The following is a 69,901-nucleotide window of genomic DNA, read 5'->3' as shown; positions in this document are numbered from 1 at the left end:
GGCTCTTTAGCTTGGGTGATCGCTCCATTGTTGAGACACAACAACGGGATGGGTGATGTGCTGGACAGAATCACTCCCAATTTGTGTATGAATTTCTTCATCCACACGGCTTCCTTGGCAACTTCACTTGCGGCAATGTACTCGGCCTCGGTTGTGGAATCTATAGTGGACCCCTATTTGCTGCTTTTCCAGCAAACAGCACACGATCCTATCATAAAAACATACCTAGATGTAGACTTTCTACATCTGGATCCGACTAGAAATCGGCATCAGTATACCCTAGAACTTGTAGTGAATTTCCATCGAATACTAGACAAAACTCTTTTGTCCTTTGAAGGTATTTGAGTTCACAGCAATCCAATGCTCCTGCCCTGGGTTGGCCTGGAATCTGCTTACTACACTCACTTCTTGAGCAATGTCCGGGTGAGTGCACAGCATGGCATACATGATGCTCCCTATGGCTGAGGCATAGGGAACCTCTCTCATGCACTCAATCTCCTCAGAAGTCTTGGAAGACATCTTCTTGGAGAGAGTGACTCCATGCCTAAAAGGAACGTTTCCTTTCTTAGAGTTCTCCATACTGTATCTTTTGACAATTTTGTCAATGTAAGCAGCCTCAGATAATCCAATTATTCGCTTCGATCTATCTCTATAGATTCGAAGACCCAGTATATATGAAGCTTCTCCAAGATCTTTCATGGAGAACTACTGTGATATCCATACCTTGACCGAAGTCAACATTCCTGCATCATTTCCCATGAATAGGATATCGTCCACGTACAACACCAAAAAGGTGATCTTATCCCCACTAGACTTCCTGTAAACACAGGGCTCATCCAAATTCTGCTCAAAGTTAAACGTTTTATGACAGAATCAAAACGGATGTTCCAACTCCTAAAAGCCTGCTTAAGTCCGTATATGGATCTATAAAGTTTACATACCATGTGTTTCTGACTAGCAACAATGAAGCCTTACGGTTGCTGCATGTAGATATCTTCACTAAGATCTCCATTCCGGAACACGGTTTGGACATCTATCTGCCAAATCTCATAGTCAAGGTACGCTGCTACAGCTAGCAGGATCCTAATGGATTTAAGCATGGCCATGGGCGAAAAGGTTTCCTCATAATCGATGCCTTCTTTCTGAGTATATTCTTTCACCACCAAACAAGCTTTGTAGGTCTCAATCCTACCATCGGGGCCCTTCTTCCTCTTGTAGATCCATTTGCAACCAATTACTTTTACCCCGGAGGGCGGATCTCCTAGAGTCCAGACCCCATTGGTCTCCATCGAGTCCATCTCAGCTTTCATGGCCTCCACCCACTTCTGGGAATCTATGTCTAACATAGCCTCCGCGTAAGTTACAGGATCCTCCTCACTAGTCAAGGCTTCCACTAGGTAACTATCCTGGTCATAACCATATCGGACTGGTGGCCTAGATACTCGAGTGGATCTTCTAGGTTGGTCACTACCTAGAACCTGTGGGACATCTCCCACTGCTCCTGAGCTTTCCTCAACAAGAACTATTTCTGGCGATGGGTGTCCAAGATGTATTTGGTTTCTAAGTATTGGGCATTTCGACCACAGAACACTTTCTGCTCACTTGGGTCATAGAATAGATAACCCACCGAATCTTTTGGGTAGCCTATAAATAGGCAATGACTAATTTTGGATTCCAACTTGTCCGCACTTATTCTTTTAACGTGTACAGGACAACTCCAAATCTTCAAGTGTCTCACACTTGGCTTCCTTCCGGTCCATAGTTCATATGGAGTCTTCAGAACCGATTTGGTTGGAACTCGATTCAGTACGTAGATAGCAGTCTCTAATGCATATCCCCAAAAGGATGTGGGTAATTTTGAGCATACGAGAAGTGACCGAACCATGTCCAACAAGGTCCTATTCCTCCTCTCTGAAACACCGTTGAGTTGAGGTGTAGCAAGAGGAGCTAATTGTGACACTATCCCGTTGACCTTTAAGTAGTCTCTGAATTCATCAGAGAAATACTCGCCACCTGGATCTGATCGAAGGGCCTTAATTTCTCTCCCTAACTGTTTCTCGACTTCTTATCTGAACTCTTTGAATTTTTCAAAGGATTCAGACTTGTGTCTCATTAGGTACACGTAACCATATCGTGAAAAATCATCTATAAAAGTGATGAAATACACGTGTTGATTTCGTGTCCTAACGCTCAAGGGACCACATACATCTATATGTATTAGGTCAAGTGTGCCTGCAGATCTTTCAGGCTTACCGTCAAACGACCGCTTAGTCATCTTACCTTGAAGGTAATGCTCACAAGTGGAAAGATTTTCTATGGTTAGAAAATCCAAAGACCAACATTTACCAACCTTGTGATTCGGTCAACACCGATATGGCCAAGTCGGTAATGCCAGAGGCACGTGGGATTTACTATATCATGATTCCTTTTCTTCGGATTTTCGACCGACATAGTTTCGGTTAAATTAGTTTCTAGAGAATGATGTAGAACATAGAGACCATTCTCCAGTTCCCCGCATGTGATGAATTTGTTATTCTGTTTAGCAGTAATCATATTACTAAAGTAAACAATATATCCATCAACACATATTTTAGAAACAAAAATTAAAATTCTTCTCAAGTTCCGTTTAACATAGAAATTGTTCTCTTGTCAGGCAATGTTTGATCATTAAGGGCTGAGAGGTTAAGTGCAAGATCATTTAGGGAAAATAAACCTGATGGGCTAATCCCACATCTGCCCACAGTCCTTGGGCCTTCATAAGATTACTGGACCCAAGGACCATTTAGTGTAAATGTTGGGCCCATTAAGAGCCATACTGATGGACTCAGGGGTTCACTGTATTCAGTAGTGAATTTGGCCAGGCCTTGTAACAGAGGCAAAGCTGAACCCATGTGGCTTATGTAGGGGTCAATGATAGGGTCCAACTGAAGGGATGAGAGATCCATCGTATGGATACCCAAATCTTGTAGAATAAGGGGGGCGAATTTCAAAAATTTTTCTCTCCATTCAACTAGGAATCATATTCCTTATTTAGAAAATCATATTTTCAAAGATCAATCTTGAACCATAAACTGAACCAGATCTGAACCAAAAGGAGTAGGAGAGAGGTATACCTGATACAGAGAAATATTATCTCTCAATGGAGGCGTAGTGTAGGATGGAGCAGAATCAACAACGTTCTCCAAGAATCTGGTCATTCGTAAGAATAACTGGATGGCACGTGAGCACTGCTTCCAATCAGTCCTTTCACAAAGGGCTGATATCAAGATTGCATCTTGATTTCTCCTACAACGTTGGAGATCGAATTGGAGGTCTGGCGGCGGCAGGAAGGAGGCGACAAGAAAGAATTTCGCAGAGATTACAGAAATCTTTCTTCTGTGATTTCAGCTTTGAAGACTAGAGGTCTTAGTGTTGTGTTTAAAGGCTGCTGCCCCCTCCTTCAATTATAGGCTTAAAGGGATTAGCTCCTAATCCCATTAGGAGTTGCTGATCCAAATCATATTTGGATCAGAAGTCCCTTTAAGTGATAAGGGAGAACCCCAATCTTATCTGTAGATTAGATCAGCCCTCTCCTAATCCTATTAGGAGGCTCCTATTTAGATCTAGGACTCTCTGAGTGGATAGGGTCAAGGCCCAATCCTATCAATTGATTTAATCCCAGATCCCCCCTCATTTAAATTGATCAAATCAGCCCAGTTCAAAATGGGCTTTAGGCCCATTAAGGTTGTGTGCTCACTTAGCCTTCCAAACTGATGCCCAGTTGGGCTTCCTTGTATGGTGCGGGATCCAAACATTGATCTACACATCAGCCACATGGGTTCGGCTCATCCATTGTTAAATGGCCTGTCCGAATATGCTGCTATGGGCAGTGCACCCCCTAAACCCATCACATGGGCTCTATGAGCCCAACACTTACCCTAAGTGATCCCTGGGCCAAGCCACCTTGTAACACCCAGGGATTGTGGGCAGATGCAAGATTAGCTCATCAGGTATTACCTTCAACGGTCTTACACTTAACCTCTCAGCCCATAAAGATCAAACACTGCCCGACAAGAGAGGACCTCTCCCTCGGCAGCAAGGAACTGTGTTGCATTCTCTGCTTATATGGATCTTGGGAATTAAAACCTTTTGCAAATATTTTAGAAACCATAATATATATATATACTTTTATATCTCATATAAAATATATTTTGCAAAACAATTCTCAACGATTGAAATCAGTTGTCGGCAGTCTTGGTTTTCATCAGTGAGAGTGCATGCCCGATCATTACCTTTGTCCGACAAAGGGGCTGATCCTGTCACTATGATTACCCACTCAGATGAATTCTCAGACTGTCCCAACATACCTAGGTTTTGACCTCCGCTAATGATTTCACTGATTGGTACATCAAAGGCAGCCTAATCCTACACCTAGTGCAGTAACATAATCGAGCATAGGGGTCAGGTGTAACTTTCCAGTTTTGTCCATTAATCTCCAAGGTCTAGGGCAATATTAGAAATCTGGTCCGGTTCAAAGATTCAATTAATCCTACACTGCATTTGCCTAGGGTCTCACCCTAGCAGTTGAGACAGGCCACCCCAACCGATTTGGTGCCACATCAGTGTCAGCCTTATCAGGATAGGTCTCCCCAGACAGACCCACTGACTTTCTAGCAAACAACACACGATCCTATCATGAAAATATATCTAGATGTGGACTTTCTATCATCTGGATCCGATTGGAAATCGACATCTATATACCCTTGGTTCTATAGTAAGCTATCATCGAATACCAGACAAAACTCTTTTGTCATTCGAAGGTACTTAAGTATGTTTTTCACAACAGTCCAGTGCTCTTGCCCTGGGTTGGCCTGGAATCTGCTTACTATACTCACTGCCTTAGCAATGTCAGGACAAGTGCACAGCATGGCATACATGATGCTCCCTATGGCAGAGGCATAGGGAACGCCCTTCATGCCCTCAATCTCCTCAGAGGTCTTGGGAGACATCTTCTTGGAGAGAGTAACTCCGTGCCTGAAAGAACACTTCCTTTCTTGGAGTTCTCCATGCTGTATCTTTTGACTATGTTGTCAATATAAGCAGATTGGGATAATCCTATTATCCGCTTTGATCTATCTCTATAGAGTCGAAGACCCAGTATATAGGAGGCTTCTCCAGGATTTTTCATGGAGAATTGTTGTGAAAGCCATACTTTCACCGTAGTTAATATTCCTACATCATTCCCAATGAGTAGAATGTCATCTACATACATAACCAAGAAGGTAACCTTATCACCACTGTACTTTCTGTAAACATAGGGTTCATCCGGATTCTGTTTGAAGTCAAACGATTTGACAGTAGAGTCAAAACGGATGTTCCAACTCCTAGAAACTTGTTTAAGTCCATAAATGGATCTATTTAGTTTACATACCATGTGTTCTTGACCAGCAGCTATGAAGCCTTATGGATGCTGCATGTAGATATCTTCAGTAAGATCTCCATTCAGGAATGCAATTTTGACATCCATCTGTCAAATCTCATAATCATGGTATGTTGCCACAGCTAGTAGGATCCTAATGGATTTAAGCATGGCCACTAGCGAAAATGTTTCCTCATAATCGATGCCCTCTTTTTGAGTGTACCCTTTCGCCATCAGATGAGCTTTGAAGGTCTCAACCCTACCACCGAGGCCATTCTTCCTCCTATAAATCCATTTACAACCGATTGCTTTTACCCCGGAGGGCTGATCTACTAGAGTCCAGACTCCATTGGTCTCCATTGAGTCCATTTCAGCTCTCATGGCCTCCACCCACTTCTAGGAATCTATGTCCAACATAGCTCTCCATTTCAGAGAGATACTCGCCACTTCGATATGATCGAAGGGCTTTAATTTCTCTCCCTAACTGTTTTCGACCTCTTGTCTGAATTCTTTGAACTTTTCAAAGGATTCAGACTTATGTCTTATTAGGTACACGTAACAATATCGTGAGAAATCATTGGTGAAGGTGATGAAATACACATGTTGATTCTGTATCCTAACACTCCGGGAACTAAATAGATCAGTATGTATAAGGTCAAGTGTGTCTGTACATCTTTCAGGCCTATCGTTAAATGGCAATTTCGTCATCTTGCCTTATAGGCAAGGCTCACAAGTGGAAAGATCTTCTACAGTTACAAAATCCAAAGGACCATCCTTTACCAACCTTGTGATTTAGTCAACACCGATGTGCCAAGTTGGTAATGCCACAGGCATGTGGGATTAACTGTATCATGGACTCTTTTCTTGGGGATTTCAGCCGACGTAGTTTCGGTTATGTTAGCTTCTAGAGAAGGATGTAGAACATAGAGACCGTTCTCTAGTTCCCCGTATGCGATGAATCTGTTATTTCTTTTAATAATAATCGTATTACTAAAGAAGACAGAATAACCAACTGCACACTGTTTTGAAATAGAAATCAAAATTCTCCTTAAATTTTGTACATAAAGACAATCTTTCAGTACAATAACTCATTCTCTAAAAATTAACTCCATGGTTCCTATGGCCACGACTGCAACAGTTGCAGTAGTCCCCAAGTAGAGCGTGACTTCTCCTTCACTCAACCTTCTGCTTACCTTGAACCCCTACAGTGAGTTACACGCATGAGTTGAAGCCCCAAAATCAATACACGAGGACACAGAAGCTACCAATAGATTGGTTTCTATAACACAAGATTCGAAATTACTTTTCTTGGATTCTAGTTAGGCAGGACAATTCCTTTTCCAGTGGCTGGTCTTCTTGCAGAAGGGATAGGCATCCGATGCTTTGTCTTTCTTCTGCTTCTTACCCATAGTGGCTTTCTTCTGAGGCTTCTTTTTCTTCCTCTTTCTCTTGCTTGTCTTGCTAGCTTCAACAAGCATAGCTACAGGCTCATCCTTTTTAATCAGTCTTTCACTCATTGCAACATATTGTTGAGCTCTTGTACATTGACATTTAGTTTATTCATGTTATAGTTCATGATGAACGGATTAAAGGAATGAGGCAAAGAATTAAGGATAGCATCCATCTAAGTTGCAAGGTCCAGCCCGGATCCAAGAGCCTCTAGTTCGTTGATGTAACCCATCATCCGAAGACAATGGTCGTGAACTTGTTGGCCCTTGGACATCTGCGCGGTCATGAACTGTTTCAAGACCTTTTGTCGAGTAGAACGATTCTGTTCTTCGTACATTGTCCTCAGATTGTCCAATATGTCTTTGGCAAGTTTGATCTGCTCGAATTGCCTCTGTATTGGGTTGTCCAAGGAGGCAATGATATAGCAGCGGGCAATGGAGTTTTTCTCCTTCCAATCCTGATAGTCTCTCCTTCGGGCCTCAGAAGCCTATCACCCGGACACTCTGGGATAGGATTTTTAGCCACTTTGTCCAACTTTTCTGAAGTTAGGACCAGCATAAGGTTTCTGTACCAGTCGGCATAGTTTGGGCCCTTCAGTCATCAAGAAGCTTTGCAAATTGTCCGTTTGCCATTTTTTGATAAAAGAGCAAACATCAGTCCACAACCTAATTTCATTCATGTTCATTACATAGATATGGATTTTAATCTACGTTCCATTCCCATTTATTCATCTCTGAGATTTTCCTCCTTTCTCAGTGACGGAGATTGCGAGTTGTCTCTAGAAATGTGGGAAATCATATAGGGTGCATGGAGCCAACTGTTTCAGTTGCATAACCTCACCACCTTTCTGTGAAGGATCATTTTCACTCATCATATGAGCTTTCCCTTTGGCCTCTATTAAATAAGGTTCAGAGCCATTTTCAGGTAAACCTTTCTGTCTAGTGAGTGCTTACCCATCATATTCGTGAACGCCAAGGTACCGTGAGAGAGTTCCCATTTTCTGGTGAAGCCCCTCCCATATCGGTCTATGATGCCCCTATCATCTTATGAAACACTCAGACAGGCCCTGCGGCAAATGGGTAGCCCATTTTCTGGTGTGTTTCCTCATTATTGAAGGACCCATCCTCATGCTAATGATGAAAGGCCTTTAGAGAGTTCATCATATGAATATCCCTATCACATGCACTCATATTAGCTGGAGGGAACGGTAAATTATGCCCTAGTTTGATCTAGGTCAAACCTAAGTGGCTCCCACTGACTTTCATAAAGTTAGATTTTGTTGGGCCCAAATCGGCTAGGGTCTCGCACGTAATCTCTCCATGAGGTGTGGGGCCCACTACTAAGGGAGGTCATCCAATGATCAAAAGGGACACCATGGCAATGATGTGCATTCAACCATGGTGTGCGCAAGAGCCACTGTCGATTGAGAATGGGCCAAGCACTTATGGCCCATGTACGTAGCACATCATACATCCATACATCACATGCAAGGATAAATTGATCCAATCAATTAATTATATGTAAAGCCCATTTGAAGCCCATTTTGAATCCATAATATTAACCATTAATATTATCTAGGTATTTGGGCTGAATTAGGGTTGATTGGTTCAGCCCATATAGTTTTATGTGTTAAGTGGGCTTTTAGCAATTTTAACTATTTAAAACTGGGCCTTTACAGGTTGGGCCGAATTAAGTATTTAATTAATTATCAATCCTCAGGCCCATTAGTGGGAAAATTAGGGCTGACATTCAACCTTGATTGAACCCTATATTCGGTCCAAACAATTTGAACCAATCTTGGTTCGAATGGGTCTAGGGTTTGATTTTTAATTAAATCTTTAATTCAAGAAAATAATTTGAAATTAAATAATGATAAAAGAACAATCAAGAATCAGTCACATAGGGTTGTTCGCACAATCCATCCTGCAAAGCAGAGGTTAGATCACAGGTTGCAGTTTCACAAACTACAAATCGTAGATAGCAATTCTCCCATCTACGAAATCTCCTTCCTTGCGCCGCCATCTTTGGTCCAAAATAAAATAAATAAAAATTCTAATTTCTATTAATAATTACATCAGACCGAATACCTATACATTCAGTCTAAAAAATTAAAAAAATTATTTTACAGACCAAATGTAATAAAATAATCCATAAACTACAAAATCGCAGGTTCCCTGCGCAAATCAAGAACTTGATCTCCTCTTGTACGAACAACCTATAAATTAAGAAAATCATAAAGAACAATTCTAAACAATAATCAGATTTATGCAAAAATAATTTCAGATTATTCGCCCATAAATTTTGGGAAAAATTTCCCAAAACCCTTGTTTGCGCAAATCGGGTAGAACGCCTTCTGCCCATTTGCGTAGGTTTAGATCTCAAACAAATTGGTTCAAGATTTGAACCATGGCTCCGATACCCCTGAAGGGATGAGAGATCCATCGTATGGACGCCTAAATCTTGCGGAATAAGGGGGCGAATTTCAAAAATTTTTCTCTCCCTTCAACTGGGAATCACATTCCTTATTTAGAAAATCATATTTTCAATGATCAATCTTGAACCATAAATTGAACCAGATCTGAACCAAAAGGAGTAGGAGAGAAGTATACCTGGCATGTGAGCACTGCTTCCAATCAGTCCTTTCACAAAGGGTTGATATCAAGATCGAATCTTGATTTTTCCTACAAAGTTGGAGATCGAACTAGAGGTCTGGCGGCGATAGGAAGGAGGCGGCAAGAAAGAATTTCGCAGAGATTGCAAAAATCTTTCTTCTATGATTTCAACTCTGAAGACTAGAGGTCTTAGTGTTGTGTCTAAAGGCTGCTGCCCCCTCCTCCTTTTATAGGCTTAAAGGGATCAACTCCTAATCCCATTAGGAGTTGCTGATCCAAATCATATTTGGATCAGAAGTCCCTTTAAGTGATAAGGGAGAACCCCAATCTTATCTGTAGATTAGATCAGCCCTCTCCTAATCCTATTAGGAAGCTCCTAGATCTAAATCTTATTTAGATCTTGGACTCTCTGAGTGGATAGGGTCAAGGCCCTATCCTATCAACTGATTTAATCCCAGTTCCGCCCCTCATTTAAATTGATCAAATCAGCCCAATTCAAAATAGGCTTTAGGCCCATTAAGGTTGTGTGTTCACTTAGCCTTCCAAACTGCTACCCAGTTGAGCTTCCTTGTATGGCGTGGGACCCAAACATTGATCTACACATCATCTACATGGGTTCGACCCAGCTTTTGTTACAAGGCCTACCCTAATACACTGCTATGGACAGTGCACCCCTTAAAACCCATCACATGGGCTCTATTGGCCCAACACTTACCCTAAGTGGTCCCTGGGCCAAGCCACCTTGTAACACTCAGGGACTGTGAACAAATGCAAGATTAGCTCATCAGGTTTACCCTCAATGGACTTGCACTTAACCTCTTAGCCCATAATGATCAAACACTGCCCGACAAGAGAGGACCTCTCCCTCGGCTGCAAGGAACAGTGTTGCACTCTCTACTTATATGGACCCCGAGAATTAAAACCTTTTGCAAACATTTTAGAAACCATAATATATACACTTTTATATCTCATATAAAATATATTTTGCAAAACAAATCTCAACGATTGAAATCGATTGCCAAAAGTTTTGGTTTCCATCAGTGAGAGTGCATTCCCGATCATTACCTTTGTCCGACAAAGGCGCTGATCCTGTCACTATGATTACTCACTCAGATTAATTCTCAGACTGTCCCAACATACCTAGGTTTTGACCTCCGCTAATGATTTCACTGATTGGTACATCAAAGGTAGCCTAATCCGACACCCAGTGCAGTAACATAATTGAGTCTAGGGGTCGGGTGTAATTTTCCAGTTTTGCCCATTAATCTCCAAGGTCTAGGGCAATACTGAAAATCTAGTTCGGTTCAAAGATTCAATTAATCTTACACTGCATGTGCCTAGGGTCTCACCCTGGCAGCTGAGATAGGCCACCCCAACCGATTTGGTGCCACATCAGTGTCAGCTTTATCAGGATAGGTCTCCCCAGACCGACCCATTGGCTGTGAACATTCTAAACTAACACGAGTCTCATTAAGTGTCCAGTTTAAGGGTATTACACAGAAACATACCAAAGGAACATGAACCAAATATGTACTTTATTCATTTACAATAAACTCATAATGTACATCATTCTGATTGAAGCTAAGAGCCCATACTGATGGACTCAGGGATTCACTGTATTCAGTAGTGAATTCGGTCAGGGCTTGTAACATAGGTTAGGCTGAACCCATGTGGCTTATGTAGAGACCAATGATAGGGATCCACACCATACAAAGAGAGCCATGCTAGCCAGCATTAGAGGAAGTGAGCTTGAAAGTTTAATGGACCTAAAGCCCAATTTGAGCTAGGCTTAATATGATTAATTAAATACAGGGTGAATCTGGGTATGGATAAGCATAATAGGATAGGAGGATGAATATTATCCACTTGAAGAGTTTAGATCCAAATAGAGATTTGGATCAGGAAACTTCTAATTTGATTAGGAGTATCTGATCTTGATCTGCAGATAAGATAAGAGATTATCCTTATCACTTAAAGAGTTTGGATCCAAATAAAGGTTTGGATGAAGAAACTTTTACTGTTTTCTGCTTCCAGTTCTCTCTCTCTACTCTTGGAGCGATCAATGTTGGATGTTGATATTGTTTCTTGGTGGAAGAAACAATCCTGAAGCTGTTCTCATTACCCTATTCGATTCTTGTTGAAGAATCTGCAAGAACCACTTGCTGACCCTGCCTTACCCTAAGTTGTGTCATCTTCAGTGGATGAAGGATTTGGTACCCTCTTTGGGTGTTAACACCTACGTTGGGAGGAGCTTTTTTGCATGGACTCCGTATCAGGTTCCTCTTTCTAATCTTGGTTTTAGATTTGGTCCGGTTGTTTCAAGAATGAACATTGAAAAATGCAGTTTTTCTAAATTAGGGAATAGGATTCTTGGATGGGAAAAAGAAATTTTTGAAATTTCGCCGAGCCACCTTGCATGGTTTGGCCATCCATATGATGAATCTCCCATCCCTCTCCCAGTGATGATAAGTTTAGAAAATTGGAACCACTCTAAAAAGTTGGTTTCATCAAGTTTAACAGTAGTTATCGTACCACTGGAAATGTTTCCACTTCTCGAGAACACACTGGAAACCATCTATACATCCTTAGATGATTTCATAATCAATCAACACTTCTGCATCAACCAAAAGTGGCCCCAAATACTTAACCACATCTAAGGACCCAAGAAACTAGGCCACCACATGGTTAAGAGGCCAAAAAACTAAGTTGGCACCAAAATAGAGGGAGAAGAAAATCTCCCAAAAATTGTCTAGGGCTTAGAAAAATATGGGACCACTTCCCATTGCTCCCAAGGTAAAAAACGACCTGAATGGTCTAGGTTTTGCAGTAGAAAAACTGATCAAACAAAGTGTATAAGGCTTGACATAAAATCTGGATTTTTTGTGATTTTCTGCTTGAAAAATCTTCTAAAAATCATAGAAGCTTCGAATAAAGACAAGAGTTATACCAAAAATCTTCTGAAATCAGGGCAAATCAAACCATATATGATTCATGTATTGCTGCCGACACCTTTACGGACTACTGACGTCATCTGATGGCGGTCTGACGTCAGCAGTTGATCTCGTGAAAGAGAGTCAACAAGAAAGGTATTCCTAAGTGCCTACTCGCTTTGATACCAAGTTGGAAACTAGTGTTGTAAATCTAGAGTTTGTATGAAAAAGAAAGATATAAATGAGATGAAGAAGAGGAATGTGTTGAGTGGTGTGTTTTTTGTTACTATTCACACTCTCAAAAGACACTTTATATTTTGAAACAAGAAGTTACAAAGAGGCTCCTACTTGGGCGCCCAAATACAAAAAGAGTACAAAGGGAAGAGGTAAAGACTAAAAACACCCTTAAACTTTCTCAACAGAATCTAAATCTATTGGTGGTTATATTTTTACACTTGGTGTTGGAGTCGTGTCATAGAATTCCTCTAAACAAACTTGTACAACTAAGTTCACCATGGAATCTAAATTCATAACCTTGGAAAAGGATAGGACTAAAGCTGAATGGATGATAAATTTCTTAGTCGATATTCCTTTATGTAAAAAGCTAATTCCCTCTATTTCACTACATTTGATTGTTAGGCTACTATTGCTCGAGCAAAGAATAAGACCTATAATGGTAAAAATAAACATATCAGATCGAGATATAATACAGTGAAAAGATTGATTTCTGATGGGACAATATCCCTTGATTTTGTAAGGTTAGAAATAACCTGGTAGATCCTTTGACCAAAGCTCTTCCTAGGAAACTTTTGTTTGAATCTTCTATAGGTATGGGACTTATGCCTATTTTAGAAGTCTTTAGTGATGAGAACCCAATCTATGCAAGTGGAGATCCCATAAGCTAAGTTCATATGGGAAGAACAAAGTCACCCATTGTGCATTATAAATATTTATTTTGTCCCTATCTCATTTTAAAAGTGTTCGTTGCTTTTTGTTTAAGTGGCATACTCTTGATGAATCCTTTATTATTATCAATTTTATGTGATTAAGCAGCTCACGCTTATATTATTTATTTTGGACCTATGTGAACTTGGAGGTGAGGCCACCTCCTATGAAAACTTAGGTCGATTTTCTAATAAGCTCATGAAACTAGGATGATGCAGGGCCAAATTAGTGCCACCCCATTGAACATGTAGCAATTAGAAGCCAGTTGTGTGGATAGACAACTAATTAGTAGATCTATGATAAAGAAGACCAATTTAAAGGCTTAGTCCATCAGGCTTTTGTAGGTCTTGATTTGCATATCCTAAGTGTAGGTTCATAGTCCAAAAGAAACCTACATCATTGCAGTTCTGTGTTAGAATCTTCACTTGGTGTCACTTTCTGCTTTAAATTTTTGAATCATGTGGGGGATTGATTGTAGTAGGTTTAAGTGTTGTGATTCAAAAGTTTGGAAATGATAGTTTTGTCTTTTCAAAAACCTTTTTTGTCTTTTGGACTCCTTGCACACACCCACACTTGTTTCATGCTAACACAAGTCTATTTGACTTTTTTCAAATTTCAAAATTTTCCTCCACTCTTAAGCCATTTTTCATCTCCTAGCTTTGATTGAATCCCACTTGAGAAAATTATAGGAAAAGTGTTGAGCTTATTACTTGGAGATGGTCTTTGACTTATGGGGACCCAAATGGGGTTTATATACATACACACTCTCTTAGCTTGGTGGTGGTTAGAAATTTTCTTGCACACGCGCATGTCAAGGTGTTGTGTCTCTTACTGAAACAAATGGCTTTTCGTTTTCTTTTTTAATTCAAACAAGTATTTTTTTTTTCCGTTTTAAACAAACTGACTTTTCATTTGAATTTGCACCTCTCTGTCATAAGCTTTAATGTCATCTCTCAAAATAGTCGCCACTTTTCTTATTTGCATTGGTAAATCTATTTATAGCCATGCACGAACCTTATTCTGAATTCACTCATTTTGCATTCCATTTTCGAGTTGTGGGATTGCTGTTGTTCGTGAGATTCAGTATTCAGAGTGCATGGTTATTGAGTGCACTATTGAATCTTGGAGTAGAATGCTAGAATTCCTGTATTGCACCAAATTTGATCTCTGCTTAAAAATAATGTTTTAGATACGCATCAACCCATAAGTCATTCTAACTCTAATTACCTTTTTGTCCTCTACACACTCACAATAGCATCCCCGTTCACGTACAACGACTTGAGAGTAGGCTCCCCTCGCTTACCCCCCCCCCCCCCCCCAAAGAAGAGTGATCTTTTAAAGAGGGGTAATTGAAAATTAGATGCATGGGTTTAAGTTGAACAATGCAATTAATTTATTAAGATTTAATTAGATCAAAATGAACATTCATCTCCGTCTAATTGGAATCCACTTGAACATTCGTATTCTTTTTTTTTTTTTATAACTTACATAGGACCACCTTGTAATTTGCGGGTGGTTATACTTTTCCCCCCTAATCTTTTATTTACGATAAATACCCACCCTAAACTTGTAGTCATGCTTTTTAAAAATGATCCAGAGACCAAATCAGTCATTGGTCCGGTTCGTTGGTCCATTCTGACAAAAAATTAAAAAAATAAAAAAAAAACTATCAAAACCGTTCAAACGGTTTAAGCGGTCAAACGTCCAAATCGGCAGTTTACTAAACAAAATCATTAGTTTTGAACAAATTTCTGATTTTGGGGAAAACCGAAACTGGTCACCTAACCGATTCCCAGTTTTTCCCGTCCGATGACCGTCTGGTCCGATCTGGTTTTGAAAACCATGTTTTTACATTCCAACATTTGGCCCCTGCCATACTATCGTGTCGGTTCACTTCACAAAAGATTCTCATAATTTGTCAGTCTGCATTTAAACATTTTTAAAACCTAAAACTATCCTTACGTTACACCATTTTACAAAAAGTTGATAAAATACAAAAAAAAAAAAGTAGAAAAAGAGAAAAACAAAATAAAATATGAAAAAACAAAAAAATACAGAAGATACAACAAAAACTGAAAAATAAAACAAATTAAAAATTACGAAAAAGAAAACTAAAATTCAGGAGATACATGCCTATTTTCATTATTTTGATATTTTCTAATTTTTCTTCCCTCTCCACATTGAACTAAAAATGAATATTTTAGTTTTACCTTTAACCTGTACAAATACAAATTTGTACAATATAAATACATACAAAATACATAATTTTGCATTCTACATATTTTCATTTGTACTCCTTCCAAACCGAGCCTTAATCAATTTAAGCTTGTTAATAAAGCAGGGGTAAAAAAAAAAGTTTAGGGTGGATTTTTTTTGGGTACAAATTAAAGTATGGGGTGGGGGTAGTACCACCACAATCCGGATCTCCTGCCCACGAGAATCCTACCCACATCTACCCACAACACACTATCCCCCGTAAATTGGGAACATCTTCCCTTGCATAATACTATGCAAAGGATGAGATGTTCTCCATGTGTGGCTGCGATAAACATGGACAGAGTTCTCATGGGCAGAAGATTCGGACTCATACCACTAGGGGTGGATTCAAATGGAGCTGAATCGAATGGTATGAGGCTTGAGCTTGGCTCGAAATCATTCTATAAGGCTCGTGCTCGAGCTTGAATTCGGTTCGAGCTAGAACCTTGGACTCGAACTCGACTAGAATAAAAAATTCATAAGCTCAAACTCGGCTCGGCTCGAGCTCGATTTTGAGAAAAAATATTTTATAAAAATAAAAAATTATGTATAAAAATATTTGATATTTAAAAAATTAAGAATTCTAATAATTAATAATTATAACATTTTTATTATATATATTATTTTTTATATATATAATAAAAATATTTTTTATTCGAACGTCTTGCGAGCCTCAAAAGTGCTCGAACTCGTTTCATAATCAGCCAATAAATTGGACTCGAGATCGAACCCCTAAGTACCCCTATCCAAATACAGGTGGCAGACTGTAATTTAACCATTTTTTTGGGCATGAATATCTACAATCTACAGACTCAACACCACTCTGGCGGTTACTTAAAAATATCCGTCACATGTGAGCCCCACAGAAAGGGAGCTCTAATTCAAATCAAAATCAGCTAAAAGCAAAATTGCTATCTATACTTGGATTTCAGGATTTGGATTTGGATACTCTCTCTTTCTCAGTTTCGCGCCCCAAACAACTGCTTTATAGGGAAAGACTATTATTCTTAATAAAAATACCAATCGGACGCTTAGAACCAACCCTAGACAGATATGGACGGTTCAGATTCCAGTAACGACGCACACGCGATGATCCTGAGGTTACGCAGCATCACTCAGAAGGGAAAATTTGCAAACCTGTTCAGAGCGGAGAGGAGAGAAGGGAACGAGAATTCGAGAGTGCGAGACACAGCGATGCTGTGCTGTTTCACTACGGTGGTTACAATCGGTTAACAGACACCTGGATTCACCGAATTAATTAGGGTTAGGGTTTATCTCGCCTGACCAACGAAGAACCGTTTGTGTTGCTGGTATTTTTCTTTTTTTTTTTTTGTTTTTTATAAGGATCCAATCCTTGTGTATGCATGCCTTTCGTTGATTAAGGCGTTGCTTTTGGTCGGATTTGGTGATTTTCTGTGAATGGTATGATTGGTTTTTATTGAATTTCGTTAATGCTTGTGATATAGAATGCATGCTCTGAGGATGGTTATATTGGGTTGGGGTTTGAAACATTAGCTGTAACAGTTTAGAATTGCAGCTGGGTTGCAATTGAAAATTTGAGTTTTTCTCAGTTTTCGAATTACTGTTACACTTGTTTATTAATCTTTTTGAATCTCAATGATTTTTAGCAGCTTGGTACGATGCCTTTTGTTGGTATGGAAGGGGTAGAGGAGAGTTCCGGTCATCCCGAGCCTCCTGACCCTGACGTTCTTGAAATTGATCCAACTAATCGATATGTTCGGGTACGGTTTTGAATATTTTATTGCTAAATTTGTCTCCGGTAGCCTTTTTTTCAAAGGTTTTCTGACTAATTGATTTCATATTGTAACAGTATAAAGAAGTCCTGGGTAAAGGAGCTTACAAGACTGTGTATCCTTTTCTTTTATCAACAGCGCTGTTTTGTTTCTTTTTTCTTTTTTTCTCCTTTGGCAATTTTCAATTTATTTGGACTTGTTTTTTTTTTGCATTAATTTTTAATTTATTTAAACCTGTTAGTATATTTTAGTTCCTCTTGATTATTGTCTCAACCCTATCACTTCCATGCCTTCCTTAATTTTGTTAAAATTATAGCTACAAGGCATTTGATGAAGTTGATGGAATTGAAGTAGCTTGGAACCAAGTTCGGATTGATGATGTATTACAGTCACCAGAAGACTTAGAAAGACTTTATTCTGAAGTGCACCTCTTGAAGTCTCTAAAGCACAACAACATAATTAAATTCTACAATTCATGGATCGATGATTGTAATAAGACTGTGAACATCATTACTGAACTGTTCACCTCGGGTAGCTTGAGACGGTAAGTTTATTTTCGTTTTTTGTTTCCACATAATGGTTCTGTTTGTTGTTCTGTAACGAATTAGTAATTTGGTTATTTGATGCAATGCTTGACTTAGGTATCGTAAGAAACATAAGAAGGTTGACATGAAAGCCATGAAGGGGTGGGCAAGGCAGATCTTGATGGGTTTGAGTTATCTCCATGGACACAATCCACCAATTATACATAGAGACCTGAAATGTGATAACATCTTTATTAATGGTAACCATGGCGAAGTTAAGATTGGAGATCTGGGTTTGGCAACTGTTATGCAACAAGCCAATGCAAGAAGTGTGATTGGTATGCTCTTGTTTTTCCTGCTTTTTATTATCATGGCTAGTTTATGAATGGTACACATGGTAACAGAAATGAAGTAAGACTTTAAGCATCATTATGTATGTGTTTTCCCTCATGTCTTGCATTTGATGACTGACAAAGGACTCTTCTTGTGCATTCCTTGAGTATTTGTTTGTTTATTCTGTCATAGTAATATTTGAAGTTGGTCTTTGCAGGAACCCCTGAGTTTATGGCACCTGAGCTCTATGAAGAGGATTACAATGAGTTGGCTGATATATACTCTTTCGGAATGTGCATGTTGGAGATGGTAACATTTGAATACCCTTACAGTGAATGTAAAAACTCCGCTCAAATATATAAGAAAGTTTCATCTGTAAGTCAACTATAATAGAGACTTCTTCATTTCCATTAGCTTATAATGATTTACTGCTACACCCAACATTTAACTAACATCTCAATGCTTTTGTAGGGAATAAGGCCTGCTTCCCTTGCCAAGGTGAAAGATCTGCAAGTGAAAATGTTTATAGAGAAGTGTCTACTTCCTGCATCTCAAAGGTTGCCAGCAAAGGAGCTCTTGAAGGACCCTTTTCTTCAAGTGGATGGTTTTTCCAGGAATAGTCCACTACTACTTCCTGATATTGTTACACCCAGACTAGGGGCATTTGGGGACCGCTGTGTGCTCTCAGAGTTACCTACTAGTACACAGAAAATGCCTCTTCTCATGGAGGTTGATGCCAATGATGATGGTGAGCCACCTGCCGTTACATTCATTGAGAATTCTGTTGCTGGGGATTCCCGCTTCCCGTGTTTGGAGGTTCAGAGGACAAACAGTGGCAATGACTTCAAATTGAAAGGGGAGAGGAGTGACGAGAACTCTGTTTCACTAATCCTGCGGATTGCTGATCAGAGTGGTAAACATAATGCTAATTTAACTTTTAGTGCTCATATTCATTGTTAGACTCATATCTTTAGATTTATGGGTAGATGCCTAATTTTCCTGCTCTTGATGCAGGACGTGTAAGGAATATTCATTTCCTGTTTTATCTCAACAGTGACACAGCCCTTTCAGTCTCTAGTGAAATGGTTGAGCAACTAGAACTAGCTGATCAGAATGTTATGTTTATAGCTGAGTTGATTGATTTGTTATTAATAAACTTGGTACCCAATTGGAAGCCTTGTGTTCCCATTCATCAGCTGCTTGCTCTGAATGGGATCCAAAGCCCAAATGGTCATAGAAAATATCAATTACTTCAACATGGAGAAAGTTCAGCTCAATCATTTCAAAATGATCTGGAAGCTGCCAACCATTCAAGTCTTCTGGCTTGTCAAGATTCTAGTTCTGTCAAAGGATCCACTCAGCCAATGAATGAAGTTGTGGACCATGGAAACCTCGATGAAATTATGTCTTTTCCTGATTTTGGTTTTCGGAATACATCCACTGTGGATGATCAAAGTTCTGGGGTTTCATTAATTTCTGCAGTTTCTACTGAAGGAAATGGAAGGAAGTACCCCATCACCAGGTGTATGACTCCGGAGTCTGAGTGTATGGATTACAATGAATATGAGATGAAAAGAGAAGTTTTAGAATCCCTATCTGAAATTGAAATGGGTGCCTGCATTGGTGACAAAGATACTTGTATCAACACAAGGAGTGTTAACTTGCCAACCTTTTCAAGTTATCCAAACAATTCTTCCACACTGGCTTTAGCTGACCAGGATGTTGATGAGGAGATAAGAATGGAATTAGAAATGATTGAATTGCAGTACCAGGAAGCAATTAAGCATATCTCCAAGAAAAGACATGTAGCTATTATGGAGGCTAAAAAGAGGTTGTCACAGAAGAAAATAACACCATTTCAGTAGTTTGCTGCTTTAGTTTTCTGTTTTATGGCTCTTCCTTGCAGATGTAGAAAACCCATTTATTAAAGAGAATTTTACTTGTGGAAAATTTGTATTTGTTTTTTTTTTTGGTACAAATTCCCCACCTTGAGGAAAATCGTAGCCTATGATTTATTCTGGAGAGAATATACTGTCCAACCTTGTTCTGTGCCTTTAATTATTAATGATTTTTAAGCTATGCTGACAGTGACTTTACCCTTGGAAAATGTAACTCTTTCTTTGCCCCATCCACCCATAACTTACCAAAAAGAATTGTGGCACAAAAAATTCCAACGGACCAGTTTCTGATTGAAAGGTAGCTCCTTTCATTTGCATGTGGAATTTAATTTTCAGTATCTCATTCCTGTGCTACTGGTGCATTTAGAAGTTAACAAAATAACGAAATAAAATTTGCAGCTAAGTTGTCTTGACTCAGATGGATCCTTTCCAAGAAGTGGAAGTAGAGTTGCTGTCAAAGACCATGAGCTTGAGGTAACCTATGACATTGTATTTTTTTTTTGAGGATTATCACCTATGACATTGTTGTCAAGGCAGTTAGGCGATTCTGGGTGACATTGGGGCACCTAGTTGCCTAGGCAATAAAAATTTTCTAATATAAGTAACTAAAAAACTAACTCATTTATCAAAAAAAAAGTAACCAACTTTTTGCTAGTTCCTTAGTTTTATATATCATTCAGCATGCATATTAATTGAAAAAATGGAAATTCTCTCTATTAAGAACATTAAATTTCCTCTAAAACTTAGTTAATCATCATTTCGAAAAGATAAAAAATCTTTTAGATATATTAATTTCAATATTTTCAAAAATAGTATTACTATAATTAGTATTTTATAGAGCAACTTCTTATCAATCAGCAACTAAAGAAGGTTATTAACTTTATATGATAAAAATTCAAGATGAAAAGTAAAAATAGAAAATAGAAAACAAGGATGAAATTTTTATTTTATTTAATCGAAGATAGAGAGAATAAATAACAAACAAAAAAACACCCCCTCTATACTTTATTCTTTCTTTATTTCCTTCTTTTTCTCTCCTCAGAACTGTTTGATCTTATAAAATTCAATAGTAAAACATTAAAACAAAGTATAAGTGATAATAGAATGTGTTAACACACATATTAATAAGATGTAGTAATATAAATGATATTATAATAATGCACTGGCCTTGTCATTTTTGTCACCTGGACAGGCGCCTAGTTGCTACAAGTGAAGGCATTTGGGCAAGGCACCGGTGCCTCGGCGATGCCTTGACAACTATCTTGTATGCCAAATTCACTAGATGCCCCTTGCTGTCATTTTCTATGTTTTTTTGTCACTTTAACCTCTTTAAGCATTTATTAAATGGCTATGCTGATACAAAAACAGATGATCATCAAGATTATCAACACTGCAGCAGTATTTAGTCCCTTGCCCTGCAAGTTCAAGGCATGGTGAAGTTTGAGCACTACAAAATGTCTTTGTTGCAAGTGGAGACTGTCAATGATTACAGTATCAATTGTTGCAAGGAATAGAGCCATACTCTTGTAGGCATTTTGCTCAGGTGCTTTCTTATCACAAAAATATTAGGGTCATACTAAAAGGTATTTCTTTCTTTGATTTTGTGATGTTCATAATTTTATTCTTTATTATTTATCTCTTCCTTTCTTTCATTGGATCTGGTTTTGCTACTTGACAGTTTACAGAAATGGGTTGATCTAAACTTACAAAATTTCATTATATAAATTTCCACAACACAAGGTATGTGAAATGCCTCAATGAAGTGATAATTCACAAACACAAGTTTCATTAACCACTGCATAAATTTGCATCTAGGTAAAACTGTTACTGAAATATGGATACTAAATATCAGCTACCTGATTTAAAAGTCCATTACCCAATTTTGGTCCCAGCTATTTGGGGTCTTGGGAAGAGTGGAATGGAATGGTCCTAACCTTTAGCATTTTTCAAACAAAGTAGCCACCCTCAGACTCGAACATGTCTTCTTACTCTTGCCAGTCCTAGATTTTGCCATTGCACCTTGGTATGTCCCCTATTCACTACCTAATTTCACTTTCAATTTTTATTTCTACTTGATGAAACTTTATTTGATTGGCTAGGTGAAATTTTTCTCCAAATGGAAGTAACATTCTCCACAGATCTTCATCTTGAACTTGTATGAATTCAGTTAGTGCTTTGCAAAAGAAAGAAAACTTGTATACACAGAGTAGCAACGCAAGGTGTGGGGGGTTATGGGTTGGGGGATTGGCTACCCCCATTGTGGAGCCCTTCAAAAGAAAAAAAAAAAATAGAGTAGCAACAGAAAACGCAAGAGCCAAAGGAAGCTATCATAAATATAATATTGCTGAAAGTGGTGCATTGATTAAAATTCTTAGATGCATTTGATCCCTTCTCCATAGATGATATCTTCAAAAGGTGGCAGCATATGGCACATTCATCATCCTACAACCCCATCACTCAGGTGGATCGGAATTAACCAGTGTTAAAACTCGTCAAACTCAATTGTGATGGATGTAGTACGGGTAATCCTGAAGTTCTGGCACGTAGATCTGGGGCTATTTATATTCAGTTATTAGCTTCCCTATATGGGTTGAAGTTGGGCAGATCCCTTGAATTTCAGGAATGTGGCAGTGGAAGGTGACTTTCAAGTTGTAGTGGTATGGCTGAAAGCCAATTTCTGCATCTTGGTTGTATAGGCTCATTATGAGGAAGTGGCTAACTTGGCTAGGGAGCAATGATCTGCCTTCAAATGAGTTTCAACATTCACAAAGAGTTCGGTTGATTCATTGGCCAAAGTAGTGAACAGAGGTCACCTATTTTGAGAAAATGTTTCATAATGGGTGATATAGTTTGTATTAGCTTTGTCAGATTAACGACTAGCCTAACATCTTTGGGGCTCTAGCTTCTGTTGTACATATATTATTCTTTAACTCTTAATCAATAAAACTTTTACTGTTGTCCGTAAAAAAATATAGACAGAATGTAGGATAACATACAGAGCATAAAATTGTTTTTTGTGTGCCTAATGACCTGAAGCACTAAAATGAGACAATTATCCTTTGCTCAGATCAGTTCATGCACTTTATGTGGCTAGAACATGTCTTGAAAAGATTAATCTTGTCATCTGGTTTCTTTTAACTATGATAAATTTTAAAACTCACTAGTATTTTTGATAAATTTTACCTGATTGGTTGACACATTTATGATACTGGTTGATTGTTTATATATATTTATATATTCCCTGTGTATTTAGGAAACTACTTAAATGTATCCTGAACTTTCAAATCCTACTTATATATACCTTGTTGACCTTTCAAACGTTAAATCTAATGGATAATTTGTAAAAGACAAAAATGTCCTTTACTGTTCATTAAATTTTCAAAGCATGCCATATTCTTTCTTTTTGTTGAACCCCTTCCACAAAGCCTTGAACCGATAGAACCATTAATTAGTTTCCTAAAAAAGTTCAGAGAAACTCTCTTGTACAGTCATTCTACAATTTTCAGCCCTTAAACACCACCATAGAGTCCTCTGAAAATAGAAAGAAGAGGGTTGTCAGTATTTGAAATTTGAAATGTTCCTTTCTGGTAACTTGGGTCAGCTGGGTCTTTCACCTCTACGCTGCTATGTTATTACCACGTCAAGGTCCAAAGTATGTGGAGAATGTCATTGCATCGTCGGTTCAAACGGAGTTGATTTTTGCTCCTCCATGGAAGCAGGCAACACATCTCTGCTACAGTATTTTGCAGCGTAAACGACATATGTGGTGGGTAACAACACAGGGTGGGTAACAACACATCCCTTTTGTTCTCAAGGCCTGTGCCGTGTGGTGACTTGGGGGGCTTTGTCAGCAAACTGGCTTGGGGCATCTTGTTGATCATGGTGGCTGCCGCTCCCGCTTCCATTCTAATAATCTAATAGAGCTGCCGCTTTTGAGAGAAAAAAGGGTAAAAAGGGAATTATAAAAGAATTTAACAATGTACCAAACCTCTCTAACAATTTTTTTTAACAGATGGCTTATTAGTGTAATAGTGTTACGTGGGTCATCCTATGAGGTATGATATATTTAAGTAGTTTCTTAAATATATCGTTTTCTTCATATTAAAAAGAAAATCGTGGTGGGCCCCCTTCCTGCACTTTAGTGCCTTATCGGCAAGGCCCGTTACAGTGTGGATGACACCACAAAAGTGGGACATGCCGGGCCACATTACATTACACTTACACCTATACCCAACACAAGTTGAAGCCGAAGATCAATGCCTTCTTGCATAAAACAGGGGGTAGAGGTTTCATTGTGTTCTCCGTCTAGTGAAAACCATGATCAAAACATTTCTTGACATTATCTGAATTCAACTTCTTTCTTTTTTGGGGTTTTTATTGTTTAGTTCACCCATAGCTTTAGCACAGAATGAATTAAAATTCAAGGGGGTAGAGCTCTTCATGGGTTGGATTGGGTTGGTTTAATAGATTTTTTTTTTCAATCGACCCGATGTGGTCAGATTACTCAAAGAGTAAACCGAAATCGACATGCTATTAAGCAAAACCGATCCAAACATGAAGGGTTGGTTTGGGTTGTGATGTAGCACGATCCGGGCACTTCTACCTGGCTGTTGATTGGCTCATTGTTGGCAACGAACGGCACTTAAGAAGATGAAGAAGAAGGATTCCTGGGGATTTGCCCGACGAGAATACTCCGAAGCTTAAGTTAGAACGCTGGAGAGGAAGGAGAGAGAGTATAAAAGGCTAAGAGTGTAGATTGCGCTGGATCACTATGTCTCGAGATTAGCTCGTGAGCAAGTAAGAGTGCAAGTTCAGATCTAATTCGAGAGAGAGTATGTTTCTCCGCTTAAAGGGCTTTTATAGGGGCATTCTTGTCAAATCAGGCATAACCGCCACTGGGCTCCTGTCGTAGTCGTTACCTGTCAGGGTTACGCAGGTGATCGTTACAACGTACTACCCGCTTGGCTGAGTGACATGCCTTTGAAGGGATAGGCACGCCACCATCTGTCGAGAGACGTGGGGCAGACTTTCAATCGGACAGGGACTGCATCATCAGTCGAGAGACGTGGCGCAGCCTGATGAGTACGGTCTTGTCAGATGGAAGCTTCTTGAGAGCGTCGCATCAGAGTCGCAAGTTACTTCGTAGCGGGCTATCCTTGTCGCGAGCTACTTTGTAGCAAGCTCTTAGGGGTACCTCGAGATAACCCTTATCAAGGTTGGTCTTTGGGGCAGTTCTTCTGCCTAGGTGCTGGAGCGAGCTTGTTTCCCTAGCTCGCGAGCTGAGATAACCCTTGAGAGCGTCGCATCAGAGTCGCAAGTACTTCGTAGCGGGCTATCCTTGTCGCGAGCTACTTTGTAGCAAGCTCTTAGGGGTACCTCGAGATAACCCTTATCAAGGTTGGTATTTGGGGCAGTTCTTCTGCCTAGGTGCTGGAGCGAGCTTGTTTCCCTAGCTCGCGAGCTGAAATAATCTTGGAGTATTCCCTTCTCAGTAGCTTGGGGGATCTGGAGCTCGCGTTGTAGCGAGCTCCCCCTATAGAGAGCTATGACGTAGTGAGCTGTTCTATAGAGTCGTTACTTGGTCACGGTCAAGCCAGGCTACTGAGCTGTTGCTCGTGCTGAGTCAGGTCCATGTGTCATCATCTCAGTAGGTCGGGTCAAATCATCCTCCATCAATTGCCCCCATTCCTCGAGGTAAGAGTGTTTCCTTAGCGCGAGGAGTTCATGGAGTGTGACGGATTGATTTGACCGAAATTCAAACTTGATTGACTGCTCATATTAAATGCATGCGCGAGAATCAGGGGATTTTCTGACTTTTTGAATATCGAAAATGTGCTAAAGCGGCTCTTAACTCCGGATGTCGTGCAGCCGTCATTACCTCAATCATGGGATACGTGCAACCAGTCACATTTCAATTTCAGATGGCGTGCGATCAGTTTGATTGCGAACCGTCGGATCTACTTCGATCTGGGCCATTGATTCGGGGGTACAGTGACTATAAATAGGACCCCCTGGGCCTCATTTCCTTTCATGCCATCTTGCTGTCTTTAGATTCTGAGGTCGCGCATTCATCTAGTCTACTCGAGTTCCTCAGTTTATATTGTTTCGTCTTTTCTGGTGAGTCCCAATCACTGTCAACCATGTCTGGGTACCCATACCATACCTACCACCGGGGCGATAACCAGGACGACGATACTCCCTTGATCTCGGGGGGAGCTTGGGAGCAGGTCCCGGAGGCTCGGGAGACCTCTAGTGATGTAGCATCTACTTCCCGGGGGAGGGAGCTTGACACTTCGGCCCTTCCTCCATGACGGCGGAGAGACTCAGGTCTCTAATCCGCTATTTTCACCTCCCTGGGGACCTGGTCTATAGCCTCCTCACTGGCAACTTCCCTTGGGAGCATGGCCCCAATGACATAGTTATCTTCCAAGAACAGCTCGAGGTTGGCCTTGTCTCCCCCTGCACCCCTTAATAGTGGAGGTGCTAAATCATTTTAGCGTCACCATCGATCAACTTCATCCTAACACTATTCGGAACATGGTTGTGACTATATCTTTGTGTTAAGAGTACTGTCTTCCTTTGAACCTTGACATTTTTGCCTCTATTCTTTGTATAAAAAATGCCACTCCTGGGGTTCCACCAGAGAGGCGCTTTTACTACTTCTCTCCCCGTCGTGGCTATAAGTTCTTGTGCGAGCTACCGAATAAGATCCCCGCTCGGAAGCGGGATTGTTTTGTGGTTCGTAACCCCGAGGGGTGGCCTTTCCCCACTTCTTGGAGGGGTGCCATCCAGGACCCCGTGGCCGAGCTGGACCCCAAAACTCGAAAAATGATGTTGTCCTGGGCATCGGTAGGCTTCCTCTGTTTGGACTACTTGACCGAGGAGAAGCTTGTGTAGGCCGACCTAAGTCCGGGTAGGTTGTCCTTTTAGGTCGCGTAGTGCCTTGTAGTAAAATTGTGTATATACATGTACTCTATTCCTTCTCAGTCATTTCCCTACCCACGGTTCTCGGTGGGGAATTGGGAGGGCGTGAATTACTTCGTTGTGGCTCGTCGGAGGAGCCGGAGAGCGATCTGCAACGAAGAGGTCGCTAAGTGGGGGGTGATGGAGCCTGGGGATCTTTCCGCGCTCACCGCCTCTCACTATATGGTGGTAAGTGATCCTTCTCTTTTCCTTCGTCTTTCACTTCCTTTTGTTGCCCCTTATTCCAATCTCTTGTTGGTAGGTGAACACCACTATACACACCATGGCCCTCCGGACGCACGTCCACTTCTGCGATGCTCGTAACTAGAAGGTCAATGTTCAGAAGCTCCAGGGCAAGCTTGACCGGACTCAGGGCGAGCTCCTTCACACTCGCAAGGGGAGCGAGTCCCAGGAGCTGCTCGTCTGAGACCAGGAGGCGCAGATTGCCAGGCTTTCTGAACAGAGCGCGTGCTATAGGGAGGAGTCATCAAGGGTGGCAGTGGAGAGGGAGCTCCTTCGCCAACAGGTTTGGGACTTGGAGTTCACTCTTCTGGACCGAACTCGGAACTTCAACAACATGGTGGAGGCCGAGCGGGAGAGAGCGGTCTAGGACTTCAAGGACTCCCAAGAGTATCACGACCTCCAGGTGGAGTATGGTTCGAGCTCGTACCGCTCTAGATTCAAGCTCTGCTGCTGGTTGGTCCGAAAGAAATTTATCGGGCTCAATCTTGACGGCATCACTATGAAGGGCCTGTCTCCCAAGATGGTGGACCTTGCAGAGGAAGAAGCACCTGACTCCCCGGAGGATGAGGACGAGGTGGAGGTGGACCCCTAAGGCTGGTGGCGTCGATTTTTTGCTTTGATTTCTGGTGGCTCCCGGGTGCCATAAACTCAGTCTTGAAAAGATCATTGTTGGGCGGTTGTGCCCTTTTTACCTTCTATTGAACTTTCTCGAGCTGTTTTGCTCGTTTTTTTTTTGAAACAGTAATGAAATTTCTTTTCTTCTTCTAAGTATGGTGTGCTCTTTTTATTTTTGCTAAAGCGATTTCATCACTTTGAGCTATTAGGGCTATATACCCGAAATAGGACCTTTCGGCAGTTACGTTTAAGGCATCCCTATAGTATACCGTGGAGTGGTTACCATGTATGCCTAAACTATACGTTTGTTGCTTATACCTTAGTTCAACCAATGTGCTGAGAAGAGCCATGTTTCGTGGGGTTTAAACCTGAGCTGCTTACGCCTCTGATATTTCACACTTTGCCTTCGCCATTGAAGCGACGAAGTCTTTCCTGCTGCCGAGGTCTTTGTTAGCTCGGTGTTTTAGCCCTTAGGTTGAGGGGGTGACATAGTCTGCCCTTGAAGTTTGCTCATGCCATGGAGGCGACTAGGTCTTGTTGCATCGAGGTTGTGTTAGCTCGACATTTTGGCCCTTTGGCTCTGGGAGTGACTCATTGTCTACTCAGTAGTTCGCCCATGCCATAGAGGCGACTGGGTCTTATTGCACTGAGGTCGTGTTGGCTCGGCATTTTGGCTCTTAGGCTCTGGGAGTGACTCATGGTCTACTTAGTAGTTATAGGTAATATTGCCTTAAGTTGACAATATTCCATGCCCGAGGTACTTGTTTCCCTTCAAGGGTTTCGAGCTTGTACGTTCCTTCCCTGAGAACTCGTTTCATTCGGTAAGGTCCTTCCCAATTCCGTCCGAGCTTACCAACGCTAGTCTTAGGTACCATAATTTTTTGAAGGACTAAGTCGCCAATGCGGAGGTTTCACTTCTTGACCCTGGTGTTATAGTATCGAGCTAATCTTTGTTGATAAGCTCGTCTTGATATATGCAAGGTCCCTTACTTCGTCGAGTCGAGTAGGTTGAGGTTGGTACGTAGCTCGTCTTCTTTTGCCTTGTCGTCGTACACTTCCAGTCGTAGCGAGGGAACCTCAATCTCAGCTGGGATGACTGCTTCGGTGCCATAGGTGAGGTTGAAGGGAGTTTCTTCTGTGGCAGTCTTTTCTGTGGTTTGGTAAGCCCATAGAACGCTGGGTAGCTCGTCTATCCACAGTCCTATAGCTCAATCTAGGCGCGCTTTGAGTCCGCGAAGAATAGCTCTGTTCGTAACCTCTGCTTGACTGTTTGTTTGAGGATGCACGACCGAAGTGAAGTTTTGTTGGATCCCCATGTCTTGGCACCAGTTTTGGAACTTGATGTCTTCAAACTGCTACTATGTTCTTTCAAAAGAAGTTCTGGACGTTTCGGGCTGTGATTATTACAAGAGGTTCGACTTCTACCCACTTGGTGAAATAATCCACTGCTATCACTAAGAACTTCCTCTAGCCTGTCGCTGGTGGAAATGGCCCAAGTATGTTGATACCCCATTGTGCGAAAGGCCACGAGTTGGTGAGGTAGTTGAGGTCGGCAGCGGGCTGATGGTGGATGTTGGTGTGCTTCTAGCACTTGTCACATTTTTTGACGAGCTCAATGGCATCTGCTTTCATCGTTGGCCAGTAATATCCTTGTCGTAGTGTTTTTTGGGCGAGGGCCCTGCCCCCCAAGTGTTCGCCGCATAGACCTTCATGAGTGTCGCGGAGTACGAGCTCGGCTTCGGTAGGTCGCAAGCAACGCAGGTAGGGGAGAGTGTAGGATCTTCGGTACAATCGTTTGTCTATTATGACGTATTTGGTTGCCTGATGCTCTACCCTCCTGGCAGCATTGCGGTCTGCAGGGAGGGTCCTGTGTAGTAGGAAGCTCGCGAGCGGGTCGATCCAGCTCGGCTCCGCTTGAACGATGGAAGTGACCTCCTCTGCTCCCCCGAGAATGCTAGACCGTGGCAGGTCCTCTATGTACACGGTCCTCATGGTGTTATCATTGGTGCTGGCTAACCGGGATAGGGCGTCGGCCTCAGCATTCTCCAACCTTGGGATTTGCCTGATGAAGTATGACTGGAATTTGAGCAGGGCCTCCTGTACTTTGGCTAAGTAAGCAATCATAAGCAACCCGGATCTATGCGAGAAGCCACTAAAGAACCTGTGTGCCGTGACTTCCGTTCTTTCTGCTCCACCCAATGTCTCTGAAATTACTTCTCCTGCATTTACAGCTATTCCCAACACCATAGACTCGACACCTGTAACTAGGTCATCTGGAACGATGAATGGGACTCAACAACAAAGGCAGAGGGGTCTCAGACCAGGAACAATTGCAGGCATCATCTTTGGGGATTTGGCTGGTATCCGAGTTCTGGCTACGATATTCTGTTATGTTTACCAAATAAGGAAGAGAAGGAAGAAGGTTGTCAGTAGTATAGGATGCACAGAGAAGAAAGACGAAATGGACGGGAAAGATATCTAGCCTTTGTCATCAACGGAACCGAAAGGGCCGGCGTGCTGGTGCTTGGGAAAGAAAAATGACGACGATGAAGAGATGTCCGAGACGACGAGCATTGATAGTAATGAAGACGAAGAGGAAAAGGTGGGTGATGAACAACAAAAAAAGTAGCAAGAAAAGAAGGGAGGGTCTCTTGTAATTAAAGACGGAGAAATGGAGTTGGAGCTGGAGACTCTGCTAAAAGCATCGGCTTATATATTGGGAGCGACTAGTTCGAGCATAGTATACAAGGCCGTGTTGGAGGATGGGATGATGCTGGCGGTGCGAAGGATCGGTGAGAGTGGTATAGAGAGATACAGAGATTTCGAGAATCAGGTCAAGCTTATAGCTAAGTTGCGCCATCCCAATTTGGAGCGCATACGAGGGTTCTACTGGGGTTCCGAGGAGAAACTCGTCATCTATGATTACGTCCCTTGTGACTGCCTCACCAACTTTGTTATAGTAAGTTCCTTCTCTTTCTCTCCTCGTTGTGTAATTGTCCCTCTCAGTCTGTTTGGTGCATAGTAGCAAAATCCAGTAAGGTTGTACTAAAATGCATGGTAATGCTGGTTTCGCTGTGTAAAGGCGCAACCATGGAACTGAGAAGTTATTCTCAATGCCCGAAAAGCTAATTGCCCATGGTAGGCCATTGGCCAGGCCTTGCAAAGCCCTCTGCGACTAACGATAGCGAAAAGTTTATGATTGTCAGAAAATGAAATGCAATGCCGCCCATTACAAGATAATCTGGGCTGATTGGTAATCTGTTCTGTTTTCATTGGAAATGCATTGCTCTTTCTCATGTCCTAGTCTGGACCGCCATACTGTTATCACTGGTGCCGCCGCTGCCTCTGCTTTTGGGTTTGAATGGAGAAGATGAATAGTATTCAAGAAAGGATAAAATAGGTATTTTAAAAAAAATAATCATCTCTTTGACATTTCATGTCTTGTTCATTAACGGAAGAAAGGTATTTATTAATTTGATAAGAGGTTTTTATATTTTACCCTTACAAAAATAAAGTTGAATTGCCCGAAATTGTCTCTTTCATTCCTTTCGTACTCATCGTTATTCATGTTCAGATAATCTCGGGGTGATTTGGTAGTCTCCTTTTCATCAATCTTTTAAAACTTTGGGGGAGGTTTTTATATTTTACCCTTACAAAAAAAAAGTTGAACTGCCCGAAATTGTCTCTTTCATTCCTTTCGTACTCATCGTTATGCATGTTCAGATAATCTCGGGGTGATTTGGTAGTCTCTTTTTCACCAATCTTTTAAAACTTTGGGGAGGTTTTTATATTTTATTCCTACAAAAAAAGTTGAACTGCCCGAAATTGTCTCTTTCATTCCTTCCGTACTCATCGTTATTCATGTTCAGATAATCTCGGGGTGATTTGGTAGCCTTTTTCACCAATCTTTTAACCGGTAGCTGGGGTAACTCGGGTTCTTTTTACAATCTTTTTAATCGCTGGGTAACTCAGCTTAATCTTTTAACCGGTTAATGGCGTTCTCCACTCTCTCTCCCCTTACACATGAAATTGATCTAGAGACTGATGCAGGGAGTTCCCACGGAAAGCTCTGTTCACTGTCGTTCCGTTTCCACTTCTTTCTCCACCGCCGGTGTCCATTTCGGCGATCACATCGTTCGATGCCTCCACTTCTTCCTTCGGCACCGGTGTTCGTTTCCCATGCTGAGCGAGCCCCTGCAACTGCGTAAGTTCCCACAAGAAGCTCTGTTCATTGTCGTTCTGTCTCCACTTCTTTCTCCAGCGCCGGTGTTCATTCTGGCGATCGCATCGTTCGACGCCTCCACTTCTTTCTCCGGCGCTGGTGTTCGTTCCGGTGGTTATATCGTAGTTCCCAGTTTGAGCGAGCCCCTGAAACTGCGCAAGTTCCCACAAAACGCTCTGTTCACTGTTGTTGGCTGGTGGTGATGGTGTAATGTCTAATTAGCTGTGTACAACAATAAGTAATTTATTAGTTTGGGTGTGTTAGACTTAGGGGGATAGATATGGGTTGATGGTGTAAGTACCTGGGTGGCTGGCTGGATACGTTAGAAGAAATAAAGATGTGATAACATCACATCGAAATTTGAGAGAGCAAATGGATGCGTTAGAAGTAGTCGGCTGTCGCATCTTGTCCACACGTGTGAACGATGGATGGGAGCAGCCCAGGTATATTATATTCACTCATTCGGCAACCATCTCGACGATAGGTTTTGTACTGCTTGTTTCCCTATTTTGATTTTTTCTTTGTTATTACATTCGCGTCAGTGCGTCTTGTTTTTATACATCCTTCCAATTAATATAGTTTAATATATATATATATATATATATTTTTTTTTTGGTTGCGGTTGATCTGAACGTGTCTCTCTAACGGGTTGACATAATTTTCTATTGCCCTTTTCACTATCTGTTGTTTGTTATCCTTGCATTCTATACTTATACTTTACATGCATCGACTCCACACGTTTTCCTTGAAAGTCTTTGATATTATTTAGTATTTATTTAGATTTTATTGGTTATTATTTATTCTTATCTTGCTAACTTGTTCTTGTCAATTCTTTATCTGGTTTATTGCGATGCTATTATTTATTGCTTAAAAAGATAGGTGATGATTACTGTGTTGAGATTCGAATCTTCATAGCACATGAGCGCTTGAATTTGAAAAGGAATTGCATAAGTTGGATGCTCACATCAAGAAATTAGAAGAGAAACTTGCTAGGCTTCCTCCTGCTAAGGGAACACGTTTGTTTACCTTTCTTTTTATGTTTTTTTTTTTGTCTTTGTTCTGCTGTGTTCACTTTTTTTTGGCATGTATGACCCACTGTTTTTTGTTTTTAAAATGTGTCTTCTGATGCATGTATGACCCACTATTGTTTTTTGGCATGTATGACTCACGGGCCTTCCACCAGTTATTCAATCCTACTTAGAACCATTCATTTCATGCTTATATGACAGTAGTAACCCAAAGAACCAATAACAGGAGTCACGGGTAGGATCAATGTGAATGAATGAATGGTCTTCTTCGAGAATGTTTTTTTCTTTGCAGAGAATATGTAGTGATAGCTAGATTGGTTGATCCGAGACAAACTTGTGCCTCTAGAAAAAAAAGGGAAAGGGGTCTTGCGTTTGAAAAGTATAATCATGGTTATGGACAAGGCCGGTTTGGTCAGATGGTACTCAGGAATGTATCCATGAAGTAGCTTTTCTTTGCTTGACTTTTTCAACGCTTGCTCTTGCTTATAAACTATTCGTTTTTTAATCAAATGTCTATTTATGTTCCTTTTATGTTTTAAAATTTCTGTTTTTCCTAAATATATAGCTCCAATTCAAAGAAGTTATTTATTTTTTTAACCTTAAAAAACGTTACCCTCTAGTGTTTGGACACTGGAATACTATGGAATTCTTCATTGCAAATTTAGAAAGATTTGGAAAGAGTGTAAATACAAATATGAAATATGTAACAATGCAAATACACGGCATAGAAATACTGTGTACAAGGTTTTGCGCTGAATCTAAGGTTCGATTGATTTGCAGATGGGTTTGGAGTGCCCCATTCCAATTCCAATTCCAAACTCTTATTCCCACGAAGCAAATGGGCCCATATTTGTATATATACTTTTCCAAAACTGACCCTTGAACGTAATCTCAGGGTTTTGATATCAGTTGTGCAGAAGCATTAATTATGATTCGGAAATGATAATCTGAATGAATGCGGGGGATGGGCTGTGAGGAGCCCATCCAAATCCTCTTAGAATTTCTCTGAGCTCCATTATTATTATTATTATTATTATTATTATTATTATTATTATTATTATTATTATTATTATTATTATTCCCTTTTAGCTCCATTATTAAAAATTTATGGTGGTCGCCCTAGTAAATGTTGGGTTTAAGGAAAACTCTCTGATCTTCATACTTCAATTGTGATGAAGAACAAAAATTCTCTACAATGCTTCGGTTTGGAATATGACATTATATAACTGACAGTGCCAACATATTTTGTTTTTTCAGTTTTTTCTGTGGTCTCAATATCTTTATTTATTTTTTTCAGTTTTTCTGTGGTCTCAATATCTTTATTGCATTGCAAATGCAGTGCTATTGCCTGCTTACATCCTACGTGCCATCCCTTTTTGACATTCTATTTAAAAATTTCAATTAAGCAATGGTTCCTCTTGCAACTTACAACATATTTGGTTTGCTGCCATGGGATTTATTTTTATTTTTTTTTGTCCATTCTAGGCATGATTGAGTTATATTGTCAATATTGAGACATTTGGATAAATAATTCTTGCTTTATGCTTCATTTTATTTTAGAATGAGAAATGGGCTCGAATAAAAGAAAACGTGAAAAACCCCTCCACAAAAAGAAATTATGCTTTAAAAAGAATTCATTATTCCCCATCAAATGTTTTTGCAATTATTTTTCACCCGAATATATAAAAAAAAAAAATATCCCGATTAGTCTCCTGTACTTTGGGTCATGGTTTTCAAAACTGGACTGGACCAGAAAAACTGGGAAAGTTCCATTTTTTCCCAAAACTGGATTTTTTGCCAAAAAAAAACGTTGATTTAGCTAACAAATCACTGACCCGAGAGGTTGATTTAGCTGGAAAAACCTAAGAACCTTGTTCAAGTGTGCGGTGAAAAAATGGAATTTAATGATCCTGAGCACGTATGTGCAAGAGGTTCAAGGGTCAAATGAGAAGTCTAAGAGACAGGGAGAGGAATTGGAGGTGGGTTGGGTTGATGGATCCAATCAGGTGTTTGATCTGGATCAAGTCACTCCACATGATGGCTTATGTGGTTTAATGGGAGGATTTTCAATGGATCTAGTTGGGTCTATTGCGGTGAAGCCCATAGTTGTTGAGCTGGATAAAGATTATGGGTCAGCTGCATGTAAGCCACCAAATATAAAGGAGCAGCATGGGCTTTTAAGTAATCAAGTGGGTGATTTGGGAGGGGCATTGATGGATGCTTCTTCTGGTCCATCATCTTCCTCTTCGATTAGACATCAGTGGGAGGATTTGGGGATTTTAGCATGCAGGCTCATGTCAGTTGATATTTAGGGGTCTGAAGCAGAAAGGAATGAGGGACTAGCAGCTGAGGTGTTGGGTGAGATACCGGTTTCTCCTGGTGACAATGGATTACAACAAGAAGGTGAGGAAAATAGAAGAGATTCTCATGGGATTTTTACTGGTGAAAAGGAAAACACTATGGTAAGGTTGGAATGAAAGGAAAAGGAAGGGGTAGAGAAGGTTTTATGGAAGAAAGTAAGCAATCATGAATCTTCAATAACTAGTTAATTAGATCTTTTATAGTGCTGCTCCTTTATCAAACACATTCGAACCGTTCCTCATCTTGTAAATTTTCTTGCCGCCTTTGAAATTGTATTCTTGCCACAGCAATATGCTTTCCCCTAGTTTTCCTTGTGTTTTTGTTCTTCTAAAGAAAAAGAAAAAAAGTTGTACGATGATTTAGCTTAATACATTTGTGTTTTTCATGCAGTGCTCTCCTTTCGTCTTGCTTCCACCCATTTTGCAACTACCTCCTGGAACCAGGCACAATCTGCTTCTCTTATGGTACAAGTGTGATTTATGAACTTCCTTCCCATGTGATCATGTGATTTATGAATTTCCATTTTAATATATAGATGTATAGATGTATCGTATTATCTTTGTTGTTTCTATTATGTGGTTATATACATTATTCCCTTTAATTGTGTTTACATATATCACTATTCTTTTTTTTTTTTTTTTGTTAAATGTTTTTGGTTTTTTTATTGTAGCAAGACATATTGCCGCTTCCTTATTTTTATTCGAACCTCTTCCATTCGAAAATTGTATGTACAATGGACGTAGGTATTTTGGACTTGTACCCTTCCAATTCTCACCATTTCTCATTGGTGATCCTCCCATCAATTACGTCCATAGTGTTCCTACTGACCCTTTTTTACTCCTATTCTTAAATGGGTCTTCCTTCAAATTTGAAGTCTCTTCACTCCAAAATAACCTCCACATTCTTCAACCACATGGAAATGTATCGTCACTATCCCTTGATATGTTTACGCATGTGATGCATTCCACTTATGCACTATTTCGAACACACGCTGTTTCAGTTTTCCCTACAATTAATGGCTTTGATGAAGGTCGACTCTAGCACTGCTGGTTACAAATGAAAATGCTTACATGCCAACCCAACTTTGATTTGCCAAGGGTTGGACACCCCCCATTCCCCTATTTGAAGGTCATCTTGTGGAATTCCACAAACCATTGGTTCTTATAATTACTGAGACTCTTGCCAATAATGCAAGCTCACTTGAAGTCATTGACAAACTAGGCTATACTGGTTATTCTATTGTTGATCCTTCAAACTACTTTGGTGGCATGTGAATTCTATGGAGAAGTGAGGAAGTAAAGGTGTTTGTCACACTCGTGTCCTCCAAAAATATTCACATCCTTATTCACCTCCACGGGCAACTGCCCTTGAATTGTTTGTTTGTCACCAATATATGGAAGTAGCAAAACTTGTGAAGTGTTTCAGCAGTGGTATTTGGACCAAGCTATTGGCCAATTGGGTGTGCAATTTACAATTAACTCAGATTAGAGATAATGCAGTCAACAAACAACCCCATGTGTTTTTTAACTCAGATTAGAGATAATGCAGTCAACAGTAAGAAGTTTTTTTGTTCAGTTCATTGTTTGAACCTTCAATTTATCTCAAACACCCTATTAAACCATTTTGATCCTTTTGAAACACCCGAAAATCCCCAAAACCCAACTTTCAACCCCAAAGTCTACAAATCCGCCTTTAAACCTCTCCGATATTGATTCGACGGCTCCAATTGACCCTCACTTACACCTCAACCATTAGATCAAATACAACCATCAGACCCAAGACCTCCCAAAACACCTACCCCTGAAATTCGAACTCAAGATTCCTTTGTTTACTCTTTCATCAAGTGAAGATTCCATTTTGACATCTCTCGTTAGTCTAAACACTCAGAGCTCAGACCACCTTTATCTTGACACATCTGAACCGATCAAACCACGTCATTAAACTCTAGACACATCAAAACACATGTCCATAAAGTTTCGGCCATAGACTCTCCCATTTGCTCTTTCATTAAACCAAGATTCCGTTCTGAAACATCTCGTTCCTACGATCTCGACCATTCAAAGCCAGATCAAACCACATCATTAGATCCTGGACACCCCCAAATACCTACCTTTGAAATCTCAGCCCAAAATACCTTTGTTTACCCCTCGATTACACATATTCTATTTTGAGCCCCTAAATTAACCGAATTAAACCCTTGCCAGATCTTTTCGATCCAGGATCATTTGGCCCAATATGACCCCACCAATCAACTCAGAATGTCCAAATACCCTACCCTGTGAAATTTCAACCAAGAATGCCCTCATTTACCCTTCCATCTAAAAAGATTTTATTATGGCCGATCTCATTGGCCCGCACATGCACGACCCCACTCTACGGTCAAACCCATATCAACCCTCCATCTTTTGGCCAAAAAATCCCCACCATTGAACCAGGAGACCCGATTTGACCTTTCTTGACCTGGTTTGACCAATTTTCTCAAAATTACCAAAATACCCCTAATTTTCCTTGAAATTACAAAATTATCCCTGCCCCATTATAAAAGCTAATTTGAGCTCTCATTTAACTGGATTTTGAAAGACCCACTGTAGCCCATCCCCTTCCTCGCGACAAAGAGCTGCGACAACCCCCAACAGGCGATACCCGAACAGCGGTGGTAACCATCTCCGGCCTCCCTCTCCCTCTCTTCCTTATTCTTTCCTCTTTCTTCTTCTTTTCTCCCTTCGCCCTCTCTCTCATTCTCTCATTCTCTCACCGACGCCTTGTTGCAATGGCGGCGGTTCGTTTTTATTCCTCAAGCCACTAGATCTCTCTCCTCTCCTTTCTCTCCATTTTTTTTATTCTTCCTCTCCCCAATTCTCCCCTGTTCCCATTTCTTCACTGCCACCGCCGCTGCAACTCTCGACAATGGTGGTTTGGCTTCCCCATCTTCCTCTTCTCTGGTCACTTTCATCCATTGTTTCTCTCTAATCCTCTCTCTTTTCCTTCCTTACTTTCCATCATCACCAACTACCCCAACCTATCTACGGCCCATTTCTCCCGTCGCTTCAATCTGTTGTAGTGAAGAATTCGAAACCAGAGAAGTGACAGATTTCAACCCACTAAAAGCGGCAGTTCCTTCAACTTTCCTTTCCCGCCACTCATCTTCGAGTAAATCATCTTTAACGTCTCAGATATGTTTTGATGAAATTCGTTTTGCTTCTACTAGACCTCTGTCAATTGAACATTTAGTAGAAAGCCCCTATCCTATCCATCATTTTTAGGCCGACATCCAAATCTAAATCAGTTGTTGGAATTGCACAGCGGAAATAATGTAATTTGTACGTGCACAGAAAGAAAATAAAAAGCAGATAGCAATAGAGAAAGAAAAAGAAAGAGAGAACACCAGATTTACGTGGTTCGACCAAAATGCCTACGTCTACGGGCAGCAGCTCGGAGCTTCCTTCTTACTATAAACAGGAGAAAATACAAAGATGACCTCACTGAAATCACACCCGTACCCGACACTCAATACACCCAAACACAATACTCCTCTCAACACACTGCATACACTATACACTGAAATGAAATGGAGGATAAGTTAAAATAACATAGGGAGGACCCCTATTTATACTTGAGCTGAGGGGTATAATGGGATTTTTTAATAATTTTCTTCAACGTTAAGTAAACAACAAAATGGTGTGCCACTGAATAGAACGGTGTGCCACCGTGCAATATGGTGGGCTAAGCTCGGTGGGCCACCGATTGTAAATTCGGTGAGCCACCGACTGGCCCACCCTTTTTTACTTTTCAACATTCTCCCACTTAAAGACAATTTTCATAGTGAAAAAAACTTGCTCGAGAATAGCTGCCGATCATCTCTTGCTATGTGGCTTCAAGTCCCAGAGAAGTTCTGCACCAGATGAGCTCTCTCATCACCGGCTTTGTCAATATATCAACAACGTTGTTAGTGTGGATCTTTTGTAACGAGATCTGCCCATCTTCAACTACCTCAGAACAAAGTGGTACTATACATCAATGTGTTTAGTCCATGCATGAAAGACAAGATTTCTTGCTAAGTGTAATGCGCTTTGACTATCACAATGAATGGTCACCACTTCTTTCTTGATGTGGAATTCTTCAAGCAACCTCTTTAGCCAAATACTTTATTTGCATGCTTGTGTAGTTGACATATATTCTGCTTCTGTTGTAGATAAGGCTACTACAGATTATAATTTTGTTGCTTGCAAGTTGTCTTCAGAACATTCACCTAGCATTGAATCTTAGAAGACAGAACCGTATACTGTCTCAGAATTCCGTGCTCGTTGCAAAATCCTTCAAATTCTTTTGAGGTATATTCTTTCCCATTGTCGGTTCTTAGACATTTAATTATTTTCCCCTTTTGATTTTTAACTAGAGCTTTGAACTTCTTGAAATAGGAAAAAGTATCACTCTTCCGTTGGAGTAAATATACCTGCACTTTCCTTAAGTCTTTACTGATCTTCAATTGGCCCTTTTTTCTAGAAAACTTGTAACCGTCTTCATCAAACTTTCCCAGTGACGGGAGACTCTTTCGCAGTTCAGGAACATACCGTACACCGGAGATTGTACGAGTGATGCCGACAAACATAGTAATTCTAACATCTCCAAATCCTATTATTTTGCATGTGCTATTATTGCCCATGTAAAATAGTCCCACCATTGCACGATTGGTATGTGTAGAACCAATCTCTGCATGGCGTCATATGGAAAGAAGCACCAGAATCTAATATCCAGTTATGCTTTAAATTTTCACAAGAATCAATAGATTCTTTAGGAATTATTTGAAGCCAGATCTTTGTTAGAATTGGGCCGATTTTGCTCTGCTTTGGGTTGCCAACAATCTTTTCGAAAGTGCTCATTCTTACCACAATTCCAACACTCGAGTCCTTTCTTGTTGCTTCTTGACTTGGATATCATTTGAATTTTCATAGAGCCGTTTCTCTCATTCGATCTACTTCGTACCATCATTGTATCACCTGAAAAATTCTCACCAACTTTTCTACGAGATTCTTCCGTAAGCAACACATAAATAGTAGATTCCAATGACAGATCTTTAGTATTACTTAAATTCATTATCAAATTATTCCAAGAATCTGGCATAGAACAAAGCAAAAGAGCAACATTTTCTTCGTCATCAATACATACCTCTACAGTTGCTAATTTGCCTAATAGAGTGTTGAACTCATTCAAGTGTACTTGCAAAGAAGTTCCGTCCTTCATCCTCAGATTGTAGAGTTGTCGCTGGAGAAAGATTTTGTTGGACATCGATTTTCCCTTGTAGAGATTCCGCAACTTATGCCATAAACCTTTGGCAGTGGTTTCCTCGGACACGTTGAATAGAACCGAATCTTCTAAAGCAAGAAGAATATCAGCCATGGATCTAGTTTTTCTTCTCAAAATCTTCGTCTTTCATATCAACAAGCTTCTTCTCTTTTTCTTCTATGACAATTGCACAATCTTCTTTCACCAACACAGCATGCATCTTCAATTTCCAAATTGCATAGTTGGATCCGTTGAATTTCGGTATGTCGAATCGGGTAGAGCTCGAACTCGCCATATTCAACACGTGCAATATTGAAACAGCAAATACAGATTTTGGCAGAATCCTAGAACAGAACCGTGTGGCTCTGATACCAATTGTTGGAATTGCACAGCGGAAATAATATAATCTGTACATGCACAGAAAGAAAATAAAAAGCAGATAGCAATAAAGAAAGAAAAAGAAAGAGAAAACACCAGATTTACGTGGTTCGATCAAAATGCCTACATCCACGGGCAGTAACTCAGAGCTTCCTTCTTATTATAAATAAAAAAAAATACAAAAATGACCTCACCGAAATCACACCTGTACCCGACACTCAATACACGCAAGCACAATACTCCTCTCAACACACTGCAAACATTGAAATGAAATGGAGTATAAGTTAAAATAACATAGGGGGACCCCTATTTATACTTGACCTGAGGGGTATAATGGGTTTTTTAATAATTTTCTTCAACGTTAAATAAACAATAAAATGATGTGCCACCGAACAGAACGGTGTGCCACCGTTCAATATGGTGGGCTAAGCTCGGTGGGCCACCGATTGTAAATACGGTGAGCCACCGAATGGCCCACCCTTTTTTATTTCTTTAATTTCTCTTTTTTCTTTTGTTCTTAGATTTTCTCTTGTTCTTCATTCTATCTCCGCAATCATTTTCGTAAGCTGACTTGTTTATTGTGCTTAATCATATCTGATTATTGAATTAATTTTGAATTAGAATGTCGATCTCAATGCTATATTCTTATTTTTACTTTTAATCGCTCCATTATCTCTTTCTTTCTAGATTATTCATCTGATGACTTCGATTTGCTCATTATTAGTAATTTCATCTATGTTGATGTTTGCCTTAATCGGACTGAGAAATTTTAATTTCTTCCTCCTCCCAACCATCCCACTGAGTCTGTGAAGGTGGGGGCTCTGATAGAAAAGGGGTGAGGGACCAATCTCACTCTTTTGCTTAGGCCCCTGCATAAAAAATGGGATTGGTCAGTGAGTATGGATGGGAACTCTTTTGAGCTAATGAAAGTTTGTTATTTTCTTTATTATTGTTGCTTTTTTTTTTAATCATCTATTTGCAATTGTGCCTATTTTGGTATCATCTTATGGGCCCCACCTGTTGAATCCGGGAAATGGTTGTCTATCCCCTTCCCTCTCTCATTCAAGTCTTACTCAAATTGGTTAGTCAGTGCCTCGGGCATTGGAGTCACTATCTAAACAAAAACCATTTTTGAAAATTAATCCCGAAGGTCCTATCACCTCCTTTTCATCTATTTGATGGGTGGCGACTCTATTTCCAGCCAAAGTGGCAAAGTGAACCATTTTTTTGATGTTTACAGCTGCCTCTATTAAGGAGTAGCTTTTGCGAAGCCGTGCATACAAGAGCGTGTAGGAGAAGAAGGGCACACGACAGCCCATGTAGGGCTATAGAACTTTTTCTCTGGTATGCATTCATTTTCCATGTGAAGGCTATGACTATATCTAACAAGATCTTGCAAATGAACATGGGACTTCTATTCCACAAAATCGTAGGAAACACCAAACATGCCCCATTCTCTGAATGGTAGGACTTTGGACCATTGAATTCTGTATGCACCAAGTGCCATTCCAAAATGTGGATTCAGGAGCGGTCGCCTTCTTGCTCAATCTCCAATCCTATATTTTACCTTTGTTGTTTGGATGGAAAAGTCAAATTACCGTTACTCCCAGAGACACCTTCCCTTTTACAAGATCTATTTGAAGGAAAATATGAAACAAGGAGGTCAAAGTTCAATGAATTGATTCGAGTTTATAATTCTATGTTTTCATTTACACCAATGGGTGGGAAAATAGATTACCAATTGATACAAGGGAGAGGTCCATATGCTTTTAGGATATCTGTCACAAATTACCATAGAATTGGCTCATTGGTGCCTGTCGAAGGAGAACGCCCAAAGTTTGCGCAATTATATATATATGATACTGAAAACGAAGTTGCCAATAGGATCTCGGCCATCCATAATGATCAAATTGGTGCTGAATTGGACCCTAATATTGTTCATGATCTCCAAATGATGTTGAACCAAATAAACCCATATACCAAGGTTTTCCGATCTGCAAAGGACCTGCTTCCCCCTGATCGAAGAATTGAGTTACGTATGAGAATATTAGAACAACGAGGGCCTAACCAAAGGCAGTATAATAAACCTTCTTGTAGTGAAGTAGCAACATTGATGGTTGGAGATGGCTCTCAAAGCACTAATAGGTGCGATGTTATTGTTTCCACATTGAAAAGGACTGATGAGACACACCCATGCTATATGCCATTACAATACCCACTTTTATTTCCACATGGTGAAGATGGACGAAAGCTTGACATTCCATTCAATGTGTTCCCTGTGCTAGAAACCAACGTCAACATATGGTGACACTAAGAAATTTCACTGCTTATCGAATTTTGATTTGTTTAAATGAATGCAAAACCTTACTGCAAGGTGGGTGAGCATGTCAACAATATTTGGTTGACTGCTATGTTGCTATAGAAGATGATCATCTAAGGTACTACAAATCCAGCCAAAAGCAACTAAGGAGTGAAGTATATCAAGGAATACAAAATGCCATTAATGCTAGGGATACTAATGCAAGCTTTATTGGTCGTCGGTATATATTGCCCTCCTCTTTCACTGGTGGCCCTAGATACATGGTGCAAAGCTACTAGGATGCAATGGCCATTTGCTGAACATTAGGCCATCTAGATTTATTCATAACATTTAAAGCAAACCCACAATGGCCTGAGGTAATTGCAGCATTATCTAAAATGCCTTTCTTGAAACCTAGTGACCGACAAGATATTGTGTCACATGTTTTCAAGATAAAATTGAAGGAATTGTTACATGATATTAAAGTTAGGAAAATATTTGGTCTCATCATTGTAGGTTTGTTGAAATGTCTCATTACTCCTTTTGGTGATTGGATACATCCTCGATACTATGATCTAACACCTAACATTCAATCTATGGTTTCTAGATTTACATGTCATTTAATTCCAAAAAAGAGGAGCACCCCGCACACATCTATTGGTAACTTTGACTGATGGCCATAAACTAGTTATAGGTGATGATATCGATCGGATTGCTTTAGCAAAATTTCATGACAAAAATGATCACCCCCTTCTATACGAAACAATAGTAAAATTCATGATCCATGGTCATTGTGGTAATCAAAATCCCTTTAGCCCATGTATGGTTGTGATGAAGGAAGATTTGGCCTGACCTCTCTATTACGTGACACGTGGCAGAAACAACAGTTCGGCAAAAGGGGCCAAGCCTAGGCGGGAACAAGGGGACACGAGCAGACTGAACTCCCTACCGGGGGCCTGAACTCACCCTTTGTAACAGTTCAGGATACATTTCGTTGAACTGACCCACCTTGTAACAGCTCGGGATACACTTCGCCGAACTGACCTTGTAATAGCTCGGGTTATACTTCGTCGAACTGACCCTTATAACAGCTCGGGATACACTTCGCCAAACACCCTTTGTAACAGCTCGGGATACACTTCGCCGAACTGACCCACCTTGTAACAGCTCAGGATACACTTCGCCGAACTGACCTTGTAACAGCTCGGGTTATATTTCGCCGAACTGACCCTTGTAACAGTTCAGGATACACTTCGCCGAACTGACCTGCCCTATAGATACCTCCGAGCTCAAGACCGCCTCGCTCAGCACTTCGCATCACTTGGCACCAAAACCAAACAAGTCATACCACGCCTGACACTAAGGAAGTTCGTGCCCAAGGGCGCCGCGCCTGATTGACTTGGGATCTGACGTTTGGCGATAGCACCCTAAACGGCCACCTGCCACCGCCACTGACACCGCCATCTCTAGTTAGATGACGGTTAGGCAGTGACGGTTCTGTCTCAGCAGAAATGACGACGGTCGAATTGACAAGCACAAGGGTAATCATACCTGACCTGACAAGGGCCCCGGGACGAGTGCACGAAGTGATTATAAGAGCCCCCTGCCCCCCGACAACAGAGGTATGCAAACTTTGCGCTATCTGGTATTATCTTGCTTTTGAAGGATTTTAACTTGAGCTTCGGAGCCTCTACACTGGGTTCCCCCCGGAGCTTCCCCATCTCCGTTTCAGGTTCCCTACAACCCCGTTCGGAAGCAAGGCAGCGGACAACTAAGACCGGCCGGATCGCGCTCCATCAATTGGCGCCGTCTGTGGGAAAACGCTTCAAAAAGCCTCCCTCCAAACTTCGATAACCCCGTTTCTTCAAAAAAAAAAAAACCCAACACTCATGGCCTCCTCCAGCAACACCGGACATGGCACGGAGACAAACGCCACCGGGGAGCAACTTCAAGTCTCCGTAGTGTGCGTTGGACAGTTCACCATCCCCCTTTCGGCGGATGGGATCCTCAGCTTGAACGCGCCACAAGCAGTGGCACCCGTAAACCCTCCTACCACAAGCATCCCCTTTCCTCTCCCCATTGAGACAACCTTCATTGAACCGACTGCCGTCCCCCTGGCAGCTAGCCAAAACCGGTTGGAGGACCTGATGCAGTGCATGCGGGCAATGCAAGCCAAAATGCAACAGTTCCAGCAGCACCAGCTTCACCAGCGCCAAGTACTGCACAACATCTCCCAGTATCTCTATCAACAGCAATTCCCCCAACTGCCACTGAACCAACCACTACTTCCGCCTCGCCACCCCGCTCTGAGGCCGGTCAAGGCCTCCCCGCAGGATGGGCGCCCCCACCAGGCGAAGGCCTCCCGGCCCCAAAACCACCCCAACAGCCAGGCCTCGTCCCCAGGCCGAAGAGAGAAAAATGTCATCCCCGCCTCGCAACCCGTAGGCGGGTCGGGAACCTCGCCTGCGAGGTCGGCACCCCGGCGCTCCAAGCTCGAACTCCCGCTCACCGAAAACCGATTCAGCGCCCTGGCGGCAGACTACCAGCATTCCAGGCCCATCGAGCTCGGTAAAACGGAGGCCAGCAGCGCTAGCACAAGGCCCGCTCAACGGCGAAGGCGCCGGCGAAGTCGCCGAACCGCCACCCGCGCCTTGTCGGAATTCAGAGGCAAAGACACGAGCTTGGACGAGGTAGGCGCTGCCCCGGTTCTCTCGGTTCCTTCCCCCCTCGCATCGGAACTCCTAAGCTTGGCCCCTTTTGGCAAGCTGTTGTTTCTGCCACGTGTCACGTAATAGAGAGGTCGTGCCAAATCTTCCTTCATCAATTGCCCCCCACTCCTTGCGCCGGGGGTCTTGCCATGGTGCGGGGAGTTTCGCGAGGTAGCAGGTGGATTTGTCTCGTCCTTCGAACCTTCACTGCGCGAGATGCTTTTGCTAGGGTTCTTTCGGCTTCCGAGAAGGCTGGAAACGTGCTTACTCAATAACGCTGGTGGTTGTGACAGCACGCGTTTTAAATTTCAAACCAATTCGCGCCGCTGGGATGTGACAGCGGGTCATTTCAAAAAGGCGCGCCACTGCTGTACGTGCGCGGGCGACTGTCAGGGAGACGTGTGGCGCGTCAGTTTCGGAAAAGATGCGTGTCGAAGCGACGTCGGTTTCAAAAAGACGTGCGCTGGCGTTTCGCTTTTTTCGGAAAGACGTGCGCCAATCACGTCTTGACCTTAAGGGTTGTGCGGTTGGTAAGAACGTGGGCCGTCGGATCATCTTCGGTCTGCATGGTCGATTCTTGGTTACTGTAGCTATAAATAGTGGGGGACCCCGGTTGGTTTGTCACTTTTGCGGTTTGTCTACTGAGTTCGCGTCCAACCTTTCAGCTCGCGTCCAAGTCTTTTTCAGCTCGCGTCAAGGCTGGTTATACAAGTGTATCCCGAGCTGTTACAAGGTGGGTCAGTTTGGCGAAGTGTATCCCGAGCTGTTACAAGGTGGGTCAGTTTGGCGAAGTCTATCCCGAGTTGTTACAAGGTGGGTTAGTTCGGCGAAGTGTGTCCCCTTGTTCCCGCCTAGGCTTGGCCCCTTTTGCCGAGCTGTCGTTTCTGCCACGTGTCTCATAATAAAGAGGTCGGGCCAAATCTTCCTTCATCAGTTGCCCCCCACTCCTTGCGCCGAGGGTCTTGCCATGGTGCGGGGAGTTTTCACGAGGTAGTTGGTAGATTTGTCCCGTCCTTCAAACCTTCACTGTATGAGACGGTTTTGCTAGGGTTTTTTCGGTTTTCGAGAAGGTTGGAAACGTGCTTACTCAAGAACGCTGGTGGTTGTGACCGTGCGTTTTAAATTTCAAACCAACTCGCGTCGCTGGGACGTGACAGCGAGTCATTTCAAAAAGGCACGCCACTGCTGTACGTGCGTGGTCGACTGTTAGGGAGACGTACGGCGCGTCAGTTCGAAAAGACGCGTGTCGAAGCAACGTCAGTTTCAAAAAGACGTGCTGACGTTTCACTTTTTTCGGAAAGACGTGCGCCAATCACGTCTCGACTTTAAGGGTTGTGCAGTCGGTAAGAACGTGGGCCGTCAGATCGTCTTCAGTCTGCACGGTCGATTCTTGGTTACTATAGCTATAAATAGTGGGGGACCCCGGTTGGTTTGTCACTTCTGCGGTTTGTCTACTGAGTTCGCGTCCAACCTTTCAACTCGCGTCCAAGTCTTTTCCAGCTCGCGTCAAGGCTGGTTATACAGTCTTCACGGTTCTTTGGCTTGTTCTTCAAACTTTCCGGTGAGTACTTTCTTGAATCTATCTTTTCCCCAATGTCTAGCTTTGATAGCTCAGATGATTCTTCGAGTAGGGCCGATGTAGGTTCCACCAACCGAGCCGTGTCCCCAGGCTGCCTTAGTGATCCTGAGGTGGAGCTTGAGGACTATGAACCAGTAGGCCGAGTCGCTTCGGGCAGTTTGGCGTCTACCTCCCGCCGAGGTTGGATGCTAGACAGGTTTGGTCCTTCGACCATGACGCCTGAGGGGATTCAATCCATACTTCTGTCTTACAATCTTCCTGGGGGGTACACATATTTTATTCCTTCGGGTAGTTTTCCTTGGGAACACGGTCTTGACGAGATTGTGATTTTTCGAGAGTAGCTCGCTGCGGGGTTGCGACTTCCTTTCCATCCCCTTCTCGTCGAAGTCATAAACCACTACGGTGTCACCATTGGCCAGCTTCATCTGAACTCTATTTGGAACCTGGTGGGGACAGTTTCTCTTTTTTGCGAGCAGAACTTCCGCTTGGACTTAGAGATATTCTCCTCTATCTTGATGCTCAAGAGACAAGCGGGTTCTCTTCCTGGGGGGAGACAGGCGTATTACATTTCTCCTCGCCAGGGTTTTAAGCTTCTGCACGATCTTCCTAACAAGGTCCCGGCGTGGAAGCGGGACTACTTCAGCGTGCGAAGTGCACAAGGATGGCCTTTTCAGACCGGGTGGGGTGAGGCCGCTCCCGATTTAGGCGTGACTCTTGATAAAGAGACGGTTAAGGGCCTCCGGCAATGGGCACGGCAAGGCTTAAAGTGCCACCACTACTTAACGGAGGCCAAGCTTATTGCAGCCGGCTTGAGTTCGGGTAGGTTTCTAGCTATGCGGTTCTTGTTTGCTCTGTTCTTTTCATTTTTTCTGATGTCGAACTCGTTTCTACAGGTATCATGGACGCGGAGAGAACTCGTGGGGGGCGTTTGTTCCAAGGTATGAAGAGGAGGAAGCGGGTCGCCAAGCGAACTCGTACCGAGCTGCCTCTGGATGAGGAGCCCCAAGTTCCAGACCATACGCCGGAGGATCTACCCAGGGAGCCCGAAGTGACTCCACCGGTGCACGAAACTGCCGGGGCGCCTTACGCTGAGACCACTCATACGGGCGCTCCTGCATACTCAAGTGCTCCTGCTCACTCCGGGTCTGCTCATACGCGGGCTGGGCCCTCAGGCTCAGGAGCTCAAGGGGAGTTTAGGAGCGTGTTGACGCCGAACTATGCTCTTCAGAAGAGTAGGGAGGCTACTTTCCCTGAGGATGTCGCGGCGTGGACCGATCTTCCCTTGAATCAGGTTGCTTGCCGCGCCGTAACACATGCCATGGTGGTAAGTTAGATTCCGTCTTCCTTTTTTATTCTGTTGCTTCTGCTGTTATTTGCTCACTTGTTTCTTTTGGTAGGTGAATTCTTCAATTCATGCCTTGGCGGCCCAAGTGGAGAGGAACTCGCGACAGGCGCGAGCTGCTGAGGCTGCCACTCATGCTGTTGAAGAGGCTTTCTGTGCTGCAGAGGCAAATACCCGGGCTACTGAGGCGGCTGCTTACGCTGCTGAAGAGGCTGCTCGCGTCGCGATGGCCAGGCAGGTGAGGTCTCAGCGTGACGCCGAGGCCATGGGGGTAGTTGTCAAGCATATGGCGGACTTGAGGTTGGATTTGCAGCATCAAGTCGAATATCTTCAAGAGGACATCAGGGAGAGAACACAGATTTTTTCCCAAGGCATTGAAGACGCCAAGAAGAAGGCGGTTGAAGACTACATTGCCTCTCCGCGTTTTGACGATCTGATGGTGGACTCTTACAGGAGGGGGTTCAAGTTGAGCCGGTGGATGATTCGGAATACGTACCCTGACCTCGATGTAAGTGCCATATCCACTTCGCGTATAACTCAGGAGATGGCCAATGCTGCCGATGGCGAGCCGGACTCTGAAGGAGAGGCATGGCCTTCGGGTGTTGTTGAAGTGCCTTCTGATGGCGAAGAAGTGGCTCTGGGCATGTAAAATTTATTATTATTACTATTTTTTTTTTGCCGATGTACTATTTCTTGCAATTTAATTTGTCTTTTTCCCCTTGTTCATCTTCCCCGAGCTGATTCTTTGTCTGCCACTTTGTCCGGGTTATTAAATTTCCGCGGTCTTTTATGCCGCGAACTATTTTTTTTTTTTTTGCCGAGCTGATAATATGCTCCTTTGTTTGTCTACGCCGAAGTTCGTCTCGGCTTGCCTCGTGGCACATAGGACCTGATTTCGTTCATTTCGCTTGGTGGTTTATAGGTAGTATCGCCTTAAGTTCACGATGTTCCACGCTCGAGGTATTCGTTTGCCTTCCAAGGTTTTGAGTTCGTATGCGCCCCCGAGCGCTCTTTTTACTTTATAGGGCCTTCCCAATTAGGTCCAAGCTTGCCCATGCCGGGTTCGGGCACCATAATCTTACGAAGGACCAGGTCGTCGACTCGGAAGCTTCGTTGCTTTACTCTGCTATTGTAGTAGCGAGCTACCTGTTGCTGTATGCCGCTGTTCGGATGTGTGCGAGGTCCCTTACCTCGTCCAGTAGGTCAAGGTTGGTACGTAGCTCGTCTCCGTTCGTCCGATCGTCGTATGTTTCTAATCGCAATGTTGGTATTTCGATTTCCGTCGGGATCACTGCTTCAGTGTCGTAGGTGAGGTTGAAGGGGGTTTCTCCCGTGGCTGCTTTTTCGGTAGTTTGGTGAGCCCATAAGACACTTGGTGGCTCTTTGGCCCACAATCCCTTAGCTCGATCCAGACGTGCTTTCAGTCCGCGCAAGATGGCTCTGTTCATTACTTTCGTCTGATCGTTTGCCTGCGGGTGCGCGACTGACGTGAAATTTTTTCGAATCCCCATGTTCCGGCACCACTCTTGGAACTTGATATCCTCGAACTGTTTGCCGTTGTCGGAGATTAGTACCCGAGGTAACCCGAACCGACATACTATGTTCTTCCAAAAGAAGTTCTGTATGTTTCGAGCCGTAACAGTTGCCAGAGGTTCGGCTTCTATCCACTTCGTAAAGTAATCTACTGCAACAACTAAGAATTTTCTTCCACCTGTTGCTGGTGGGAATGGCCTTAGGAAGTCGATGCCCCATTGTGCAAAGGGCCACGGGCTGGCGAGGTATTTGAGGTCGGAGGCAGGTTGGTGGTGGATATTGGCGTGCTTCTGACACTTGTCGCATTTTCTGACGAGCTCGACAGCTTCTGCCTTCATCGTTGGCCAGTAGTATTCTTGTCGAAGTGCCTTTTGGGAGAGTGCTCTGCCCCCCAAGTGTTCGCCGCATAGGCCTTCATGAGTGTCGCGGAGTACGAACTCGGCTTCGGCAGGTCGCAAGCAACGCAAATAGGGGAGCATGTATGACCGTCGGTATAACCGTTCGTCTATTATGACATATTTGGCTGCCTGGCGCTACACCCTCTTGGCCGCGTTGCGTTCTGCAGGGAGGGTTCCGTCTATCAAGAAGCTCGCAAGTGGATCGATCCAGCTCGGCTCTGCCTCCAAGACTGGAGCAACCTCCTCTGTCCCCCCGAGAATACTAGGCCGAGGTAAGTCCTCTATGTACACAGTTCTCATATTGTTGTGACTTGTACTGGCTAACCGGGACAGGGCGTCGGCCTCAGTGTTTTCTGACCTCGGGATTTGCCTGATGATGTGTGACTAGAAGTTGAGCAGGGCTTCTTTTACTTTGGCCAAATATGCGATCATGGAGAGATCGCGTGCTTCGTACTCGCCGGTAACTTGGTTCACCACGAGTTGAGAATCGCTGCAAATGACCAAGTGTTTTGCCTTTACCTTTCGCGCTAGGTCCAGCCCAGCGATCAATGCTTCGTACTCTGCCTCGTTGTTGGATGCCGTGAACTCAAAGCGTAGTGCGTACTCTAATTTTGTGCCGCTCGGGCTGCACAAGACTATTCCAACTCCGCTGCCTTGCCGGTTCGAGGAACCATCCACGTGAAGGATCCAGGGCTCCTCATCCCAGTTTGCGCTTTGCCTGACCAGGAGAGATGCCACACTGGCTGCTACTTCACGGGGTTCGGACTCTATGGGCTCAGGAGCTCCGGGTTCGCCCGAACTGGGGACCTCGGGCTCGACCTATGGGGCTTCGTGGCTGAAAGTGCACTCAGCGATAAAATCTACCAAAGCTTGGGCCTTGATAGCGGTTCTCGGTTTGTACCGGAGGTCGTACTCGCTGAGTTCGATGGCCCATTTCGTCAGTCGACCGGAAACCTCGGGTTTGAGTAAAACTTGTCTAAGAGGTTTGTTAGTCAGGACGATGACGGTGTGGGCCTGGAAGTATGGGCGGAGTTTCCGAGCTACTATTACTAGGGCGTATGCTAGTTTTTCTATCTCCGGGTACCTTGCCTCTGCTCCCTGCAAAATTTTACTAACATAATAGATGGGTCGCTGGACCCGGTCTGTTTCTTTTAATAGTACCGAACTGACCACCTCGTCGCTTGCCGAGAGGTACAGTTCTAAGACCTCGCCCACTTCGGGCCGGGCTAAGGTTGGCACACTAGCGAGGTAACCTTTTAGTTCGTCGAACGCGAACTGGCAGTCCTGGGTCCACTCGAACCCTTTGCCTTTGACTGCCTTGAAGAAGGGTAGGCAGCGGTCTGCTGACTTGGACAAGAAGCGACTTAGAGCGGCTATGCGGCCGTTTAGCCTCTGAACCTCTTTTACTTTCCGAGGTGGCCTCATATCTAGAATGGCTTTTATTTTGTCCGGGTTGGCCTCAATATCGCGCCGATTAACAATGTAGCCTAGGAACTTGACCGAGGTGACACTGAGGACACACTTGTTGGGGTTCAACTTCATGCTAAATTGACGCAAGATTTGGAAAACAGAATCTAAGTCTTGTATTAATTCTTGTGAAAACTGAGTCTTGACGACCATGTCGTCTACATAGCACTCTATCTTCGTACCAATCAGGGGCCGAAATAGCCTATTTACAAGCCTTTGGAAAGTCGCCCCGGCATTTTTTAGTCCGAAGGGCATGACCTTGTAGCAATACAGGCTGAACTCGGTTATGAAGTTGGTTTTTTCCTCATCGGACGGGTCCATCCTAACTTGGTTGTAGCCCGAGTAGGCGTCCAGGAAGCTTAGCAACTCGTTTCCCGAGGTCGCGTCCACTAGGCGGTCAATTCTAGGGAGGGGGAAGCAATCTTTCGGGCAAGCTCGGTTCAGGTCGATATAGTCGACGCACATGCACCACTTGCCGCTTGCCTTTTTTACCAACACCGGGTTGGCCACCTAGCTCGGATAATGGACTTCCCTTATGAAGTTTGCTGCGAGGAGCTTCTCGACCTCCTCGTCGACCGCTCTCCAGCGTTCTAGGGCTAAGTTGCGTTTCTTCTGTCTAACGGGTTTGACTACAGGGTCAGTATTAAGTTTGTGAGTTATCAGTCCGGGGCTAATGCCGGGCATGTTGGCCGCGGACCAGGCAAAAATATCTAAATTTTGAAGTAAAAAACTCACCAGTTCGGCTCGTAGGGGGTCCTCGATGGAAGCTCCGATGCTTAGTGTGCGAGCTGGGTCCGTAGCTGAATTTGGGATTGCGACAGTTTCCTCCGTGGGCGAAGCTCGTTCCTCACCTTGCTCCGCAGGCCGCTCCAATTCGAGGTCGTCAGCCGCCTTGGTTTTTCCCTTCAGGGCGGCAACATAACACTTGCGGGACTCGAGCTGGTCGCCCCGCGCTACCCCTACACCGAAGTCCGTAGGGAACTTCATGGCCAAATAGTAGGTGGAGACCGCCGCCTGTAGGATATGCGTGATCGGCCGCCCTATTATGGCATTGTATGGGGAGGGGGTCGCGACTACCAGGAAATCATGGTTGAGTCTGACCGCACAAGGCCATGTGCCGACTTCCACAAGGACAATTACTTTTCCGAGGGGCCTGACTTCCTCTCCGCTGAAACCCACCAGGGGAGTGTTCGCGGGCTTCAGCTCGCCCCTCTGTAACTGCAGCTTGTCAAATGCTGATTTGAAGAGGATGTCCATTAAGCTGCCCGAATCTACGAGTACGCGCCTGACCTCGAAGTCGCTGATTCTTAGTTTAATGACAAGGGCGTCATCATGGGGGTAGTGGACCCCTCGCGCGTCGTCCGTCGTGAAAAAGATTGGTTCTTCGGTCTTTGGTCTCTTTGGGGGGTTCCGTTCTTCGAGGGTCGCTTCGCGAACTGAAGTCCGGGCTGCTGCCGAGGTACACCCCGCTACCACCGAACCTCCCACTATTACATGGATGGTTCCCCAAACTGGCCTCTCTTCCGGAGGTTGCTTCTGCAACGGTTCGGCAGGTCTGTTGCTAGGCTCGGGGGCATCTTTTTCGTGCTCCCCTTGCCGACCTTCCTTATTGTTATTGTTGTGTTGTACAAAGTTTTTCAAGTATCCGCGACGGATGAGCCCCTCTATCTCGTCCCGGAGGTTATTACACTGTTCGGTGCTATGACCATGGTCTCTATGGAAACTACAATACAAATTCTTATTTCTCTCGTTCGGATTTCCCTTTAGGCGAGGTGGCCACTTAACGTACGGGGCGTCTTTGATCGTCATTAAGATTTCCGTCCGCCTCCTGTTTAACGGTGTGTAGTCCGTCCGAACTGCTAGGGGGGCCGGGAATGACTGGTTCGGCTTCGGCTCCTTGGTCGGTTTTTTCTATTCACCGGGTTAGAGAGCTTGCCTTCTATCTTTCTTTTCTCGTTCCCGCCTTCGGTTCGTTGGTTGATTTATTCCTCTGTCCTCATGAACTTATCCGCGAGTTTGAGGAATTCGGCCACGGTTGCGGGCTGGTTGGCCACCATGTGCCATTTGAAATCTTTGTGCGTCACCCCTCTTTTGGCCGCCGTGAGCTGTACAGCGGGGTCCAACCGCGGGATCTGCAAGCATGCTTCGTTGAATCGCTTGATGTAGCCCCGTATGGATTCTCCTTCTCTTTGGACTACTCCGAAGATGCTTTCCTCTGTTCTGGGGCACCGTTGGCTGGTGAAGACTTGCACAAACTGGGCCCAGCACTTTATCGACCCGGGGGCCAGGTTCCTGTACCAAGTGCGGACTACCCCCCTGAAGATGGTGGTAAAGGCCACGCACATACACGATTCGCTGGCCCTGGCGATACATCTGTAAATAGTGATGGTTACATTTTTTATCGTCGGGGGAACAACGGACGTGTAGCTCAGGTTGGAATTCATCAACTTTATAACCGATAGGTTCCCTACAATAAAGATCTTTCAAGAAAATATAATGCTCACATAAATGTTGAGATTCTTGCAAAAATGCATGTAGTAAAATATTTTTCCAAATATATCCACAAGGGATTTGACAAAGTAACTTAGTTATTCATAAATTGCCAACTGGTCACCCAAGAGAAATAAATAGTTGTGAACAAATTGATGAAATCCAACAATATGCATCTTCCTCTGAGGCCTCCTGGAGAGTTTTTAAATTCCCTATTCAACTTAAAATCCACTAGTTGAAAGGTTACAATCACTTAGAAAATCAACAAGTTATAGTCTTTGATGATCACCAAAATTTAGAGCAAGTAATGTTAAGGCCTAGAATCGACAGAACTATGTTTACAGCTTGGTTTGATGCAAGGGTTTTGACCTATGTTGACATTCCAAGATATTGGGTTTGGGATAACGATGCTGAGATATGGACCAAGTGAAAAAAGGGCATGGCCATTGGAAGGTTATATTATGCTCACCCATCATCTGAAGAAAGGTATTACCTTCGCATGTTATTTCATACATTTCATGGAGAGACATGCTTTGAAGACATGAGAACTGTCTATCAATGCGTAATCCCATGACAGCTTTGGAATAACCATTGGAAAAATCTATCAGATGACTTGCAATATCGAGCTTGATCAAAATTTGGAAATTCTCAAATCCAACTCACTGATAATGAATTATAGAACTGGGCTCTACTCGAAACTGAGGCAATCTTGAACCAAAATAACAAGTCATTAATTGATTATCCTAGAATATCAACCCCTTCTAACAACCTTGTTCATGGAAACTTGAAAAGATTAATATGGGAAGAATTATATTATGATGTCACTACATTAAAGGTAGAGTTTAAGCACCTACATGATGAACCCACAACAGCGATTAGCGTTCAATAAAATTATGAATGCATGCACGAGCAACATTGGTGGATTTTTCTTTGTTTATGGTAGTGGTGGAACTGGCAAAACATATTTGTGGAGAACATTGATCTCAAAATTGCACTCTGAGCGAAAAAATTGTTGTTGTAACTACAACTTCTGGAATTGCATATTTGGTATTAACAGGTGAAAAAACTGCACATTCTGCATTCAAGATTCCAATTGGCTTAAATGAAACACCAACGTGTTGAATAAGCCATCGATCTACAATAGCTGAATTTTTGCAGGTAGCTAATATGATAATATGGGATGAAGCTCCAATGGCTCATCATTATGTGTTCGAAGCTTTGGATCAAACACTTAAAGATCTTATGAAACCTTTTGACCCAGCTGCATTTGATAAAGTATTTGGTGGTAAAATAGTTGTGTTAGGAGGTGATTTTAGGTAAATCTTACCTGTAGTTTTGAAGGGACATCGACAAGATGTCATATCTGCTTTTTTGCAAACGCCAGCCTTATGGGCTCAATGCCAACTCATTGAACTAAACATAAATATGATATTAGTACATTCCTAATCTCAACTAGAAGACATTAAACAAATTGCATCATTTGCAAATTGGATCCTCCGTGACATCATTGGAATTTCCACTATAGAAGATGTGGAGCTCGATTATTTTCCAATACCAGACGATATCTTATTGGAGGACACAGGGGATGGCGTCTCTCCCTTGGTGAATAGTATCTTCCCAAGGAACATGAAAAATATTTGTGTGAGCGTGCCATTCTTATACCAAGGAACGATGAAGTCTATGCTATCAATTCCTACGTTTTATCTCTCATACCCGGAAATGAATGCATCTATCTTAGTGCCGATACCACTAGTAATATTGATGATGTTTCTCCAAGCTATCTTAGCTTATACCCCCTTGAATATTTGAACTCCCTAACCTTTCCTGGATTACTAAATCATTCTTTGAAATTGAAAGTTGGAGTGCCTGTAATATTGTTGTAGAATCTGAATCAATCATGCGGCTTGCGCAATGGAACTCGTTTGGTTGTTGAAGCACTCAACAAGCGTGTTATAGAAGCAAAGGTGATCATAGACAATCGTATCGGCCAAATAGTTTTTATACGTAGGATAATAATGTCACCAACTGGAACCTCTTTGCCATTTCAATTGAAAAGAAGGTAGTTCCCTGTAAAGCTTGCATTTGCAATGACGATTAACAAGAGTCAGGGCCGAACACTGAAACATGTTGGCATATATTTGGAAAACCCTATTTTTAGCAATGGCCAACTATATGTTGTTGTATCAAGGGTTTTATCTAGATCAGGCTTGAAAATATTGCTTATTAGGAAGAACAAATGCCCTACAGGGTTTACAAGGAATGTTGTATATAAAGAAGTTTTTAGTGAGCTAAAACCAACATTCGTATTAGACTTTATCCACCAATGATGGTCTTACAGTTATTATTTCATTTGTTACAATTACGAAATATATGAAAATTAGACTACTGTTCATTTAAATTGTACTTATTCATATTCTTACTTGTGTGGATTCTCATGTGAAACATTCAAAATTCAACTCTCTCAAGAAATCCTCTACGCTTATCTTGCCATAGCACTTGCATTACATATTACTTACAAGTATGAGATATGGAGGTTGACTTTTTTGTCCCTTTGTTGAATTATATTTGCACCATCCAACTCTTCTTCATTGTTTAGGTGAAATGCCCTTCAGGCCAATTCCTGTTTATCATTTGCACATTCACAAACTATGCTGGGATTTTAAGGGCCGTTTGGTAAGGATGCTTGGAACATTTTCGTTCCAAAGGGAAAATCAACTTGGGCAAATTTGTAGGATGATTTTTGTTGACTCTCAAGTAAGAATTTTATATAGACTTTTGGATTTCCTTACAAACATATCCTTCTATATTGAAACAATGCCTTCCTTATCTAGGGTGATGACATAGAGGTCAAGATGTACACCACTGGGATAGACCGATTTATACAAATATTTACCAAAGGCAAGGTTTATTGCATGACAAATCTTATGGTCATCACTACTGATACTGAATTTACCATTGTCTATACTTACGTACACCTACAGTTCACTAATAGAACCACTGTTACCCAATTAGAGGAAGATTGCCCAGATATTCCAATGTATAAATTCAACTTTGTGTCATTGCGACGGCTCCATGTTTTCAAGAACAAAAAGGTATTCATAGGTAACGTGCTCTTAGTGTACTTCCAGTTCTTGAATAGTAAAACTATTTACTCGAAAATGTTATCTCACCTATGCTTCAGCTTTTTTTACAGACATTATCACAGTTGTTATTTTAGTACACCCACAAATAACTATTGTAGGAAACTCTTGGAAAATGGACATTGTTTTGGTTGACTAGGAGTAAGAGTTCTTCAAGATTATCATCACTTGGTTTTCTCCATGAAAACCTAGATGCCTTCATCTAATATTTACTTGTTTCAAAACAGAAAGCTTCCATTAAATTTAGCCTATGGGATGTACATGGGAATTGATGATGATACTCTCCAACAAATAGATAATGATTTTGTCGTCGTCCTTGGTTCAAATATGAAGGTTACCTCCTACAATGGTATGTCCACTCAAACTATACAATTTCTTTTCCCAAAATCAACTCTCCACACCCCTACTCACAACAAACCTTGCAATGATCCTAGGTCTATCTATTTCTACCGTTAAGTGTAGTAGGATTGCTTGGAACCCGGATAATGATGAAGCAAAACACCCTTATGCATGATAATTTGCCTTCAATTAAGTGATTTGTATTTCATAATTTGTGTTGATATGAAACACTTTACATTCTTTGATTGAAATTAATGTTATAGAAAAAAAAATGCAAAAGAAGATACTAGCTTGCAAGATATGATTTGGTACTATAGGAGCACTTGAACATCCCCAGACCAGATTGCATTGGCGCAGCCCCTTACTATTTTTGAACTTAACTCACTGCCAACCCAAGGTAGAACTGGTTGCCCTCAATTCCACCGGCAGGTATTCAACTCCCAGATGATAAAATAGTTAATTTGTTGGACACAAGTATAAATCTTGATAAAATAGTCTTAAACAGTTTTGTATGTCCTTAGCTTCAATCAAAATGATGTATTTTATGAGTTGATTGTAAATGAATAAAAGTGCATATTTGATTTATGTTCCCTTCGGTATGTTTCTGTGTAATACCCTTAAATTGGACACTTAATAAGACTCGTGTTAGTTTAGAATGTTCATAGCCAGTGGGTCGGTCTAAAGAGACCTATCCTGACAAGGCTGACACTGTGGTGCCACCAAGTCGGTTGGAGTGGCTTGTCTTAGCTGTCGGGGTGAGCCCCTAGGCACATATAGTATATGATTAATTGAATATTTGAATTGAACCAGATTTTCAGTATTGTCCTGGACCTTGGAGATTGATGGGCAAAACTGGAAAGTTACACCCGACCCCTAGACTCGATTATGATACTGCACTAGGTGTCGGATTGGGCTGTCTTTGATGTACCAATCAGTGAGATCCTTAACGGGGGTCAAAACGTGGGTATGTTGGGACAGTTTGAGAATTCATCTGAGTGGGTGATCATAGTGACAGGATCAACCCCTTTGTCGGACAAAGGTAATGATCGGGGATGCACTCTCACTGTTGGAAACCAAGACTGTCGGCAGCCGATTTCAATCGTTGAGATTTGCTTTGCAAAATATATTTTATATGAGATATAAAAGTATACAAATTATGGTTTCGAAATGATTTGCAAAATGTTTTAATTCCCGGGATCCATATAAGCAGAGAGTGTAACATTGTTCCTTGTAGCCAAAGGAGATGTCCTCTCTTGTCGGGCAGTGTATGATCATTATGGGCTGAGAGGTTAAGTGTAAGACCATTGAGGATAATACCTGATGGGCTAATTTTGCATTTGCCCACAGTCTCTAGGTGTTACAAGGTGGCTTGGCGCAGGGACCACTTAGGGTAAGTGTTGAGCCCATAGAGCCCATCTGATGGGTTTCAGGGGGTGCATTGTCCATAACAGTGTATTCGGTCAGGCCTTGTAACAAAGACTAGGTTAAACCCATGTGGCTGATGTGTAGATCAATGTTTAGGTCTCACGCCATACAAGGAAGCCCAACTAGGCAACAGTTTGGAAGGCTAAATGAATACATAACCTTAAATGGGCCTTAAACTCATTTCGAACTGGGCTAATTTGATTAGTCACTTAAGGGGCGAATTCTGAGATAGATCAGCTGATAGGATTGGGCCCACACCCTATCCACTTAGAGAGTTCAAGATCTAAATAAGATTTAAATCTGAAAAGTTCATAATTAGATTAGGAGATGACTGATCTAATATGCAGATAAGATAAGGGATATCCCTTATCCCTTATCTTAAAGGGACTTCTAATCCATATATGATTTGGGTTAGCAACTCCTAATGGGATTAGGAACTGATCCCTTTAAGTCTATAAAATGAAGAGAGGGCGGCAGCCTTTAGACATCACAAGCAAGCAATGCATAGTCTTGTCTTCAGAGCTGAAATCATAGAAGAGAGAATCTGCACCCTGCAAATACTCTCTTGCCGCCTCCTTCCTGCAAACGCTGCCTACAACAGTTCGATCTCCAGTTCTTGGGAGAAATCAAGATTGGATGTTGATTCCAATCTTTTGGAGAAAAGATTGGTGGGAGTTGTATTAACAAGCCGTACAGGTGATTCTTGAGAAGGATCAAGTTCTTTTGGAAGAACATTGCTGATTCCGCTCCACTCTGCATTGCACCATCTTTAGTGAGAGCAGATTTTGGATCATTCCTTGGGCGTGAACACCTCCATTGGGAGATACTACTTCTCTGTATCAGGTATTATCTCTCCCTACACCTTTTGGTTCAGATCTGGTTCAGTTTATGGTTCAAGAATGATTATTGAAAATATGATTTTCTAAATAGGGAATTCGACTCCTAGTTGAAGGGAGAGAAAAAAAATTTTGAAATTTACCCCCTTATTCCGCAATCTCTGAGCGTCCATGTGATGGATTTCCTATCCCTTCAAATAGTTCAGCACTATTGAATAATTGGTTACATCACAAGCATCAACATTGACCAGGGACTGTGGTGTGAAGCATGCTCTCTCTACAATAAAAAAGAAACTCTTAACCAACAAAATTTTGGTTGCTCAAATTGTTTTGTGTCAGTGACATCAATAGTGTCAAGGTAATTTCATATATTACTTTATAACCACTTTCCGCACAGACTTGTCCTAAGGTACATTGAACTCTTATTCTAGGTACAAAATTTCCGCCTCTTTCCAAGATTGAACCACATCTAGAACTTTTACCATGTTTGACAAGCAAGCAGAATTCTTAATCAGTAAGCCCGTTGCAGAGAGCTAAAGGATTTACTTTTGTGGGTATTGAACAAGCACTAATTTAAACTTAAATTTATACAACTCGATAATTGCTAATTACCCAACCAAAATGTTTAGGACAACTAGATTCAAGTCCTCAACAACTTGGTTCATTCATGTGTATGGAAGCCATATACAATTGTTGTTGAACCGCCTAGGTAGCTCTCTCCAGTCATTGCATTCATTTCAAACATAAATTGGCAAGAAGAGAGTCGTAGGCTCCTCGCTGAAATCACAAAAATCTTTGAATGCCCAAGTAATACAACACTCCACGCTTACAATTAATCCACATCCGGCAAGTTAGGTGTGCCTAACATACTTGTACTCCCAATTTTCTACATAGGTACCCTCTCTATGCCAGTCATAGAATTGCCTCTGACTTCTATTGACTGTATGTGTTATGGTTTCTCTCGGAGATTGACTATTGTTCTCTTTTTAGTTAAATCTAAGTTGGTAGTAAAGTAAATGCATATTCCAATACCATTTCCCCCACCCTATTAGTATATACTAAATTTCTATTCAATTTTCTTGTACAGGTGCCCTTGGCCACTTAAACCCACTATTTTCTACCACCTTATTTCAATGACTCCATGTAACTTATGGAGTCCGCTCTTGCTTTCACTCAATGTATTACTCGACGTTATTTTTTTAGAATGCCTTTTACTTATATTTTCAGTTTAAGATTATATTAAAACCTACCATCTATTCTAACTTATTTCTTACTCCCCATAAAAATGTACTTGCAGGCCCCGTGTTATTTGAATCACCATCCTTGAAGTTTGGGTTTGACGAAGGTGTACACAATACCCAAATACCTTTGCTATATGAAATAGGTCTTATACACATCCTATTAACTAAATGCATGTCTACAACTATTGACATCACACTTTATCCTATTGAGAGCAACTCCTCTTGCATCAATGCGCCTATAGGGCCAAATAGCAAAAAAATGAAAAAATATCTAAAACGTGCTGCATCCCAAAGGCTTCACGAATGCTATTTCATGCTGTCACCACATGTAGTTCAAAGTGGCAAGCACTAAATTATGAATTTGTATTTATTTTATGTACCTCTTTTTTAAAATACTTTCACTCAAAATAAATTACTTTCTCAATTTTTTTCTATACAATAATTTAGGTTCTCCAAGCCCCTACAACGTAGGGGCCCCTTCGCTAGTATAAATATATTAAGCTGCAATATGTACATAAGAAGATTTGAGGATGAGGGAAATGGAATAATAGTTTTTTTTTTTTTGCCTTTTTCATAGAAATTACAAGAATTCCACTCTACCAACTCTCTCTCTCTCTCTCTTTTGTTTTTTCTTTCAAATTACAAGAATACCACTCTCTCTCTCTTGCTTTTTTTTTTCTTTCAAATTACAAAAGTGCCACTCTCTCTCTCTCTCTCTCTTTCTTACAAATTACAAGAATGCCATCTCTCCATCCTGCCATCTCTCTCTCTCTCTCTCTCCTTATAAATTACAAGAATGCTACTCTCTTTCTCTCTTGCTTTTTTTTTCTTTCAAATTACAAAAGTGCCACTCTCTCTCCTACCAACTCTCTCTCTCTTTCTTACAAATTACAAGAATGCCATCTCTCCATCCTGCCATCTCTCTCTCTCCTTATAAATTACAAGAATGCTACTCTCTCTCCAATTGAGGGAGACCTCAACTCAGCATCTCGACTACTAGGGAACCTGCAATCAAAGGTAATCGAGTTTGAGTCAAGCTGAGCTCGAACTTCTGAGCTCAAGCTCAAGTATCTAATTCAAATTGAGCTCGAGCTAGACGACACCTTGACCACTGAGGGAGACCTCGGTTTGGCACCTCGGTCATTGAGGGAGATCTCGGCTCAGCACCTCAACAACTGAGGGAGACCTCATCTCAACACCTTGTCAACTAAGGGAGACCTTAACTCGACACCTCGCCTGCTAGGGAAACCTCAGCTCGACACTTTAGCAGCTAAGGTAGACATCGGTTTGGCACCTCGGCAATTGAGGGAGACCTAGGTTCGGCACCTCGACTGCTTAAGAGACCTACAATCAAATGTAGTCGAGCTCAAGTCTCTAATTCGAGTCGAGCTTGAACCTGATAGTTTATGAGCCATCCCCTACAACGTAGGGCCCCCTCTGCTATTTAGTAGTTAAACAAATATAAGCAACAAATTCAACTAATTGCTTCAAAGTAAATGTAACCGAGAAATAAACAATCTTCTATGAGGTTAATGGTAATACAGTTAAATAAATATTAACTAATAAACATAATTAAATAACTATAGAATGTAAAAGGCAACTAAAAATAAATAAGCAAAAATGTAAACATCAACTGATCAGAGGAGTGTGCCTATTGGTGTAGTTAGAGGTAAAGGAATAGACATAATGGAATAGTTAAGAGATGGATCAATTATTAAAAAATAATCAACTTGAATTAAAAACCAAACAAACGTTGGGATACTTCCCATATATATGTTGATGTGGCATGGTCTAACCTATTTGACCAAAATGGTCAAACTGGTGACTCAAGGCCTGGAGGAAAGATTAGTTCAACCTCCCTTGGAGTTGGTTTGTTAAACATTGATAAAAACCAACCTAGAAGTTAACCATTATTGCCTCAAGATCTCATTACTAGTTAAGTTTGTTATTATAGTTGAACTCCAAAAACAGAGATAAAAGGTTAAAACTCAAAAGCATTGAGTTTTCTTCCCTTTTTGCATTTTTTTATATTTTTAAACATCTCAATCATTATATTTAAATATTTAATATAGTTTTTACATATTTTCTTCAAATTTTTTATATTTTATTGTCTTATTTAATAAATTTTTCTGTATATTATTATTTTAATTGTGATGTCATAAGTTGATCCTATTTTGGTTAATTTATTACTTGGTTGTCAAATAATCAAATCATTGGAGTTAATCCAAGCTTGACTCATTAAAATGAATTTTTGTTTTTTATTCCATTTGTTGATGTATTAAATATGTTTGTAAGTACAATTTTCAATAATTGTTGCTAAAGATTCAATGGCATTGTCGACATTTAAAGAAAGAATTCGCAACGGTTGATTCACATTAGTTTCCAATTCACTGATTTGGTAACAGTTAGACATGCAATAAGAAAACGGTGATAAGCTTTATTTTCAATTCATTGCTTTAGCAACAGTTATAGATAAAATGAGCAACAATTAGATAACCTTTGTTCCCAATTCATTTGATTTAGCAACAACGTTGATCAATTTATCTTTTGGCAACAACCATTTGTAATTGTAATGAAGTGATTAAAATAACAGTTACCAATTCATGTAATTGTAATGAAGTGATTAAAATAACAGGTACCAATTCATGTAATTGTAATGAAGTGATTAAAATAACAGATTCATGTAGTTTAAGGCTACTACTAGAATCTCAAGAACAAGGACAAAATATCTATTGAAAGTAAATAATACAGTTGAACAATAAATAGAATGATTAAAATAACAGTTATAGATGTAAAATAGTCAATTAAATGCTTAGCATTTGATGAATGTTAGTAAGCTTAAATTGCTAAACCAAATGCAATTAGTAAAGTTAGTAATGTTAGTAGCATTCAAACTTTTGTAAGTAGAAAAAGCAGTTAGTAATGTTAGTGATAAAGAAAATAAAGCATAATGACAAGGCACATAAGTTTTATAGACGTTTTGCAAGAATCTTTGCCTACATCCTTGAAGATTTTCATTAACCAACTAGACTTATAGGTGCCAACAAAGTCTTACAACTAGTAGTATTTCTATGTGCTTGTAATACCTCACTAATAGGACTTGTAGGTGCCTGTAATACCTTAACACCTACTTGTACTTAAGAAAATATAGATGCAATACAAGGTAAGTTATAGCAAGGGACCTCTAAATAGGAAGATATAACAATATATAATTCAAATATATTCAGTTGCAATAGTTTTATCTCTAGATGCTCAACTCAGTAAAGAAACCCACAATAGATAAGTGAGATTGTACAAGTTCAAAGGCTTCTTGGCTTTTCTCACCTCTAAAACTATTAAAGCTCATGAATCTCTTCAACAAGTGATTTTTGCTAACTTGCTCTCTCTAGAAAACAACAATAATCTATTTACAATGATGGCTTAGGTTGTTTTCTCTTGCTTGATTTGAATCAAGATAAAAACCTCTATCTATACAGGATTTGAGAGAAAGTGATTGTTTTCTAGCCATCAAAGAGATTTTGCCATTCTTAGAAATTATTGAAATTTGTTCCAGCACGATAGAAGGCTTAGGAAAGATGACAATAGCTGTTTAAGCCTTCAAATGGTCAAATTTCTTCAAAATAGTCTATTGCCAAATTTTTGGTAGGCATCTACTAGATGAAGGGGGGAACCTTTTTTCTCTTTTAGTCAACTAGTCTCTCTTATTAGTTAATTGATATCAACTTGAACTTGGTTGGTTTGTTTGAATTAATCAACTATGCATTTTTGGGTAGTTGAGTACTTCTCTTAAACAAGGCATTTTGATGCCTTAACTGTCAAATGTAGTCAACCATTCCTTTTGGGGTAGTCAACTATGTGTTACAGCCTTAGCAAATTATGCCTTTATTGTCATAGTTAGTCATTATACATTTATGGATAGTTGATTATGTGCCATCAGACATATCATGCTTTGATTGTCATAATTAGTCAACTATATATTTCTGGGTAATCGATTATGTCTTACAGTTAGGCATATCATGCATCGACTCTCACAGTTAGTTGATTATACATTTTTTAGTAGTTGAATATATTATAGAGTTTGGGCAATCATGCCTTTCAAATAGCCCATTACTTAGAAACCTTGGAAATATTAATCCAAAAGTTTGATATTTCTTCCTTTTGTTTTTAAAATGGATTTTAAGATTGTAAGCTCTTGTTTAAGTCTAAGAAAGCCCAGAAACCAAACATATTCTAACCACTACTCTTTAAAGTTGCCTAAATCGAGTTTAGTCTTATTGAGTATCATAGAGAGTGCATCTCATGCAATCGATTACATTAAGATCCTAGAGAGTAGAGACCAACACTTTTGAGCATAACTTGATGTAGTCTTCCTACTTGATGAGCTGTTGTAATAGATAATCATTTGAGAAGCTCCAAATCTTTGAGTTCTTATAGTAGCCGTGTCATGCTTCATTTTTCTTTGAGCATTTTCACTAAAGAGATTCGGTGGTGGTGAGAATATGAAGGTCAAGCAGTTGATCAAGTATAGCTTCCATTTATTTATCTTTGGTAGCAAACTTGTTTTACTATAGTTGAGGCTCAAAGAAGCCTACTTAAGATAACTACATACTTAATCACACCATTAGTACTCTTAATGAGTTTTGTATCATAAAAACACAGAATCAATAGCATTAAAGTTAAAACGCATGTTATTCAAATTTCAACACTTATTGTATATTGTGGTGGTGAGCATTCTTGTCGCATGGGCGACACGGGTTCACAATATGGGTGGAATGGCATTGAAAATATGCTATTTTACCCATGTTTTGTGCAAAAACTGATACAAGACATCTATTGTTGCTTTAAATATTTGCTCTAGTGTAAATTAATAATGGAAAAATGATCTTTTTAAGAGCCATAAAGTACTTGAGAGAGCAAAAATAACTCATATCCTATTGTGGAGAAAAGAATAGAGGTAGGCTAGACTTCATAATGATAGGGTTAATTTGGTTACACACTTAATTTTTATTTTCGTGTAAGGTTCAAAATATCGGTACTATGTATTATATTGGTAAGCTTGGATACAGATGTGTATCATGGTATGTTTTGAATACACAGATATTGTTGAAAGATATGGATGCACTTGGATACATAAGGGGGATTCTTACAAATCTCACAAATACATTAATAGTACTAGGTTTGAGGTTCAAATAACCATGAATAAGGTATAAATGGATAAAAAAATGCATGCTTTAATGTAGCATATGAAGCAAGGTGTCAACTGGCTAGTTTGTAAGGTATCTAATTGATTGTAACAAAGACTTGGGGTCAAATCCCACTTGCACTAGGGTTGGGGGTTATGGACTACTCCCCATTGAACCCCATGGAGCGGAAAATGAAATATACGAAGAATTATATCACAATTAATATAGTGGGATACATAAAAAGTGCATACTTTAAATTGTGTGATAAAATAAAAAGGTGCTAGAGGGTAGGGAAACAACCCCCCTGTCCGCAAGTTAAAAAAGTTGCAAAAACTAGCAAAATTTACTGCTAGAGACCTTTCAAAGTCAACTCTAAGATTTGGTTGCGGTGGGTTATTGGTTAATGATGTTGATCTAGTTAAGCTAGCTATCATCTAGCATGATTCTATTACTATGGAAAAAATCTAATCAACAAATACTTAGGTATGCTGTTATGTTGAAATCCCTAGTGTTGACAGTTTTGTTCTCTTTACTGTTCATGCTAAATGCACTGTTGCAGAGCGTAGAATTCTCTGGAATCAGCTGTCAGCTACTCTAACACAGATTTCATTTCCCTATCTGTTTTTGGGGGACTTAAATGCTATTCTTGATCCCTTACAGAAACCTGGTGGAAATCAGCCATATACATCATCTATGTATGATTTTTAGAATTTTATTCAGACCTCTGGTCTCTTGGATTTGAACTTTAGGCTCCGTTCCGAAGGAGTACGAATACAAATTTGTAGAGTGCAAAACAAAAATGTTTGGTTCATGTGAGTGCAAAGTGGTTTAAGATTTACACATCCACTTTGCACTCAATTCATTTGTTTTGGAAGATGCAAATAAGAATACAATTTTTGTGGATGTTTGGCATTTTCATCAATGCAAATACAATTATTCCTTGCTACCAAATGGTGTTCCAGCTACTCCCACCATTAAACAAATATAAAAAATAACAAAAATCCTTTTGTTAAGACTTCCTTTTGAAATTACAGAATCTAGCAAACCTCTTGCTGAGTGGATTTTTGAAAGTAAGAATAGGCTCAGCTTCTTCTGGTTCTTCTGTTGAAATACAAGGGTAGACATAAGAGCTACGGCTTCTTCTGGTTTTAGATCATCCAGTTGGTTCTCAAACAAACACTGCATATCAATTCTTCCCCAGAATTCATTTCACATGCAACACGTCCCTTGATATGAACTACAAGATCAGCATATATGCAGCCAATTTCCTTCCGTACATCAATCTGCAAAAGTATTAATATGTTATAAAGACTTCAGTTACCATGTATCATTGCTTCTAAGATGATTTCACACTAGACATGATATAAATATGAACACCATTTTCTACCAGATTAGCTGTGGGCATAAGAATGCAGGCAACAGGTGTGCTTTTCACTCTTCTTACCCAACAATCAAGGTTGATGGGTTGCCTTCCACAACCAGCTTCTTCATATTGAAACCATAAAAATCTAAGCAAATACATCATACTGAAGTAGGAACACAATTACAAGTACTTGTCAATCTATATGTATCAGCCTGAATTTATTTGACAAAGTGTAAAATGAAAAATAGGACCAATTTCACATTTCCATGCCTAAAATACCCTTCTACTTCAATTTTAACAGCCCAATAGACCAAGATACTTACCAAACAGTCTTGGTCTTTAAAGACAAGCTCCAAAAAGCTCATTATGTCTTTTGACCTACTGGGCTGTCGAGAGGTTGACTTGAAAAGAAGTGCAAAACAGCCTCTATGATTTTGATGCAGGAGATTCCCCAAGTAAGAACTACTACAAAATTAGTAGGTCCCAATTACAATGCCTGTATAAACAAGTCAAACAAAAATTCCAGTTCTGAATACAAATGATTACTAGAACTCAAAACTTTTTTTTTTTTTGCCACCTCCATGCCTGTGCAATGGATGCCCTAAAAAGAGATTAGTTGTTCTTCAGATTATAGATGGTTCTTCAAAGAAATACATTTTCTCATACATACATCCAATCTTGCTCCCATATAACATACTTTTATTGGTTAAATACACATATATAATAGAGGAATAAGTTATGCAAGAATAATGTTATACAATGACCACAATCAAATACAAAGGCGCACATACATGACAAAAGATCTCTGTTGTAGTGCATGCATGTATAATCAAAAGTTAATGATATGGTTATCATTCATTTTGTTAGATTGAAAAGTTAATGTTGGTGGCATCTCAGCAATTGAAGTTACAGATGTTGGTGGCATCTCACACTTCATTTTCTTCCTTGCAGGATTATCATTCGTTTTGTTAGATTGAAAAGTTAATGATATGATGGACTCATTGGAACTTACACCTGAATTACTAAGATGTGTTATGCTAGTTGAAGAAACAGGTGATAATGTCAGGAGAGAAGATGCAGCATCTGGACTTTCAGTTTTCTCTAGTGTCAAACCTGTATCTGATCTCTGCCTGCTGTCAAATAAAAAATCAGCATCTGGTGTAATAATCTGCTTATGGGTAAGATTTTGTTGAGATTCTCTAGATTTGTCCAGCAAAGGATCAGTATGTGGATCTTTAAAATCACCCAATGTAGAATTTTTATTTATAACTTCCTCAAATAAAGATTCATTATCAGGCCCTATACCCTCATCTAGTTCAAAGTCATTATCTGGACCTCTGTCCTCTAATAGGAAATCATCCTCCTG

General features: G+C 41.2%; 3 protein-coding genes and 2 long non-coding RNA genes across 13 annotated transcripts in view; 4 read left to right on the top strand and 1 right to left on the bottom strand.

The window, feature by feature from the left end:
- Positions 1-16,412: 16,412 nt before the first annotated feature.
- Positions 16,413-20,308, top strand: LOC148876200 (putative serine/threonine-protein kinase WNK6). 4 transcript variants are annotated; one of them, XM_088966318.1, is made up of 8 exons: positions 16,413-16,900; positions 17,219-17,332; positions 17,422-17,459; positions 17,661-17,888; positions 17,986-18,206; positions 18,419-18,576; positions 18,673-19,114; positions 19,216-20,308. In XM_088966318.1, exons 2-8 carry the CDS (start codon positions 17,231-17,233, stop codon positions 20,064-20,066), a joined length of 2,040 nt encoding a protein of 679 aa, XP_088822444.1. In that variant the 5' UTR covers positions 16,413-16,900; positions 17,219-17,230; the 3' UTR covers positions 20,067-20,308. The 4 variants fall into 4 exon arrangements, with proteins under 4 accessions (XP_088822444.1, XP_088822443.1, XP_088822445.1 ...); XM_088966317.1 differs by having other exon boundaries at positions 16,455-16,900; positions 17,222-17,332; XM_088966319.1 differs by having other exon boundaries at positions 16,734-17,012; positions 17,222-17,332.
- A 126-nt stretch (positions 20,309-20,434) lies between these two features.
- LOC148876199 (uncharacterized) lies at positions 20,435-21,607 on the top strand. The gene is made up of 3 exons (XR_016105625.1): positions 20,435-20,573; positions 21,292-21,363; positions 21,468-21,607. It is a non-coding gene; the product is annotated as an uncharacterized LOC148876199 (long non-coding RNA).
- An 8,456-nt stretch (positions 21,608-30,063) lies between these two features.
- LOC148876198 (putative LRR receptor-like serine/threonine-protein kinase At4g37250) lies at positions 30,064-42,889 on the top strand. Of its 5 annotated transcripts, none has more exons than XM_088966323.1 (3): positions 30,113-30,879; positions 35,922-35,995; positions 42,433-42,889. In XM_088966323.1, the coding sequence occupies exons 1-3, from the start codon at positions 30,592-30,594 to the stop codon at positions 42,443-42,445; spliced, it is 375 nt and encodes a 124-aa protein (XP_088822449.1). In that variant the 5' UTR covers positions 30,113-30,591; the 3' UTR covers positions 42,446-42,889. The 5 variants fall into 5 exon arrangements, 2 of the variants coding, with proteins under 2 accessions (XP_088822448.1, XP_088822449.1); XR_016105623.1 differs by lacking the exon at positions 30,113-30,879 and adding an exon at positions 31,733-32,124; XR_016105624.1 differs by lacking the exon at positions 30,113-30,879 and adding an exon at positions 32,448-32,585.
- Positions 42,890-42,909: 20 nt separating this feature from the next.
- Positions 42,910-43,500, top strand: LOC148876197 (uncharacterized). Its single transcript, XM_088966635.1, has one exon. It carries the CDS (start codon positions 42,910-42,912, stop codon positions 43,498-43,500), a length of 591 nt encoding a protein of 196 aa, XP_088822761.1.
- Positions 43,501-68,056: 24,556 nt separating this feature from the next.
- LOC148876196 (uncharacterized) overlaps positions 68,057-69,901 on the bottom strand; it is a 3,104-nt gene continuing 1,259 nt past the window's right edge. Inside the window, exons 3-4 of one of the 2 annotated variants that reach the window (XR_016099727.1) lie at positions 68,859-69,031; positions 68,057-68,455 (exon numbers count right to left, since the gene is read on the bottom strand). This is a non-coding gene — a long non-coding RNA (uncharacterized LOC148876196). The remainder of the gene's footprint in view (positions 68,456-68,858; positions 69,032-69,901) is intronic. The other variant, XR_016099728.1, reaches the window with a different exon arrangement.

This window comes from Nelumbo lutea, chromosome 1 (assembly GCF_056320005.1).
Source record: "Nelumbo lutea isolate HS-2025 chromosome 1, American lotus-T2T, whole genome shotgun sequence".
Classification (NCBI taxonomy): Eukaryota; Viridiplantae; Streptophyta; class Magnoliopsida; order Proteales; family Nelumbonaceae; genus Nelumbo; species Nelumbo lutea.
This window is presented reverse-complemented; position numbering and strand designations above follow the sequence as displayed.

What these genes read in the sequence shown, in the direction of transcription:
- LOC148876200 (XM_088966321.1), top strand. An exon ending in CAACTAATCGATATGTTCGG is followed by an intron (nt 17,333 to 17,421) that starts GTACGGTTTTGA and finishes ATATTGTAACAG; the next exon opens with TATAAAGAAGTCCTGGGTAA. An exon ending in TATATAAGAAAGTTTCATCT is followed by an intron (nt 18,577 to 18,672) that starts GTAAGTCAACTA and finishes ATGCTTTTGTAG; the next exon opens with GGAATAAGGCCTGCTTCCCT.
- LOC148876198 (XM_088966322.1), top strand. Translation starts at nt 30,592, where the DNA reads ATGGAGTTGGAGCTGGAGACTCTGCTAAAAGCATCGGCTTATATATTG. An exon ending in GCCTCACCAACTTTGTTATA is followed by an intron (nt 30,880 to 35,921) that starts GTAAGTTCCTTC and finishes TTTTTCATGCAG; the next exon opens with TGCTCTCCTTTCGTCTTGCT.
- LOC148876197 (XM_088966635.1), top strand. Translation starts at nt 42,910, where the DNA reads ATGGGTGGGAAAATAGATTACCAATTGATACAAGGGAGAGGTCCATAT.